The 72089-nt window shown below is 44.9% G+C and overlaps 2 long non-coding RNA genes across 4 annotated transcripts; one reads left to right on the top strand and one right to left on the bottom strand.

Annotated features, from left to right (window-relative positions):
* Window positions 1-1282: 1282 nt before the first annotated feature.
* LOC125514414 (uncharacterized) lies at window positions 1283-3001 on the top strand. 2 transcript variants are annotated; one of them, XR_015608631.1, is made up of 4 exons: window positions 1283-1670; window positions 1764-1905; window positions 2610-2671; window positions 2866-3001. It is a non-coding gene; the product is annotated as an uncharacterized LOC125514414 (long non-coding RNA). The 2 variants fall into 2 exon arrangements; XR_007286434.2 differs by having other exon boundaries at window positions 1284-1905.
* A 664-nt stretch (window positions 3002-3665) lies between these two features.
* LOC125514413 (uncharacterized) lies at window positions 3666-7718 on the bottom strand. 2 transcript variants are annotated; one of them, XR_015608630.1, is made up of 3 exons: window positions 6307-7718; window positions 5103-5303; window positions 3666-3726 (listed from the first exon to the last, which is right to left on the bottom strand). It is a non-coding gene; the product is annotated as an uncharacterized LOC125514413 (long non-coding RNA). The 2 variants fall into 2 exon arrangements; XR_015608629.1 differs by lacking the exon at window positions 3666-3726 and having other exon boundaries at window positions 5087-5303.
* Window positions 7719-72089: the final 64371 nt, after the last annotated feature.

Here is a 72089-nt window from a genome sequence, read left to right on the forward strand (position 1 = left end):
TGAATCTAGTATTTTTACTACAGAACACTAAGCATCTTACAGAATGAACAAACCAATTATTCCATGGATTGAGCATTGAATAGCACGTGCATATGTAGTAAATAGATTATCATTTTTACTACATGTTACATAGGACATTACCACTAATTGTTCACGCAGGCTTTCACAGTAAAGAGACCAGTAAGTTTTATTATATATTACATCAGACATTACTATCAATTTACGACCATGCCTATATACTTCCTTCATCTAAGTGTATAAGTCACCTTACGAAAACCAAATAATTTCAAAACACTATGGCGTGAAAGAGTAGTACTAGTTGCATGCATATTAATTAGACCCCATCTATTAATTGAAGGACCAATGCATGCAATTTCTACGGGACGCTATTGGTATTTGAAGAGGTCTTCTAATTAATAGCACGTTTTTAGTTGAGAAAAGAATAATGTGATTGACTTCATCCGCCATTCAATTATTTTTTCTAGTCCAATCTCTTTGCGCCTAGGTTACGGTGCACCTTCTAAGAGCAAGTATAATAAGTCCTACTCAGCAGGCTACAAGACTTGCCACGTCACAAAAATCCTACATGGAAGAGAGAGAAGTGAGGAGAGAGAGCTAGTCGCCCGCCTATATGCATGTTACGAGGCGCAATAGCTGGCTTGCAGCCCGAGCTGCTGCCTGTAAACCAGCGCTTTGCCATTCCTCCCAATCCCAGCATGCAAAGATTAATACTTAAATCTAACCCAACAGCTAACCTATAGCTGTCCTATTATATGGTGTTGGCTGTATGAAGATTATAGATGACATGGACATGACTATAGAACCGGCCGCTGCCTCTCTTATTAACCATGCTCTAAGATGCCTAATTCACCTAGATGGAGGGAGTAGTAATGAAGTTAACATTTTTACTACATGTCACACGGGCTATTACTATCAATTTATGACCATGCATCTATAGTGCTCCCTCCATCACAGTTTAGAAGGCACAGTTAAATTTGCATGTGTTTCCATAATAGACAAGGTTTAAGGCGCATTGCATTTATTTTTAGTAGCTAATTGGTACTCCGATATATTATTTCTATATGCATGTGTAGTGTGAATGTTATTTTTTAGCCCATCTCAGAACCAATAGATAACCACCGAGGTCCCAGAGAATTTCTAAGCACGTCTTCTAAACCGTGACGGAAAAAGTAATGAAGTTAACACTTTTTACTACATGTCACATAGGCTATTATGATCGAGTGGGAAGAGAAGCACGAGGATACGCATATATATAGTAAATGTGCCCGTTGCAACGGGAGAAACAAATTCTAGCATGCATTAATGAAACAAATTCTAGCACAGCAAATAATCAATCCCAAGGCGGTCACTCTGTTTTATTGGTGTCCAAAAAAAAAATCTAAATTAGCTAGAAGATTGCCTCATCCCTTCCTAGGAGAATGTATCCTGTGCACCGGATGAATTGGTGCAACGAATGTGCCGACTGATTCTGGGCCACTGATGAAGAACAGACGGGTTGGATCTTAGTATAAGGTGGCAGCCGGTACATTTCACACAATGGACCTTGTAAAGTCATTCAACTACACAAGCAGTCCTTCCAAGATCCCATCGTCTTCTTCCCTTCGCTCTTCTCCCTTCTGTACCTGTACACCGAGGATTTGCAAGCTAGGGTTAGCGATTTGCTTCATCGCCTCTCTCCTCCACCTCCCCCTCTGCTGGGCCACTCTGACCTTCTCCCTACTGTATTTTGTACCTAATTCCAGCTCTGTACAAGCGCCCCCTCTCCCCTGAAACGACCGCGCCACCGACGAGCGCTTACATGTAGCGCCGCCGTGCTGTAGGTCTGGGCAACATTGACCCAGCCATCGCAAAGCCGGCCATCTTCTGCAGCTTAAAGTATCCAGGGTATGATCTCTTATTGAGTTATCCAAATATTATGTTTCCTCCCATCTGTCAATTTCCCCCAATTGCAGCAATGGTGTAGCAAACAGGCAAAGAGATGTGCTCGTTGTTCCCATACTTAATTCGTAAACAATTTTCATATCTCCTGCAGACTATAAAGTAAGATTTGTGCATGAATGTTATGACTTGTATGTGAAAAAGCGAGTTAGCATACATGTCTGGAGTAGAATATACTTTGAAGTGTCTTATTTTGATTCACTTTGTTGATCGTAAAATGAAACTGCACTTTAATGTCCAATTGAACTTTCTGAATTCATTACTAGTTCTTCTTATTCATGCCTTTTTTCTTTGTTGCAATCCACATTCAAACAATTCTTTAAAATAACAATACTGATCTAGCGTACATGCCTGGAATCATCTCACAAATTTTTGATACATGTAATTGTAGTACATGTGAATTTTACTTGTAGATGTACTCTGACCGACCTGTGCCTATGGCTATTGCTATTTTTGTTCAACTGTTTCTGAACTAAGCCTGATGCTCGCAACCGAGAAATCACACTTTCAGGTTTCATTCTAATAAATGAAAGCAAGGGGTGTATCCCTTTTCTCTACAAGAAAATATGATTCTTCACTTGATTTATAACAATTTCAGGTTAGTTGTAGTCCCCTTCTTTTAATTTTTTCTGTACCTCATGTACTTGCAGGAATGAAGAGCAGACATTAAGGTCAAGATCTGGAACAAGAATATATTTTGTAATGGCAGCAAGTAAGAATATATTTTTTGCAATCAACACTCACCAATGGTTTTAGGAGTAAGAGCCATGATCTGGTACACAAATCTTAAGCAGTGTCACTGAAATGGTCTTTAGCATAAAGTTTATTCTTACCCAATCAGATAATTTGGTTGACCTCTCATATTGGATATGCTTCTAAAAATAGATGATGTTCCTATTTTTTCAGGTACTGTCTGGATGTTCAGCTGCAAGCTCATTTATAGTTACTTTGTCTCTTCTAGCCAGCCAAGATATCTCTGTCAGATGATGAGGGGAGCTGCTAATTCAGGATATATTGGCATCTGAAACGTAATGTATCTCTTGTAGTAAAGTTATTGACAACAGAACATGGTGGACCTTCTGTTCAAGAGTTGTGTAGAACAAGCTATCCTTATGAAATATGTGCGTCATATATATGTACACAATGAGTGAATCCGACTGTGTATACGACAGTGGTGTACAAGAAATTTAAATATGGTACTGTCAAGTTTTCTACGAGACAATTGTAGCCTGGATGAAATTACTTTAGTGCATCTTGAAGCCTTAGTGCAACTTCTCCAGTGATTATGACACTTGATATGTAATTATTAACACTGTCATACAAACACACCTCTTAATTTTGTCATATAAATAAGCATATTTGGATATTATCATTCTTTTCCATGTAATGGCCAGATTGCAGATTTGTTAGTTAACAATAAGCTAAAGCATCCTTTGCAAAAAAAAGAGAAAAGGCAGCTGTGCATTTACATAACTTATGAACACTCTTTCTATTCACCTAAAAAATGAGTCGATCGGTCCCTAACCGTAGCTTGCAGATAGCCTCAGAGGTACAGAGTGGAACAGAGCAAACGGAAGGAGACTATGGAAGAATCTTGGAGGGACTACATGCGCAGTTGAATAACTTTACAAGGTTCATTATGCAAAATGTACCAGCTGGCACCTACTGCTAACATCCAGCCCGTCTGCTCTCTATCCCGTGGTCCAGATTCTCTCGGTGCATCCGTTGCATCAGTGGAGCCGGTGCACTGGATATGTTCTCCCCTTCCTAGGTGTATTCCAGTGAACTTGATTAACTGATTGGGTACTTCCTATGCTAACCAACATCCAAAATTATAGGGCCAAAACGATGAACTATTCATTTTAGATCAATTCATTTTTCAATGATTTTAAATAGAATGGTTGTGATTAAAACAATATAAATAGGTCGACGGGAAATACTTGGCACAAATGACCCTTAGGGCGCATTTGTACATCAGGCACCGAGGCATGGGATTGCATCAAGGACCCTCGGCAAACCTCATCGATCCCTTTTGTAGAAAGTAAAAAAAAATACCAGAAACAATTGTGTGTGCCCAATTCGGTGGACAGATTGCTAAACAGGTATATACCGGCTACACAAGAATTTTCTTCGGTGTCATGTGAAAGTACAATTCGTTGGGTCATAACTGCAATTTCTCATCATATTTTCTATTACTGGTTGCTGTAAACTCAAAATACTGGATTTCAAAAGGAAAGACCATCCATATTCTTAGAGATGAAGATAACTTACACAATAACAGTTACATGAAAATTTGATATGGTTTTCTTTACATGTAAAAATCACAAATCTGGGTCCTTGTTGAGTATAAAATAAAAATAATGTAATTCAGTTCTTGTACAACTCAAGTACTTTGTACATACTTGATGGCCGGGAAGAGTTCTTAATTCTGATTAAGAAACCAGTATACATTCTATTAGCATTAATAGAAGAATGTATGGAGATGGTATATGCTAAACTGTCAAATATATAATATAATCAGAACCTAGGCATTATGCCTTCGCTTAATACAGAGGGCAGAAGGATTAGCTATACAATGAAGATAATTTGATATTTAGTGTGTGTTATGAAGAAACTACGGACAACGAACAATGTGTATCCTCTTCATGAGAAATATCATATAGATTTCATTGGCTATATTTAGATTTCATATTGCGAGGTTAATTAATCTAAGATCCATGTTTAATTCATGCATGCATCATCTTAAGTCGTATATTACCTTAAATTGTAGAGGCCACGGGCTAACAACACTATACAAAGTTGCTCCGTACTTGTATGCCACACACCATGGTCAGATCAAACGAATGCATGAGCTAGAGCAACATACATATGTGTGGAGCAAGCACCAAACATCTATCTCTGAAGTTCATAAGTGGTTTTACCAAAACCCGCCAAAACATATAACACATAAGCTTTTACCAAAACCAATCGTTATACAACCATAATTACAATTTATTTATGTCTGCCTGTTAGCTTGTGATACACATCGACACACAACATGAAAAACATGATCACCAAGAAGAGCTGTGTATACGCCGGACAAATTAAACTATGCAACCATCGGCATATAGTAAGGAGAAGCAATTCATGATTTTAAAATTTACCTCAGATGAACAGCATGGAAACAACCGTGCAACTAAAATATCAATCACCGCATGCATGGCCCAGGTTCCGGTGTAGCAATTCTTCTTTCTGTGTTGTTAAACAGGCAATCAATCTATGGTGATTTTGGCATGTGCATCTGAGTGTCACTTTTCCTGGATAAAAGCAACACACATTTTTTCTCACCTCGATCATCTGGTTTTCTGAAAAAATGCCGAGAATACATTTAAGCGCATCAATGATAGTCCATATCGATAAATCAGGTCATATGGACTTGTCTAGAAACAAAAACATGAATTCTTATACGAACATACAGATGGAATTTTGAACCGACACTTAAGTAAGTGTAATATAAACTTTGAGAGGAATTACTACTTCAAATGCCACATGTATCACAATTAACATAGACTATCTTCAGTGTTGAAATTTCTTGAGAAGGGAAAACTGTACTCTAAATTAACATCAAAGCCATTATATATATATAGTATGGCAATCTTGGATGTCTGTACTTTAAGGAGACATGCTAAGCAATATTACATTATTCCTATTGTGGGGAACATATTCATGATTTGAAACAAAGATCGTCTATCACTGGGAAAGTAACCACCTTATATCTAGTATAGAGCAACTGTTCAGTTGAGCACAAACAGAAAAGCTTGAATTCCATAGTGTCATGATTAGCAGAAACAACATGCACCTATCTTGTGGACTGAACACAAAGAAAACAAGGACCCTATTTATTAAAAAGTAGAAACAAATACTAAATACTTCTTCCTATGGTCAAATAATTATTACCTCTATTGTCATAGATATGTGTGAACTAACTTTCCAAGTACTAACAAGGTAGCGAATACTAAATACATCTCCAGAGATGAACCATGTTAGCACACTACATTCATTTAAATCGACCCCTGCAATATTCAAGGATTGCTCCCAAAATTAACTTTGCTAGATACAAAAAATTCTTCTACAATCAGCTATTGTGGACCTTCCGTGGGTATCCATTGGAATCTCATGAATGCATCCTACAGAGATGTATTATCAAGTTCTATGGTGCTGATGAAAGCGGCATGGGAGGTTTGAAGTGTTGCTGTAGCATTCCTCACAAAGGCCAAACCCAATTACTTTATAGGCAATCCTTGCATTTGACCAAAGTAATTCAAGATATGGGAACTAAACCAAGGATACATTGGTGCTTATAAATACCTCCCACTTGGATTGCGCGTGGTCGTTTGGATCAGTTCTGATGAAGCAGTGTCCTCGCCGTCCTTGTAGAGAAGGGTATGGGTGGAGGAGCTGGCTTCCATGGACAGCACACACTCGGTCGCCGGGGTGGCGCCCAGCCGGACCATCTCCGGACGACGCAGGGAGATGGGGAGCGGCAGTGCGACGGGTCTGTTTTCCTGGATTGGGCGCTCCATGTGGGGCGTTGAGGAGCAGAGAGCCACTGGGTCTTGAGCCAGTGGAGGGTCTGGACTAAATCCCCTAAATTTCTCCACACAAAAAACATAATAACATCAGCACATAATTCAACTTGATCTCAAATCCACATGCCCTGGACAACAAATCCATTTTAAGTACACATAATTAAAAGTTGCAAATAGTTTTGTAGTTCTGCTAAAAAGCAAGTTGGAAACTATTATTAGTGAAATATTTCAGCACCTACTCAATGTTTATATCCATTTAAGTATCTAGTTTGTTAGACAAAAAATATGCAAGCAACATCATGAACAACTCTTCATAACTTAATTTTCCTAGATACATTGGACTGTACACCATGTTCACTTTTGAAACAAATTACACCAGGCTGCCTAATACACCAAAGAAAAACCTGAAAAAATAAAGATCAATTCCTCATAAGCATAACATCAAACATGTGGTGGGTGGCATATCAAGAACAGAGGCACACATTTATTTGGAAGAATGCAGTTTCCAATCCATGAGAGAGACACAGAGAGACAGGAAGAGACATAGAGATCCTGATGGAGAGGAGAAGTAGCATCAGCCGTGACCATCATTACAGAGCGAGAGAGAGGGAGAGAGAGATGAGAGGCCGCTCCTGCCATTCGAGGCGATTGTGTAGGAGACGATGGGCAAGGGGAGGCGAAGTGGCGCGTGGCGGTGGTTGAAAGCCTATAGGTGTAGGCAGGCGGAGCGGCGCACTGGGAAGGTGGCTCCGCACGGCGGCGATCGATGAGCAGGAGCTGAAGCGGGTGGCGGTGCTAGATGGCTGGGAGAAGGTGGCGTATTGGAGGACGGGGTCGTGTAGTGTGTGGATTCTTTTTTCTTTTTGGACTAACCTACCAACAGGAGCTCAGATTGGCCGCACCCATGGCAGTCCGCCGTGGCTGCCGGCGCCACTTGCCGGACCCTGAGGTAGGAGACGTGCGAGTGGACAGCCGGGCGAGATGTGGCCGCACGCGGCCAGTGCATCGGGAGGAGCAGGTGGTCTGCGATGCATCGAGGGGAGCTGGGGGCATTGGAGGACGATGGGGGAGGAGGATGAAGAGGGCGTGGCTAAGCAGCATCGACGGGGCCATCGACGATGGTTGGGGCGGAGCAGCATCGACGGGGCCATCCCGCGGCGGGCGACTATGCGGCCTGAATTGGGGATAGGCGAGGGCATGTGACTAACAGGAAAACGAACCGGTACGTTTACTTATGGATAGCAGTGATGGGAGTGCGGGTTGAATACAAATAAGTAGAAGGACTATTTTGTAAAAAGTGCGCAACGGTGAACCCCACTCACCCCGTGCTTTATTATTATTAGGGAAAAGATATATACACACAATATATATACGTTACAATATATACAATATATATACAAATTGTACACAGATACAATATATATTCTAACACCCTCCCTCAATCTTAACTGTGGCCCAACAAGTTAAGATTGCGCCTACAACCTTCAAATAGAGGCTGCGGTAGAGGCTTCGTGAAGATGTGAGCAAGTTAATCTTTGAAGGAGATGAATTTGATATGAAGAAGCTTCTGTGCAACACGTTCCCTCACAAAGTGATAGTCAACTTCGATGTGCTTGGTACGAGCACAGAAAACTGGATTAGATGAAAGATATGTCACACCAATATTATCACACCATAGAACCGGTGGCTGCTCTTGAGATACTCCCAACTCTCTCAACAGAGGCTGTACCCAAATGAGCTCAGCCGTGGCATTGGCAACCGCCTTGTATTCTGCTTCAGTGCTACTCCGAGATACTATGGCCTGCTTGCGCGCACTCCAGGTGATCAAGTTGCAACCAAAGAAGACATCATAGCCCCCCGTTGATCGCCTATCATCCAGGCTCCCAGCCCAATCTGCATCAGAGAACGCCGAGAGAGCACTCGAGGAGGTAGACCAAAGATGCAAGCCATAGGAGACAGTATGAGAGAGATAACATAGTATACGCTTCACAGCTGGACATCTCCTATGCGGTAAACCAACAGGTACATAGTAACCTCAGGACGCTGGAACATGAACAGAGACGTGTCAGCAGTGGACGGAGCAAATCCAAGACGTCGAAGAACCGAGCCAAGTCAGACATTCCATGCACGAGGAGTCTGCTTAAGTCCATAAAGCACATTAACAAGACGACACAAATGATGTGGACGAGCAGGATCAACAAAACCTGGAGTCCTGGAGGTTGCCGCATGTAAACCTCTTCCTCCAAGACCCCATGAAGAAAAGCATTCTGAACATCAAGCTAACGCAGAGATCACCCTTTGGTAACAACCAAGGACAGAAGCATCCGAATGGTGGTAGGTTTCACAACTGGACTGAAGGTATCCTCATAATCAAGACCATACCGTTGTTTAAACACTTTGGCCACCAACTGAAGGAAAAATGCCCGAGAGGCAATAATAAAGTTGTTATTTATATTTCCTTATATCATGATAAATGTTTATTATTCATGCTAGAATTGTATTAACCGGAAACTTAGTACATGTGTGAATACATAGACAAACAGAGTGTCCCTAGTATGCCTCTACTTGACTAGCTCGTCAATCAAAGATGGTTGAGTTTCCTAACCATAAACATGTGTTGTCATTTGATGAATGGGATCACATCATTAGAGAATGATGTGATGGACAAGACACATCCGTTAGCTTAGCATTATGACCTTTAGTTTTATTGTTATTGCTTTCTTCATGACTTATACATATTCCTCTGACTATGAGATTATGCAACTCTTGAATACCGGAGGAACACTTTGTGTGCTATCAAACATCACAACGTAACTGAGTGATTATAATGATGCTCTACAGGTGTCTCCGAAGGTGTTTGTTGAGTTGGCATAGATCAAGATTAGGATTTGTCACTCCGAGTATCGGAGAGGTATCTCTAGGCCCTCTCGGTAATGCACACCACTATAAGCCTTGCAAGCAATGTAACTAATGAGTTAGTTGCAGGATGATGCATTACGGAACAAGTAAAGAGACTTGCCGGTAACGATATTGAACTAGGTATGATGATACCGATGATCGAATCTCGGGCAAGTAACATACCAATGACAAAGGGAATGACATATGTTGTTATGCAGTTTGACCGATAAAGATCTTCGTAGAATATGTAGGAGCCACTATGAGCATCCAAGTTCCACTATTGGTAATTGACCGGAGTTGTGTCTCGGCCATGTCTACATAGTTCTCGAACCCGTAGGGTCAGCACGCTTAACGTTTGATGACGATTTATATTATGAGTTATGTGTTTTGCTGACCGAAGTTTGTTCGGAGTTCCGGATGATATCACGGACATGACTAGGAGTCTCGAAATGGTCGAGAGGTGAAGATTCATATATTGGAAGGTTGTATTCGGACATCAGAATAGTTCCGAGTGATTCGGGTATTTTACCGGAGTACCGAGGGGTTACCGGACCCTCCCGGGGAAGTATTGGGCCAATATGGGCCTAAGGGAGAGAGAGGGAAGCCAACGGGAGGTGGCCGTGCGCCCCCTCCTTGGGAGTCCGAATAGGACAAGGAGGAGGGGGCGGCACCCCCCTTCTCTTTCCCTCCCCCTCTCCTTCTTATTCCCTCTGGTGGAAGAAAGGAAAGGGGGGGGGGGCGAATCCTACTTGGACTAGGGCTCCAAGTAGGACTCCCTCCATGGCGCGCCCCTCCTAGCCGCCGGCCTCTCTCCCCCTCCTTTGTATACGGGGTCAGGGGGCACCCCAAAGGGAGACCAAGATTTGTCTTAGCTGTGTGCGGTGCCCCCCTCCACAGTTTACCACCTCGGTCATATTGTCGTAGTGCTTTGGCGAAGCCCTGTGCGGATCACATCACCAACACCGTCGCCACGCCATAGTGTTGACAGAACTCTCCCTCGACCCTCTACTGGATCAAGAGCTTGAGGGACGTCATCGTGCTGAACGTGTGCTGAACATGGAGGTGCCGTACGTTCGGTACTTGGATCGGTTGGATCGTGAAGACGTTCGACTACATCAACCGCGTTACATAACGCTTCCGCTTTCGGTCCAATAGGGTACGTGGACACACTCTCCCATCTCGTTGCTGTGCTTCTCCTAGATAGATCTTGCGTGATCGTAGGAATTTTTTTTGAAATTGCATGCTACGTTCCCCAACAGTGGCATCCGAGCCAGGTCTATGAGTAGATAATATGCACGAGTAGAACACAAAGAGTTGTGGGCGATAATAGTCATACTGCTTACCACCAACGTGTTACTTTGATTCGGCGGTATTGTTGGATGAAGCGGCCCAGACCGACATTACATGACCACGTTCATGAGACTGGTTCTACCGACGTGCTTCGCACATAGGTGGCTAGCGAGTGTCTGTTTCTCCAACTTCAGTTGAATTGAGTTTAAATACGGTCGATCCTTGTTGAAGGTTAAAACATCACACTTGACGAAAAATCGTTGTGGTTTTGGTGCGTAGGTAAGAACGGTTCTTGCTAGAAGCCCGTAGCAGCCACGTAAAACTTGCAACAACAAAGTAGAGGACGTCTAACTTGTTTTTGCAGGGCATGTTGTGATGTGATATAAATTGTTGTATGAGATGATCATGTTTTGTAGAAGTTATCGGCAACTGGCAGGAGCCTTATGGTTGTCTCTTTATTGTATTAAATGCAATCGCCATGTAATTTCTTTACTTTATCACTAAGCGGTAGCGATAGTCGTGGAAGCAATAGTTGGCGAGACGACAACGATGCTACGATGGAGATCAAGTTGTCAAGCCGGTGACGATTGAGATATCATGATGATGCTTTGGAGATGGAGATCAAAGGCACAAGATGATGATAGCCATATCATGTCACATATTTTGATTGCATGTGATGTTTATCGTTTATGTATCTTATTTTGCTTAGTATGTCTGTAGCATTTATCACTACAAAAAAAGACACATCCGTGACATTTTGGGCCGAACGAATTTTTTTCCTCTCATACTTACGACACTTCTATGACGATAATTGTGACAAAACCCAGTATCATCATAGATGTGGTGGGGTCCTACTTCTATGACAAAAAATCATGACAAAAATGGGCTTTTCGTCCTGGGCGGGCTGGAGACGCAGCTGCATGACATTCTTTGGGCCGTCCATGACAGAAAAAACTATGGTAGAAGCGAGGGCGAGGAAAATATCGGGGAGTTACCGATTACGTTGGGTGGTCGGGGGCCGAGCGATGCGCGTTTCTCCCGTACGTATGCGCGCGTGTGTGAGGCGTTGCGCTCTAACTGAACCCGAGCGAGGCATTGGGCTCTAACTGAACCCGAGCGATTGCACTGCAGGCTACGCGTTACTGAACCCGAGCGATCGATCGATCCCTTGCTGTCAACTGAACCCGAGTGATTCCTTTGCTACTACTGCTAACTGAAGCCGATCGATGCTGCCTCTGGATGAAGCGTGAGCGTTGTTGGGGGGGGGGGTGGATGAACAGCTCCCGGTGGGGGGTTGGATGAACAGCACCCCGTGGTAGAAGAGGCCATTGCCGTTGGATGAACAGTATCCCGATCGATTGAGCCGGTGGATGAACAAGACCCCGTGGAGGGGTGGATGAACAGGACCCCGTGGAGGGCTGGTTGAACAGTAGCCGGTGAAGGGCTGGATGAACAGTAGCCCATGGAGGGTTGGTTGAACAGGACCCCGTGAAGAGGGCTGGTTAAACAGTAGCCGGTGGAGGAGCGCGCGGTGGAGGCTGGATGAACATGAGCCCATGGATGAACAATCGTAGGTGGGAGGCCGGAGGAGGTCGGCGGTGGATGAACAATAGCCCGTGGAGGCTGGAGGAGGTCGACGGTGGAGATGAACAGTATCCCGTGGAGTCCCGTTTTGCGGTATGCCTCACCCCTCCCGATGAACAGGACCCCCGTTTCGACCATAGCGCACAAGTCTGTTTCCTCTATTTTGCGGTACGCCACACCCCTCCCGATCAACATGACCCCATTTCCACCATAGGAGGTCCGTTTCCTCCGTTTTGCGGTACGCCACACCCCTCTCGATGAACAGGATCCCGTTTAGACCGTGCCGGTCGAACACAAGGCCGTTTCCTCCGTTCTGCGGTACGCCAGGCCTTATTTTCATTAGCTGTTCCATCCAAGCTGATTGGCTCCCGATGAATAGCACGCGTTCCATTGCCTCCCGATGAACACGACGCATTCCGTTGCGTCCCCATGAACACGACGACGGTGCAGCTTCTCCGTTCCAACCCAGCCATGTACACGAGCCATGGCCGTATGTATGCGCGAGTAGGCGTTCGAGACCCCGCCCGTATGTATGTACATGGCCGTATTTACTTCCTTGCACCCTGGCCGCTGTACGTACGTGTACATGCTACGTGCGCGCCTCTACTACGACACGTGTGCGCCTCTACTACGACACGTGCACGCCTCTATATCGACCAGTATGTACGTACACGTTCTCGACCAGAATGACAACACTACGTACGCTTCGACTAGGTGGGTCCCGACTGTCAGGCACTTTCTTGCATGCGAAGATGTAGCTGATGGGTCCCAGCAGTCAGCGGGGTGAATCATTTTTTTCGCGAAATACGGTGGCCCGTATGGTGGTTCCCTGCTGTCAGGTGGAGGAATCATTATTTTCCTCGTAATAAGGAGGCACTTTCTTGTTGCGGCCATGGACCCAGCTGCCAGCCTCTCCACGTACAGTAATCTTCCGATGGAAGTCGTTCGTTGACCACATTGACCACGCCACGTCGAGAGCACCAAGGTGGTGGATGACGGCGAGGCCTAGGAAGGGGATAACGCGGAGCCAGGGAAGACGCGGCAGTGGATGCCCATGCAGAGAGGAGTATGAGGGTTCACTGGTTTGGCTGCGGTGTGAGGATGCCGTCGCCGCAGGGCCTGGCCAGCGGTGGGGTGGTAGGGGCGGTGAGGCCTCCGCGGCAGCACAACTGGCCACGGGAGGCAGGAGCAGGCGACACGACCGGCGGTGCTTTGGGCGGCTGGAGCAAGAAGACCAGAGGTTGAAGAATCATGATGGCCGTTGGATGGACATCGTACGGTCACTGCAGCTAGAATCGTTTATATTGACTAAATTGACAAAGCCCTTGGCACGCGTCAACTTAGTAGGCTCACAGGTCAGCCTCCGAAACGGTGCGCCCCAGATATCAGGGGGAGGAATCATTTTTTGGGCGGCTGAAACTAGAATATCCGAGATTGAAGAAGAAGCACAACATCTGTTGGATGGACATTCAACGGACACTGCTGTTAGAACCGTGTGTTGACTACAAGTTGAGAAAGCCTTGCATACGCGTCAAACTTACTTTTTTTAGGGGACGCGTCAACTTAGTAGGCCCACAAGTGTGTGGCAGAGAATTTATAGCCCATTTGTGATTTGTAAGAATGTACAGCCCATTTTTGAATTCTAATGGAATTTACTACAACACATTTATAGTTTGTTAAAAGTACAACCCATTTTCTAGCTAGGACAACGATTAATAATTTCAACCAACCGTTCAAAACAGAATTCAATAAAATTTCCCATATTTTGATGGGATCCGAAATATTTTTATCCCGAAATTTCTAGTCAGATTAAATACAATTTCAATATAAATTTGTATTACGGAAAAATCCAATGAAACATTGCGCGTGCAACAATTAATGAAATTAAAATTTCCAAAATCCAAAAGTAATATTTTATAAACTAATTATGTGTTTGATGCATTTTTTTATAGTTACTGCCCATTTTTTATAATTACATCCCATTTACTATTTATTAAAGCCCATTTTCTTGTTAAGCCTAATGCATCCCTCCTCCTAGGAAAGATTTGCAGCCCATCGGGACGGAGAATAACAATTTCACCCGGATTGTGTACAACCGTCGGCCTAGTTGCATTGCTGATGTTGAAAAAAGGCCTGTGTAGTACAGTATAACCTTACATGGCTACTCAGCCCATACAACGACACCGGAAAGGCCTAAACAGGGCTTCTGTACAACCTTTTGAAGTCACTGAGCTCAATTAATAACTCAAGAAAAAAGTTAGAGTATAGTGGAACCTAATTAAAAGCTGTCATGAGCGAAGAAATAATTAAACGGGTCCCACTTGTGCGTGTGTGTGTGAGAGAGAGAGAGACCCATCGGTCGATGCTCGTAAATACATCTTTCAACCATATGCATTGATGATGCTTAGTAAAAACTTTTATAGTTAACACAATCATATAGAACATCATAGCACACTGAACCTGCATACAAAAATTTAACGCAGGTGACACAATCAAGGTGGAAGCAGTGGATCGCTATGGGTAGGGCTATGTTGAAACCAACGAACTCGTACATAACGATTCATCGTCTTTATCAATGACGGGGAAATATCTTGAATGATGTGTGATAACCCACAAGTATAGGGGATCGCAATAGTTTTCGATAAGTAAGAGTGTCGAACCCAACGAGGAGCTAAAGGCAGAACAAATATTCCCTCAAGTTCTATCTACGACCGATACAACTCTACGCACGCTTGATGTTCGCTTTACCTAGAACAAGTATGAAACTAGAAGTACTTTGTAGGTGTGATAGGATAGGTTTGCAAGATAATAAAGAGAGCGTAAATAAAAAGTAGGGGCTGTCTAGATAAAGACACAACTAAATTAGTTTTAGTAGAGAGCTTTTTGTTACGAGAAAGTTATTTGTCCCTAGGCAATCGATAACTAGACAGGTAATCATTACTGCAATTCTATTTGAGGGAGAGGCATAAGCTAACATACTTTCTCTACTTGGATCATATGCACTTATGATTGAAACTCTAGCAAGTATCCACAACTACTAAAGATCATTAAGGTAAACCCCAACCATAACAGTGAAGTATCAAGTCCTCTTTATCCCATATGCAAACAACCTACTTACTCGGGTCTGTGCTTCTGTCACTCACGCCACCCACCATAAGCAAATCATGAACATATTGCAAACCCTACAACGGGAATCCCTCACGCTTGCGCGACACGGAGAGCACCATAGGACAACACCAATAATAAACATGCAACTCAAACCAATCATGATCATCAAATAGCTCATAGGACAAAATGGATCTACTCAAACATCATAGGATAGCCATACATCATTGGGAAATAATATATAGCGTTGAGCACCATGTTTAAGTAGAGATTACATCGGGTAAAAGAGGGGTTACACCGCTGCATAGAGGGGGGAAGAGTTGGTGATGATGGTGGTGAAGATTGCGGTGATGATGATGGTCCCCGGTGGCGCTCCGGCGCCACCGGAAGCGAGGGGGAGAGAGCCCCCTCCTTCTTCTTCTTCCTTGACCTCCTCCCTAGATGGGAGAAGTGTTTCCCGTCTGGTACTTGGACTCCATGGCATGGGAGAGGCGAGAGCCCCTCCGAGATTGGATCTGTCTCTCTGTCTCTCTCTGTTTCTGCGTTTCCAGATTCTTCCCTTTCACCGTTTCTTATATTCCCGGAGATCCGTAACTCCGATTGGGCTGAAATTTAACACGATCTCTATCTGGATATTAGCTTTCTTTCGGCGAAAGAAGGGCACCAACTACCTTACGGGGTGGTCACGAGGGTCAGGGGCGTACCCAGGGGGTGGGGCGTGCTACGTCTTGAGCTTGCGTTGGTTTTCCCCGAAGAGGAAGGGATGATGCAGCAGAGTAGCGTAAGTATTTCCCTCAGTTTTTGAGAACCAAGGTATCAATCCAGTAGGAGCCCACGCTCAAGTCCCTCGTACCTGCACAAAGCGATAGCTACTCGCAACCAACGCGATTAGGGGTTGTCAAGCCCTTCACGGTCACTTACGAGAGTGAGATCTGATAGATATAATATTTTTGGTATTTTTGGTATAAAGATGCAAAGTAAAAAGTAAAGGCAAAGTAAATAGCAAAACAAGATTAAAGTGATGGAGATTGATATGACGAGAATAGACCCGGGGGCCATAGGTTTCACTAGTGCTTCTCTCAAGAGCATAAGTATTCTATGGTGGGTGAACAAATTACTGTTCAGCAATTGATAGAATTGAGCATAATTATGAGAATATCTAGGCATGATCATGTATATAGGCATCACGTCCGTGACAAGTAGATCGAAACGATTCTGCATCTACTACTATTACTCCACTCATCGACCGCTATCCAGCATGCATCTAGAGTATTAAGTTAAAAACAGAGTAACTCCTTAAGCATGATGACATGATGTAGAGAGATAAATTCATGCAATATGAAATAAACCCCATCTTGTTATCCTCGATGGCAACGATACAATACGTGCCTTGCTGCCCATTCTATCACTGGGTAAGGACACCGCAATATCGAACCCAAAGCTAAGCACTTCTCCCATGGCAAGAACTACCAATCTAGTTGGCCAAACCAAATGGATAATTCGAAGAGACTTGCAAAGATAACCAATCATACATAAAAGAATTCAGAGAAGATTCAAATATTATTCATAGATAGACTTGATCATAAACCCACAATTCATCGGTCTCAACAAACACACCGCAAAAAGAAGATTACATCGAATAGATCTCCACAAGAGAGGGGGAGAACTTTGTATTGAGATTCAAAGAGAGAGAAGAAGCCATCTAGCTACTAACTATGGACCCGAAGGTCTGAGGTAAACTACTCACACTTCATCGGAGGGGCTATGATGATGTAGAAGCCCTCCGTGATGACGGCCCTCTTCCGGCGGAGCTCCGGAACAGGCCTCAAGATGGGATCTCGTGGATACAGAAAGTTGCGGCGGTGGAATTAGGTTTTTGGCTCCTCTCTGATCATTTGGGGGTACGTGTGTATATATAGGAGGAAGAAGTACGCCGGAGGAGCAACGAGGGGCCCATGAGGCAGGGGGCACGCCCCCACCCTCGTGACCGCCTCTTTTGTTCCTTGGAGCAGGGTCCAAGTCTCCTGGATCATGTTCGGTGAGAAAATCACGTTCCCGAAGATTTTATTCCGTTTGGACTCCGTTTGATATTCCGTTTCTTCGAAACACTAAAATAGGCAAAAAACAGCAATTCTGGGCTGGGCCTCTGGTTAATAGGTTAGTCCAAAAATAATATAAAAGTGGAAAATAAAGCCCAATATAGTCCAAAACAGTAGATAATATAGCATGGAGCAATCAAAAATTATAGATACGTTGGAGACGTATCAGGCATCCCCAAGCTTAATTCCTGCTCCTCCTCGAGTAGGTAAATGATAAAAAGAGAATTTTTTATGCGGAGTGCTACTTGGCATAATTTCAATGCAAATCTTCTTAATTGTGGTATGAATATTCAGATTAGAAAGATTCAAGACAAAGGTTTTTAGTGACATAGAAAATAATAATACTTCAAGCATACTAACAAAGCAATTATGTCTTCTCAAAATAACATGGCCAAAGAAAGTTATCCCTACAAAATCATATAGTCTGGCTATGCTCCATCTTCCCCACACAAAGTATTTAAATCATGCACAACCCCGATGAGAAGCCAAGCAATTGTTTCATACTCTAACTTTTTCAATCTTCACGCAATACATGAGCGTGAGCCATGGATATAACATTATAGGTGGAATAGAATGGTGGTTGTGGAGAAGACAAAAAGGAGAAGATAGTCTCACATCAACTAGGTGTATCAACGGGCTATGGAGATGCCCATCAATAGATATCAATGTGAGTGAGTAGGGATTGCCATGCAACGGATGCACTAGAGCTATAAGTATATGAAAGCTCAAAAAGAAACTAAGTGGGTGTGCATCCAACTTGCTTGCTCATGAAGACCTAGGGCAATTTGAGGAAGCCCATCATTGGAATATACAAGCCAAGTTCTATAATGAAAGATTCCCACTAGTATATGAAAGTGATAACATGAGAGACTCTCTACTATGAAGATCATGGTGCTACTTTGAAGCACAAGTGTGGTAAAAGGATAGTAACATTGTCCCTTCTCTCTTTTTCTCTCATTTTTTATATGTGGCCTTTCTCTTTTTTATGGCCTTTCTATTTTTTTATTTGGGCTTTTTTGGCCTCTTTTATTTTTATTTTTCGTCCGGAGTCTCATCCCGACTTGTGGGGGAATCATAGTCTCCATCATTCTTTCCTCACTGGGACAATGCTCTAATAATGATAATCATCACACTTTTATTTTTCTTACAACTCATCAATTACAACTCGATACTTAGAACAAAATATGACTCTATATGAATGCCTCCGGCGGTGTACCGGGATATGCAATATGACAATGATGGAGTGTGTCATAATAAACGGAACGATGGAAAGTTGCATGGCAATATATCTCAGAATGGCTATGGAAATGCCATAGTAGGTAGGTATGGTGGCTGTTTTGAGGAAGGTATATGGTAGGTGTATGATATCGGCGAAAGGTGCGCGGTATTATAGAGGCTAGCAAAGGTGGAAGGGTGAGAGTGCGTATGATCCATGGACTCAACATTAGTCATAAAGAACTCATATACTTATTGCAAAAATCTAGAAGTTATCAAAGCAAAGTACTACGCACATGCTCCTAGGGGGATAGATTGGTAGGAAAAGACCATCGCTCGTCCCCGACCGCCACTCATAAGGAAGACAATCAATAAATAAATCATGCTCCGACTTCATCACATAACGGTTCACCATACGTGCATGCTACGGGAATCACAAACTTCAACACAAGTATTCTTTAAATTCACAACTACTCAACTAGCATGACTTTAATATTATCACCTCCATATCTCAAAAATTATCATGCTTCAATCTTTTCTTAGTATTCAACACACTCAAAAGAAAGTTTCACAAATCTTGAATACCAAGCATATTATTATTAGGCAAATTACCATGCTATTAAGAGACTCTCAAATTAATTCAAGTGAAGCATGAGAGATCAATAGTTTCTTTAAAATGAATCCACCACCGTGCTCTAAAAGATCTAAGTGAGGAACATAGAGCAAAATTATCTAGCTCAAAAGATATAAGTGAAGCACATAGAGCAAAATTATCTAGCTCATAGGATATAAGTGAAGCACATAGAGTATTCTATCAAATTTTAATTCATGTATGGCTCTCTCAAAAGGTTTGTACAACAAGGATGATTGTGGTATACTAGCAAACAAGACACAAATAATACAAGACGCTCCAAGCAAAACACATATCATGTTGGTGAATAAAAATATAGCTCCAAGTAAATTACCGATGGAAGTGGACGAAAAGAGGGGATGCCTTCCGGGGCATCCCCAAGCTTTGACTTTTTGGTGTCCTTGGATTATCTTGGGGGTGCCATGGGCATCCCCAATCTTAGGCTCTTGCCACTCTGTTACGGCATATCTCTCTCAAGGTAGTTTTGGTGATTGATGACAACATGTTTGTGGACTAATCATGTGCTTTGAATAGTTCATAGATTCACCCCTGGCATGAGACGTTTTCTTCCCTTCGGAGTGTCTTTCAAGACGGTGTAGCTCTTTCGTTTCTCTCTCGGTGGACTAGTTGCGTAGAGGGCACCGTACTATCAAGAGGGGGTCCGCTAGGGTATTGCATGGGTGGAATCAACACGTACACATCAGCTTCTCACCCTCCGAGCTTGTCCATTCCATTGAAGAGATCTCTCCGTTTTTCTTTGTCTTGTCTGGGTCCCAGCGGTAGTACCGCGCAACCCAGCTGTAGTACCGCTGAGGAGCCACAAGCGGCAGTACCGCTCCACAGTGGTAGTACCGCCCGTGACTCCATAGCAGTAGTACCGCTGGGGTGCCTGGCACCACCGCCTCGTCCTCAGCCTCTTTTGAGAGATTCTCTCTCTCTCTCTCTTCAGTGTCCCAGCGGTAGTACCGCACTACCAGTGGTAGTACGGCCGAAGGGTCACAAGCGGTAGTTCCGCTCCACAGCGGTAGTACCGCTCGTGACCCCGCTGCCGTAGTACCGTTGGGCTGTCTGGCTCCTACCGCCTCGACTCGAGGGGTCTTTTTCTCGTGTCGGGTTTTGCGGCACTAGTTGCGGTTGTAGAGGCGGTACTACCATTTCAGGAGCGGTAGTACCGCCCCTACCACCACGGTAGTACCGCGTTGGGTCCTATTCCCTACTAGTCTCCTCTACGCGGCAGTGCCGCTGGCTAGTGCGGCAGTACCGCTGACCTAGCGGTAGTACCGCCCCCTCTTAGCGGTAGTACCGCCCTGTGCAGGGCTGGTTGGTGAGGGGCAACAGTTGGATTGTTGCCCCCACTATAAAAAGGGGTCCCCTTCTTCCCTTTGACCTACCTCTTCCCCCTCAAGCTCCATTTATTGCTCAAGCCCCATTAAATGCTCCAAGCTCCATTTTCGCCCGATCTATCTCTCTAGCCAATCAAACTTGTTGATTTGCTCGGGAGTGGTTGAGAAGGCCCCGATCTACACTTCCACCAAGGGATTTTTGATTCCCCCACTCATCCCTAGCGGATCTTGTTACTCTTGGGTGTTTGAGCACCCTAGACGGTTGAGGTCACCACGGAGCCATAGTCCATTGTGGTGAAGCTTCGTGGTTTTGTTGGGAGCCTCCGATTAAGTTGTGGAGATTGCCCCAACCTTGTTTGTAAAGGTTCGGTTGCCGCCTTCAAGGGCACCAATAGTGGAATCACGACATCTCGCATTGTGTGAGGGCGTGAGGAGAATACGGTGGCCCTAGTGGCTTCTTGGGGAGCATTGTGCCTCCACACCGCTCTAACGGAGACGTACTTCCCCTCAAAAGGAAGGAACTTCGGTAACACATCCTCGTCTTCACCGGATCCACTCTTGGTTATCTCTTACCTTTACTTGTGCAAGCTCTTTAGTGTTACTTCTCTTGCTTGCTTGTATGCTTGTTGTTATTGCATCATATAGGTTGCTCACCTAGTTGCACATCTAGACAACCTACTTTGATGCAAAGTAATTTGGTAAAGAAAAGTAAAAATTGGTAGTTGCCTATTCACCCCCCTCTAGTCAACCATATCGATCCTTTCAATTGGTATCAGAGCCTCGTCTCTTTATTAAGGACTTTACCGTCCAAAGAGTATGGTTGATACCGTAGACGGTGTGGAGGAACACTCCGGTGTGAATCCGATCTCGTCTACGGGCGATGGGGGAACCTCGGTCTCTCATGAGGAGTTCAATGTGGCCTTGGAGACATTGAAAACCTCCATGATGACCGAAGTTGAAAGCATGTTTACTAAATTTCTTGAGGGGCTTAAACTATCCACCGCACCGTTGAAAGTGGGTGACCCCGCCAACAAGGTGACGGATGCTATCCCCGACATGGGTAGTGAAAAGGCTCCTTCTTCTAGTGGTAAGAATGGCACCGGCATCTTTGCCCATGTGGAACCACCACTTGTTTATGGTGGACCGGTTCCTTCCACTCATTTGAATCATGCCGGTCCTCCCCCTAAGATTGTGAAAAATGAGGACTTTGATTCTTGGGTTTACCGCTTTAAACGTCATTTAAATCATGTGAACACTAACCTTTGGAGAATCATTGAAGAAGGTTTCTATCCACATGATCCAAGCAACTTCACTCCTCGAGAAGCCGCGGACAATCAATTCAATGAGAATGCTCTCTTCATCATTCAAGATGCAATTCCACCCGAAGACCTACCTCATCTTCGTCCCTTCGCCTTGGCCAAAGATGCATGTCATTGTGTTGTCTCTCTCTACCGGGGAAGCGCAAGCATTCAACGCTCCAACTATGAAGTGGTACAAGATGAGGCCGATGATTTTGCAATGAAAGAAGATGAAGAACCTCGTGAGCTTTATCGGAGAGTAACCAAACTCGCGGTCTCACTACGAGATCATGGGAGCAAGGACACGGATGACAATTGGATCAAGCGAAAATTCCTCAAGGCAGTGATGCCCTATCACAAGGCCATGTCCTCTGTCATTCGTCAAAGACCGGACTTCCACACTTTGACCTCAAGCGAAGTGTTGGATGAGTTTGTGGCCATGAACATTTTGGACAAGACCGCCGACAATGCGGTGCTTCGCTCTCAAAGGGCAAAGATGCCTAACCTTGCATTGAAGGCCAAGCTCACCGTTGAAGAAGAAGAAGAGGAAGAAGAGGAGAGCAACCCCGAAGATACGAAGTATGCATATCATGAACACATGGCACTTGCTTCAAGGCAATTTTGGAGCAAAAAAAACTCGAGGCCAAACTTTAGCAAAAACAACTCAAGTGGCACGAAGAGCAAGCAACGTGTAAGTACTTGCTACAATTGCGGCAACGTGAGTCATTTTGTTGCGGAATGCCCATATGAGAAGAGGGAATACAATGGTGGCAAGCTCATCCGAAAGGACAAGGCCAAGTCGTTCCCCAACAAGAGTAACTTCACCAAGAAGACTCCTCCCAAGGCATTGGTGGTACAAGAAGAGTACAATGAGGATGATGATGATGATGATGATGATGAAAGTGATGGGTCAGTTGCCATGGCCTCCGTTGCCATTGCGACGACTCCACGGGTATCTCTCTTCGACTCACCCAATGAGAGCATCACCGCCAAGTGCCTCATGGCTAAAGCCACCAACAAGGTAACCTCCAACATCAAAACTACCATCATTAATCATCCTTCTCCGGCGGATAGCATTAATGAACTTGACGAAGATAATGTGGAGGCTAATGAGTTTGAGGCCTTTATGGGCAAACTCAAGGGAAAATCCAAGAAGCACTTTGTTGCTCTCTTGGAACAACTTGGTGAAGCCAATGGCATGATCGAGGCTCACGAAAACACCATCACTAATATGGAAGGGCATAGTCGTGACCGATGAGATTTCGGATCTTTCCAATGCTCTTGAGGAAGAGCGTGGTCTTCGTTTGGCTCTTGAGGAGTCACACAACGTTGATCATGCTAAGTTAAAGAAAGATTATGATCATGTCCTCATTGTTTCTCGTGTGCTAAATTCCGAGAAGGCCAAACTTGGGGTTGATCTGACTAGATTCAAAGAGGAGTTTGATATACTTGACAAGGCCCACAAGGCCTTGAAGGGTATTCACGCTAGTCTCAAGGAGTCTCATGATCAACTCCAAGTGAAGCTAACTAAGGAGAAAGCGACTTTTCCTCATATGGTTTTAATTGACAATGCAAATGCTACTAACCCGTGTTGTGAGCATATACATCTTGTTGAGGAAAATGCTAAGTTGAAGGAGCAACTTGAGAGAGGTCTTGCGACTTGCATACAAGGCAAGAAGAACCTCAATGATCTCTTGATCAACCAAAGGGGAGTTGTGGCCAAGGAAGGGGTTGGGTATGTGCCCGACTCCAAGAACAAGAAGAAGAATGACAAGACCAAAAGACCTCCTCCTCTCATGCAAACCTTTGTGAAGGAGGGAGAGAGTGCCTCCGAGGAGAAGAAAAAGAACACTGCAAAGGGCGGCAATGTCAAGAAGGGCAATGCCACCCCTTCCAACAAAGCCGGCGATTTTAACCCTTCTTATGTGTTATGCCGTGCTAGTGATGGGCATGTTTATGCCAAATTTGTTGGTTCTCTTCATGAGTACATTGAATGGTCTATTTGGGTTCCAAAGACCCTTGTTACTAACATCAAAGGACCCATTACAAAATGGGTACCTAAAACCAAGCATTGATCTCTTGTAGGTGTTTGCTTCCGGTGGGGGATCATGGTTGCTCGATAGCGGAGCTACAAATCATATCACCGGAAGCAAGGACTTGGTGGTGGACGTGCACAAGGTTCCATCTATGCCCACCAATGTCGAGTGGGGTGACGCCTCATCTTCTAAGGTATTGGGACTTGGCAAGGTGGTCATCTCTCATGATCTCACGATCGAGAAGGTCATGCTTGTTGAGTCCCTTGCATACAATTTACTTTCTGTTCGTCAACTTGCAATCATGGGCTTTGCCACTTTCTTTGATATCGATACCGTGGCCCTCTTGTGGAGCAAGACTCTTAAAGTAGCCTTTGTTGGGCACATCGAGAATGGTCTATATGTGATTAACTTTTCGGAGCGACCCACTAAGACCGCGACATGCCTAATGGCTAAAGTTGATGTGGGATGGCTTTGGCATCGCTGTTTAGCCCATGTCAATATGAGATCTTTGCAAAGTCTCCTCAAGGGGGACCATGTCCATGGACTAACGAATGTTAGTTTTGCTAAAGATCATGCTTGCAATGCCTGTATCGAAGGAAAGCTACATGAGAAGGCTCACCCTCCCACGACTATCATTTATTCGAAGAGGCCTTTGGAGCTCCTTCACATGGATCTCTTTGGGCCTCCATCCTTCGATAGTCTTGGAGGTAGGGAGTATTGCTTGGTGATTGTGGATGACTACTCAAGGTACACGTGGGTGTATTTCTTCAAGAGGAAGAGCAAGACCCAACAAACCGTCATTGACTTTGCAAATGAAGCACAACGTCAACACAATGCAAAGATCTTGACAATAAGAAGTGACAACGGCACCGAGTTCAAGAACTACACCTTGGATGAATTTCTTAGTTATGAGGGAATCAAGCATCAATATTCCGCACCATACACCCCTCAACAAAACGGTGTTGCGGAGAGGAAGAAACGGATGTTGATGGATGCGGCAAGGACCATGATGGTGGAGTTCAAGTCTCCGTACAACTTTTGGGCCGAAGCCATCAACACCGCATGTCATGCATCCAATCGGCTCTACCTCCGCAAGGGCTTGAACAAGACTCCATATGAGATACTCACCGGTAACAAGCCCAATCTCAAGTACTTCCGGGTATTCGGGTGTAAGTGTTTCATTCTCAAGAAAGGTGTTCGGTTGTCTAAATTTGAGGCTAGAGCTTATAAGGGCATATTTGTTGGTTCTGCTACAAACTCTCATGCTTACCGTGTCCTCAATAAATCCACGGGACTTATTGAGGAGACGTGTAATGTGGAGTTTGATGAGAATAACGGCTCCCAAGTGGAGCAAAGTGGCACTTGTGATGTAGGTGATGAAATTCCTCCCCAAGCCATAAGAAGAATGGGTGTTGGCTTTATCCTACCCATTGAGGAACCCCTTGTGGCCAAAGGAGAAGGACAAAGCTCCACTCAAGTGGAGCCATCACCAACCCAAGGCCCACACGCTTCCGAAGAACAACATGAAGGCCCTCATCCTCAAGAACATGACCAAGGGCAAGATCACGCTCAAGACGATGTTGACACATCAAGTGATGCCCAAGGTCAAGTTCTCTCCTCCGAGCAAGTTCAAGAACAAGAACAAGCCCAAGACGACGCTCAAGATGATCAAGTGACCACTCCTCGTCTCACCCCCGAGGAGGAATTAGAGCGCCGTGCCGCCAAGGTTGCTTCCAAGCTCTCCACCAAGGATCATCTCATGACGAATGTGCTTGGAAGCTTAAGAAAGGGGGTAAGCACTCGTAGACAATTAGCAAATTATTGTGAGCATCACGTGTTTGTCTCTTGTGTGGAACCCCACAAGGTCTATGAAGCTCTAGAAGATCCGGATTGGCTCAATGCCATGCATGAAGAACTCAACAACTTCAAGCGCAACAAAGTGTGGAGATTGGTGCCAAGACCGACCGGGAATCACAATGTCATAGGAACCAAGTGGATATTTAAGAACAAGCAAGATGCCCATCGGATTATCATTCGCAACAAGGCTCGTTTGGTAGCACAAGGCTACCCCCAAGTCGAGGGTATCGACTACGGTGAAACCTTTGCTCCCATTGCTCGTCTTGAATCCATTCGCATGTTGATTGCATATGCTTCTCATCATAACTTTAAGTTACAACAAATGGATGTGAAAAGTGCTTTTCTTAATGGTCCTATTAATGATTTGATTTACGTCAAGCAACCCCCCGGGTTCGAGGATCCCTAATTTCCCGATCATGTGTATCAAATCGATAAGGCACTCTATGGCCTTAAACAAGCCCCACGTGCGTGGTATGACCACCTTACCGAGTTGTTACAAGACCATGGTTTTGAAGTTGGGCTAATCGACCCCACTCTTTTTACTAAGAAGGTCAAAGGAGAGTTGTTTGTGTGCCAATTATACGTTGATGATATTATCTTTGGTTCTCCTAACAAAGCTTTCAATGAGGAATTTGCCGCTCTCATGACCTCAAAGTTCGAGATGTCCTCCATGGGAGAGTTGAAGTTCTTTCTAGGGTTCGAAGTGAAGCAAAGAAGAGAAGGAAACTTCATCAATCAATCCAAATACACTCAAGACATGCTCAAGAGATTCAAGCTAAGTGACGTCAAGCCGGCTTCCACTCCAATGCCCACCAAGTGCCAACTTGACTTAGATCCCAATGGTAAAGTGGTGGATCAAAAGGTATATCGTTCCATGATTGGATCCTTGCTTTACCTTTGTGCATCTAGACCGGTCATCATGTTGAGTGTGGGAATTTGTGCACGGTTTCAAGCCGCACCTAAGGAAAGTCACTATGTGGCGGTCAAACGAATCTTTCAATATTTGGCTCATACCCCAAACTTTGGATTATGGTACCCAAGAGGATCAAACTTCAAGCTTGTAGGGTACTCAGATTCCGATTGGGTGGGAGACAAAGTGGATAGGAAGTCCACTTCCGGAGGGTGCCAATTCCTTGGTTGCTCTTTGGTAAGTTGGTCTTCCAAAAAGCAAAGTTGTGTGTCTCTCTCGTCCACTGAGGCGGAGTATGTTGCCGCCGGTAGTTGTTGTGCACAACTCCTATGGATGAGGCAAACTTTAAAGGATTATGGTGTCACTTGTGACAAAGTGTCTCTTTGGTGTGACAATGAAAGTGCCATCAAGATCTCTCTCAACCCGGTGCAACACTTCAAGACGAAGCATATTGAGATTCGGTATCACTTCATCCGGGATCACATTAGGCGAGGAGAGATCGAGCTCAACTATGTCAACACTCATGACAACCTTGCAGATATTTTCACGAAGCCCTTGGATGAAGCAAGATTTCGCGAGTTAAGGCATGAGCTAAATATCATTGATTCGAGCAATGTGGCTTGAACCCTTGCACACCCCACCACGCTCAATTTGCTGTCTAGTTTAGGTGTAGGCATGGACATAGGGGGAGTGTTGTTCTCTCAATGAACTCTCCCTCCCCCCATTATGCATAAATTGATCAAGTCTTTCACTTTAGCCATTGTTGATGGTACTTGTGTTTCAAAGACGAGTTTTGGTCATGGGACCAAGGTTAAAATCTTCGCGGCGCCATACCTATTGACTCAAACATAGGTGGCCTCGGCCACCGCCCTCTTTGAAGAGGTGTGTCTTGGTCGTTTGCTGGTGTGCTCTCTTTTCTTGCTGTTCTTGTCTTTTCTTCGAGCAAAAGCCATGTTGTTTGGTTGCCGCAGCGTGCTGGGCGGTACTACCGCTGGTGGTGAGCGGTACTACCGCTCATAAGCGGTACTACCGCCCCCAGCACGGTACTACCGCTGAGGGACGGGACCAGGGGGTTATATCGGGGCAGGGGGGTTTCTTCTCCCCCATACCCATTCGCTTCGCCCCCTCTTTCCTCTTCCTCTCTCCAGCCTCAACTCGCCGCGGGAGGGCTCCGGCGGATCTCCGTCTCCGGGGCGTCCCTCTCCATTTCCTTTGGTGGAGTCGATCCCCACCCCGTTCTCTTGCCATGGATGCCGGTATTGCCCCCATTCCTTGTCTCCTTTTGTCTTGTTTTCAGATCTTGTTTCTTAGGGGCAATGGTGGTAGCATCTCTAGATTTTTGGCTAAATCTAGGCTTGAGTTGGTTGGAGAAGGCAACTAGACTATCTCGATTAGAGTTTGGTAGGAATATTTTTGAATTTGGTAGGCCGGTAGTGCCGGATCTGACCACGGTAGTAGGAAACCGCAGTTTCTCCACCTCGTGCTGTAGGAAACTGTTGTTTCTCCGCCTCGAGCAGTACTACCGCTCTCGTTGGAGCGGTACTACCGCTTGACCTCGAGCGGTACTATCGCTCTCTTTGGGGCGGTACTACCGCTTGGGCGGTACTACCGCGGGCATGTCACGGTACTACCGCTGCATGCCAAATTCCATCATATTCCTGCCTTACCTTGATCCTTTTTGTTGTGTTTGTTGGCTTATGCTCGTTCTTTCTGGTTGTTTTGCGTGTTCTTGTGTTTGGCTCCAGGTGATGACCATTCTGAGCATCAAGCTCACCGTATCAACACCGGACATGCAACATCAAAACGCTACCGCACCTCTGAGCCAGCCGATGGTTACTCGAGCACCCAACTGCCTCCAGCAAGTGCATCCGCAAGTGTTCCTCCACCTCCTCAGCAATTGAAGAGATCCGCCAACAAGCCAAAGGGGAAGACTGTGACTAAGATGACCAACAAGGAGTTTTGGGAAAAGCGTCGCCGCAATCCCTATGAGGTGGACCAAGAACCCACTTTGGTCAACCGCCCGTTCTGGAACCGTTTTCAGTTTGCCATCTTTTTTGATGTGATCAAGGCCAAGAAGAATCTCTTTGTTGATGTTCGCTCCATTGACACTAATGCTATGGAGAAGGACCCGGAGTACTTTGGCGAAGCCCTTCAGATGTGCACTCAGCTGAGCATTCTCAGGATCATGCAATTCAATAAGGATTTCGATGCAGATTTGGTGGCCCAATTCTTTGCCACCGTTCATCTTGGGACAGATGTCGATAGAACTCTGACATGGATGACCAATGGCAAGCTGCTTTCCGTCAAGTGGAAGGCTTTCATGGAGTTACTTGATGTGGTGGATCACGGGCTTGAGACTCCAGTAGGTTTCCGCCCTCACCGCAATGATACGTCCACCCACAAGCAAGCCCTTTGGCCCTACTGCACTGTGAAAGTTCACCCAGTGACTGAGAAGAAAACCTATGAGTTGTCTCCGTATCTGGACATTCTTCATCGTATCTTCCGTGAGACTCTCTTTCCTCGCATCGGGAATATGGATATGGTCCACTCTTATCTCGTGGACATGCTTCTGTTCTGTCAGCATGAGAAGGAAGCAAACACTCGAGAGAGCCTGGATATTTCTCATGTCATGTGGTCTGAACTTCTCTCTGCCGTGTCTGAGCGCAAGTGCCCGATATATGGTCCATTCATCATGAGGCTCATTGAGAGGGCCTGGGCACAGATGTATCCTAGAGTGTTGCTAGAAACTAGAGACTTGGTTTCTCATGAGATCAAGCGTCTGAGGAAGAAGGACAATTGGGTCACCCCAGCGCCTCAAACAGGGGGTCCGTCTGCTACTGCTGCTGCCATGGGGACCGAGGGTGGGGCTGCCACTGATGATCATGAGAAGGACTTTGGGCCCTCTAGTACAGAACCGTCATGGGCACAGAAGCTTAAACGCAAGATGAAGAAGCTTTTCTGCATGGAGTCTCATGGTCAGTACATGACTCATGTGGCGGAGAAGCATGCCAGGATGCGCCACAAGGAGCTCATGCGTCAGATGAGAGCAACAGTTGCCAGTGGTTCTGAGGGTCAGATCACTGAAGAGGAGGAATGGATTCATTAGCATTGCCCTTGGACCGACTCCGATGCCGAGCAGTTTTCGACCCACGATGAAGATGCAGACGATCACGCTGAGATGTGATGTTTGAGATCCTCATCTTCCCATCACCTAGAGTCGTAGCGTCACTCTTTGCCCTTTTTGGTGTCTCGCTACCAAAGGGGGAGAGAGTGTAGGGATTTGTGTTGTTGCCGTGCTTTGAGTGTGTGTGTCGTCTTGTGTTTTCTTGTGTGTTCTCTCAGTGTCTTTGTTTGGTTTGGTTTGGTGCCTGTGAGACCTAAGTTCTAGACATATGGTGTGAGACATATGCTCCCTATCGCTACCTACCTTATTACTTATGTCTATTCAGTACTGTAGTTTATTATGAGTTGCATGCTTGTCCTGTTTTATACTCTTCTCTCATATATCTTGTGCTTAGAATTGTTGGACTATAAAATATAGGGGGAGTGTTGATCCGGATGTGTGTGTCTTGCTTTCCGAATGCTCCTCTAACTAGGTGCACACATTCTGGGGGAGCCCGTCTATATTTTGTAGTTCTTAGTTTTCTTACATTTATTTCTTTTCCTTGCGCAAATCCCTAGTTGTCATCAATCCACCAAAAAGGGGGAGATTGTTACGGCATATCTCTCTCAAGGTAGTTTTGGTGATTGATGACAACATGTTTGCGGACTAATCATGTGCTTTGAATAGTTCATAGATTCACCCCTGGCACGAGACGTTTTCTTCCCTTCGGAGTGTATTTCAAGACGGTGTAGCTCTTTCGTTTCTTTCTCGGTGGACTAGTTGCGTAGAGGGCACCGTACTATCAAGGGGGAGGGTCCGCTGGGGTATTGCATGGATGGAATCAACACGTACACATCAGCTTCTCACCCTCCGAGCTTTTCCATTCCATTGAAGAGATCTCTCCTCTTTTCCTTGTCCTGTCTGGGTCCCAGCGGTAGTACCACGCAACCCAGCGGTAGTACCGCTCCACAGCGGTAGTACCGCTCCACAGCGGTAGTACTGCCCGTGACTCCATAGCAGTAGTACCGCTGGGGTGCCTGGCACCACCGCCTCGTCCTCAGCCTCTTTGGAGAGATTCTCTCTCTCTCTCTCTCTCTCTCTCTCTCTCTCTCTCTCTTCTATGTCCCAGCGGTAGTACCGCACTACCAGCGGTAGTACGGCCGAAGGGTCACAAGCGGCAGTTCCGCTCCATAGCGGTAGTACCGCCCGTGACCCCGCTGTCGTAGTACCGCTGTGCTGTCTGGCTCCTACCGCCTCGACTCGAGGGGTCTTTTTCTCGTGTCGGGTTTTGCGGCACTAGTTGCGGTTGTAGAGGCGGTAGTACCATTTCAGGAGCGGTAGTACCGCCCCTACCACCGCGATAGTACCGCGTTGGGTCCTATTCCCTACTAGTCTCCTCTGCGCGGCAGTGCCGCTGGCTGGTGCGGCAGTACCGCTGACCTAGCGGTAGTACCGCCCCCTCTTAGCGGTAGTACCACCCTGTGCGGGGCTGGTTGGTGAGGGGCAACGGTTGGATTGTTGCCCCCACTATAAAAAGGGGTCCCCTTCTTCCCTTTGACCTACCTCTTCCCCCTCAAGTTCCATTTATTGCTCAAGCTCCAGTAAATGCTCCAAGCTCCATTTTCGCCCGATCTATCTCTCTAGCCAATCAAACTTGTTGATTTGCCCGGGAGTGGTTGAGAAGGCCCCGATCTACACTTCCACCAAGGGATTTTCGATTCCCCCACTCATCCCTAGCGGATCTTGTTACTCTTGGGTGTTTGAGCACCCTAGACGGTTGAGTTCACCACAGAGCCATAGTCCATTGTGGTGAAGCTTCGTGGTTTTGTTGGGAGCCTCCGATTAAGTTGTGGATATTGCCCCAACCTTGTTTGTAAAGGTTCGGTTGCCTCCTTCAAGGGCACCAATAGTGGAATCACGGCATCTCGCATTGTGTGAGGGCGTGAGGAGAATACGGTGGCCCTAGTGGCTTCTTGGGGAGCATTGTGCCTCCACACCGCTCTAACGGAGACGTACTTCCCCTCAAAAGGAAGGAACTTCGGTAACACATCCTCTTCTTCACCGGATCCACTCTTGGTTATATCTTACCTTTACTTGTGCAAGCTCTTTAGTGTTACTTCTCTTGCTTGCTTGTATGCTTGTTGTTATTGCATCATATAGGTTGCTCACCTAGTTGCACATCTAGACAACCTACTTTGATGCAAAGTTTAATTTGGTAAAGAAAAGTAAAAATTGGTAGTTGCCTATTCACCCCCCTCTAGTCAACCATATCGATCCTTTCACACTCCTTGTTCCATGATCCATCAAAAGAATTCACCCAAAACTTGAAAACTTCACAACTCAAAACTCAAAAGAAAACTCGTGAGCTCCGTTAGCGAAAGAAAACAAAAGACCACTTCAAGGTACTGTAATGAACTCATTCTTTATTTATATTGGTGTTAAACCTACTGTATTCCAACTTCTCTATGGATTATAAACTATTTTACTAGCCATAGATTCATCAAAATAAGCAAACAACACACGAAAAACAGAATATGTCAAAAACAGAACAGTCTGTAGTAATCTGTAGCTAGCGCAAGATCTGGAACCCCAAAAATTATAAAATAAATTTCTGGACGTGAGGAATTTATCTATTAATCATCTGCAAAAAGAATTAACTAAATATCACTCTTCAAATAAAAATGACAGCAGTTCTCGTGAGCGCTAAAGTTTCTGTTTTTTACAGCAAGTTCAACAAGACTTTCCCCAAGTCTTCCCAACGGTTCTACTTGGCACAAACACTAATTAAACAAAAAAAGCACAACCAAAACATAGGATAAATAATTTATTTATTAAATAACAGGAAGGATAAATATTGGGTTGTCTCCCAACAAGCGCTTTTCTTTAAATCCTTAAAGCTAGGCATTGATAATTTTAATGATGCTCACATGAAAGACAAGAATTGAAGCACAAAGAGAGCATCATAGAGCATGTGACAAACACATCGAAGTCTAACATACTTTGTATGCATAGGCATCTTATAGGCAAACAAACTACCAAGGCAAGCAAAAACTAGCGTATGCAAGGAAGCGGAAAGAAACAATAGCAATCTCAACATAACGAGAGGTAATTTAGTAACATGAAAATTTCTACCACCATATTTTCCTCTCTCATAATAATTGCATGAGGGATCATAAGAAAATTCAACAAAATAGCTATCACACAAAATATTTTCAACACGATCCATATGCATGCAAAGTTGACACTCTTCCAAAATAGTGGGATTAACATTAACTAAAGTCATGACCTTTCCAAACCCACTTTCAATAATATTGCAAACACTATTATCAATCTCATATTCATCATGGGGCTTAAATAAATTTTCAATATCATAAGAAGAATCACCCCAATCATGATCATTACAACAAGTAGTAGACATAGCAAAACTAGCATCCCCAAGCTTAGGGTTTTGCATATTATTAGCACAATTGACATCAAGAGAATTTATAGTAAAATCATTGCAATCATGCTTTTTATTCAAAGATCTATCGTGAATCGCTTCATAAAGTAATTCATCACACTTTTCAGATTCACGAATTTCAAGCAAAACTTCATAAAGATAATCTAGTGCACAAAACTCACTAGCAATTGGTTCATCATAATTGGATCTCTTAAAAAGATTAGCAAGTGGATGAGGATCCATAGATCTTAGGTTCTTTGTTTAGTAATAAATAAACAACTATTCCAACCATACGGGCAAACAAGAAACGGGCAAAAAGAGGCAAATAGAGAGGGAGGATAGAGAGAGAGGGCGAATAAAACGCAAGGGTGAAGTGGGGGAGAGGAAAATGAGAGGCAAATGGCAAATACTGTAATGCGAGAGATAGGGATTGTGATGGGTACTTGGTATGTTGACTTTTTGCGTAGACTCCCCGGCAACGGCGCCAGCAATCCTTCTTGCTACGTCTTGAGCTTGCGTTGGTTTTCCCCGAAGAGGAAGGGATGATGCAGCAGAGTAGCGTAAGTATTTCCCTTAGTTTTTGAGAACCAAGGTATCAATCCAGTAGGAGCCCACGCTCAAGTCCCTCGTACCTGCACAAAGCGATAGCTACTCGCAACCAACGCGATTAGGGGTTGTCAATCCCTTCACGGTCACTTACGAGAGTGAGATCTGATAGATATAATATTTTTGGTATTTTTGGTATAAAGATGCAAAGTAAAAAGTAAAGGCAAAGTAAATAACAAAACAATATTAAAGTGATGGAGATTGATATGATGAGAATAGACCCGGGGGCCATAGGTTTCACTAGTGGCTTCTCTCAAGAGCATAAGTATTCTACGGTGGGTGAACAAATTACTGTTGAGAAATTGATAGAATTGAGCATAATTATGAGAATATCTAGGCATGATCATGTATATAGGCATCACGTCCGTGACAAGTAGATTGAAAAGATTCTGCATCTACTACTATTACTCCACTCATCGACCGCTATCCAGCATGCATCTAGAGTATTAAGTTAAAAATAGAGTAACGCCTTAAGCAAGATGACATGATGTAGAGAGATAAATTCATGCAATATGAAATAAACCCCATCTTGTTATCCTCGATGGCAACGATACAATACGTGCCTTGATGCCCCTTTTGTCACTGGGTAAGGACACCGCAAGATCGAACCCAAAGCTAAGCACTTCTCCCATGGCAAGAACTACCAATCTAGTTGGCCAAACCAAATGGATAATTCAAAGAGACTTGCAAAGATAACCAATCATACATAAAAGAATTCAGAGAAGATTCAAATATTATTCATAGATAGACTTGATCATAAACCCACAATTCATCGGTCTCAACAAACACACCGCAAAAAGAAGATTACATCGAATAGATCTCCACAAGAGAGGGGGAGAACTTTGTATTGAGATTCAAAGAGAGAGAAGAGGCCATCTAGCTACTAACTATGGACCCGAAGGTCTGAGGTAAACTACTCACACTTCACCGGAGGGGCTATGATGATGTAGAAGCCCTCCGTGATGACGACCCTCTTCCGGCGGAGCTCTGGAACAGGCCCCAAGATGGGATCTCGTGGATACAGAAAGTTGCGGCGGTGGAATTAGGTTTTTGGCTCCTCTCTGATCGTTTGGGGGTACGTGTGCATATATAGGAGGAAGAAGTACGCTGGAGGAGCAACAAGGGGCCCACGAGGCAGGGGGCGCGCCCTAGGGGGGGGCGCCCCCACCCTCGTGACCGTCTCTTTTGTTCCTTGGAGCAGGGTCCAAGTCTCCTGGATCACGTTCGGTGAGAAAATCACGTTCCCGAAGATTTTATTCCGTTTGGATTCCGTTTGATATTCCGTTTCTTCGAAACACTGAAATAGGCAAAAAACAACAATTCTGGGCTGGGCCTCCGGTTAATAGGTTAGTCCCAAAAATAATATAAAAGTGGAAAATAAAGCCCAATATAGTCCGAAACAGTAGATAATATAGCATGGAGAAATCAAAAATTATAGATACGTTGGAGACGTATCAGGGCGCGCCCCCCTGCCTCGTGCCTCCCTCGGGCACCGTCTTGCGTGGATTTTTCTTCCCAGAAATCATATATATTCCAAAAAAATTCTCCGTCAGTTTTTATCCCGTTTGGACTCCGTTTGATATGGATATTCTGCGAAACAAAAAACATGCAACAAACACGAACTCGCACTCGGCACTGGATCAATATGTTAGTCCCAAAAATAGTATAAAAAGTTGCCAAAAGTATATGAAAGTTGTAGAATATTGGCGTGGAACAATCAAAAATTATAGATACGACATAGACGTATCAGCATCCCCAAGCTTAATTCCTGCTCGTCCTCGAGTAGGTAAATGATAAAAAAGATAATTTTTGATGTGGAATGCTACCTAGCATAATCTTGATTACATATCTAATCATGGCATGAATATTATGGTACGAGTGATTCAAAGCAATAGTCTATCATTTGACATAAAAACAATAATACTTCAAGCCTACTAATAAAGCAATCATGTCTTTTCAAAATAACATGGCCAAAGAAAGTTATCCCTACAAAATCATATAGTCTGGCTATGCTCCATCTTCACCACACAAAATATTCACATCATGCACAACCGCGATGACAAGCCAAGCAATTGTTTCATACTTTTGACGTTCTCAAACCTTTTCAACTTTCACGCAATACATGAGTGTGAGCCATGGACATAGCACTATAGGTGGAATAGAATGGTGGTTGTGGAGAAGACAAAAAGGAGAAGATAGTCTCACATCAACTAGGCATATCAACGGGCTATGGATATGCCCATCAATAGATATCAATGTGAGTGAGTAGGAATTGCCATGCAACGGATGCACTAGAGCTATAAGTGTATGAAAGCTCAAACTGAAACTAAGTGGGTGTGCATCCAACTTTCTTGCTCATGAAGACCTCGGGCGTCTGAGGAAGCCCATCATCGGAATATACAAGCCAAGTTCTATAATGAAAATTCCCACTAGTATATGAAAGTGATAACTAAAGAGACCCTCTATATGAAGAACATGGTCCTACTTTGAAGCACAAGTGTGGTAAAAGGATAGTAACATTGCCCCTTCTCTCTTTTTCTCTCATTTTTTATTATTTTTATTTTTTGGCCTTTCTCTCTCTTTTTTTTCCGTCCGGAGTCTCATACGACTTGTGGGGGAATCATAGTCTCCATCATCCTTTCCTCACTAGGGCAATGCTCTAATAATCATGATCATCACACTTTTATTTACTTACAACTCGATATTACAACTCGATACTAGAACAAAAGATATGACTCTATATGAATGCCTCCGGCGGTGTACCAGGATGTGCAATGATCTAGCGTAGCAATGACATAAAAAAAGGGACAAACCATGAAAACATCATGCTAGCTATCTTATGATCATGCAAAGCAATATGACAATGAATGCTCAAGTCATGTATATGATGATGATGGAAGTTGCATGGCAATATATCTCAGAATGGCTATGGAAATTCCATGATAGGTAGGTATGGTGGCTGTTTTGAGGAAGGTATATGGTGGGTTTATGGTACCGGCGAAAGTTGCGCGGTACTAGAGAGGCTAGCAATGGTGGAAGGGTGAGAGTGCGTATAATCCATGGACTCAACATTAGTCATAAAGAACTCACATACTTATTGCAAAAGTCTATTAGCTATCGAAACAAAGTACTACGCGAATGCTCCTAGGGGGATAGATTGGTAGGAAAATACCATCGCTCGTCCCCGACCGCCACTCATAAGGAAGACAATCAATAAATAAATCATGCTCCGACTTCATCACATAACGGTTCACCATACGTGCATGCTACGGGAATCACAAACTTCAACAAAAGTATTTCTACAATCCACAACTACCCACTAGCATGACTCTAACATCACCATCTTTATATCGCAAAACTATTGCAAGGAATCAAACATATCATATTTAGTGATCTACAAGTTTTATGTAGGATTTTATGACTAACCATGTGAATGACCAATTCCTGTCATCTCTCTAAATAGATATAAGTGAAGCAAGAGAGTTTAATTCTTTCTACAAAAGATATGCCCACGCTCTAACAAATATAAGTGAAGCAAAAGAGCATTCTACAAATGGCGGTTTTCTATGTAAAGAGAAACAGACAATCCAAACTTCAAATGATATAAGTGAGGTACATGAAGCATTCTATAAATCCATACTCAAAAGATATAAGTTAAGTGCAATGAGCATTCTATAAATCAACAAAGGACTATCTCATACCAGCATGGTGCAAAAAAGAAAAATGAAAACTAAATTCAAAAGACGCTCCAAGATTGCACATATCGCATGAACAAAACGAATCCGAAAACATACCGATACTTATTGAAGAAAGAGGGGATGCCTTCCGGGGCATCCCCAAGCTTAGACGCTTGAGTCTCCTTGAATATTTACTTGGGGTGCCTCGGGCATCCCCAAGCTTGAGCTCTTGCTTCTCTTCCTTCTTCTCACATTGAGACCTTCTCGATCATCGAACACTTCATCCACACAAAACTTCAACAGAAAACTTGGTAAGATCCGTTAGTATAATAAAGCAAATCACTACTCTAAGTACTATTGCAAACCAATTCATATTTTGTTTTGGCATTGTAGCTACTGTAATATAACTTTTTTATGGCTTAATCCACTGATATAATTCGATAGTTTCATCAAAAGAAGCAAACTATGCATCAAAAACAGAATCTGTCTAAAACAGAACAGTCTGTAATAATATGAACATTCACCATACTTCTGATACTTGAAAAATTCTTTCAAAATCAGGAAAATAAACAATTTGCAAAGAAAGACAGTGCAAAAGGAATCAGAACCATTTGACGTTCCAGTAAAAAATGTAAAATCGCGCACTACAGCCAAAGTTTCTTCCCTGCACCGTACAAACCAACAAGAAAAGTAAACGTCCTAAAGGCAAATCTTGGCACATTATTTTTATAATACAATGGAATTGTCCAAGGGGATAATTATTTTTATTGAAAAGTTTCTGTAATCAAGATTCACAAAGTTTCCGTGAGCATGAGCAAAGTTCAAGGCTAGCTCCCACTTCAACAATGCTTGTCTTTCTCACTTTCGCTTTTCTTTTTGAAAAGTTTCGGGTTCCCCTCTTTATTTTTGTTGTTTTTAAACTATATGAAAGCACTCAACAGAAATAAATGACTCTCTAAACCTTCCGGGTTGTCTCCCTAGCAACGCTTTCTTTAAAGCCATTAAGTTAGGCATATAGTGCTCAAGTAGTGAATCCACCCGGATCCCAAGGTATATGAAAGCCAATTTTAATTAACAATTATTTGTAATTTAGTAGTGAGCACAAAGTAACATATATCATGTAACAACGAAGTCTAACTCTCTTCCTATGCATCGGCATGTCATAAAAGAACAATTCATGCACACATAGTAAAGGCCAATGCATAGTATAAACAGTTTCTTGCAATTTTATCGTATTGGAAACATAGAGAGGTGGAGATATCGTTCCTCTCTCATAATAATTGCAAGTAGGAGCAGCAAGCACATGCATATTATATCTATCAAAATCATCATGTGTAGTAGTAAAAGGCAACCCATCAATAAGCACAAACTTCTCCGATATAGTGTAGTTTGGAGAATTCAAAAAGATAATAGGACTATCATGTGTGGGTGCAATAGAAACAATTTCATGTTTAACATAAGGAACTATAGAAAGTTCATCTCCATAAGCATAATTCATATTGGCATCTTGGCCACAAGCATAGCAAGCATCATCAAAAAGGGATATTTCAAAAGAATCAATAGGATCATAGCAATTATCATAGCATTCATCCTTCGGTAAGCACAAAGGGAAATTAAACAATGTATGAGTTGAAGAGTTACTCTCATTAGAAGGTGGGCACGGGTGATCAATCCGCTCTTCCTCCTTTTGTTCTTCGCTCTCCTCCTCATCTTTTTCATCCAATGAGCTCACAGTTTCGTCAATTTCTTCTTCCATAGACTCCTGCAAAATATTAGTCTCTTCTTGGACAGCAGAGACTTTCTCAATAAACGCATCAATGTCGGAATTGTATTCATAATTCTCATAACAATATTTAAGGATAGCTAAATTTTCAGGTCTGTAAACAACATCATAAAGATTTTCATATTCTTTGAACATAGATTCAATTTCATAAGCACCCATAAAAGCAACAAATTCTTCTATTTGTTCTACATCATAGTAGTCATATATACCTCTAGCATAAGAAGCCAAAGTTTCATTATCATTAAATTCACATGAAAAGGGGAGGTGTGGAGACTTCATCCTAGAGAAACAAGTATAATCATATCTCAAGCATAGTTGCCTAGCATACCAATATAACATATAAATTTGATCCCATAATAATTTCCCTTTTTGAGTCAAGCGATAATCCCTAAAGTATTCACGTTGATCCAACGTGTCTCCCATTACCAAATTGAATGGGATTTTCTCTGGATTATTAAAGTAGTACATAATATCTGTCACATAACGAGCATTGAGGGTTTTAGGAGGTTCCTCATCTCCATGAGCAGCAAGTACACCTAATTTTTTTGTATTTCGTGTTCCATATCCATAACTGAAGATAAAGAACAACTAAGAACAGCAAATAAAAATTACTTAGTGATAAAGCAAACAAGCACACATGAGAATATTCACCCCACGCTATTGCTCCCCGGCAACGGCGCCAAAAAAAGGTCTTGATAACCCACAAGTATAGGGGATCGCAACAATTTTCGATAATTAAGAGTGTCGAACCCAACGAGGAGCTAAAGGCAGAACAAATATTCCCTCAAGTTCTATCGACCACCGATACAACTCTACGCACGCTTGATGTTCGCTTTACCTAGAACAAGTATGAAACTGGAAGTACTTTGTAGGTGTGATAGGATAGGTTTGCAAGATGATAAAGAGAGCGTAAATAAAAAGTAGGGTCTTTTTAGATAAAGACACAACTAAATTAGTTTTAGTAGAGAGCTTTTTGTTACGAGAAAGTTATTTGTCCCTAGGCAATCGATAACTAGACCGGTAATCATTATTGCAATTCTATTTGAGGGAGAGGCATAAGCTAACATACTTTCTCTACTTGGATTATATGCACTTATGATTGGAACTCTAGCAAGCATCCGCAACTACTAAAGATCATTAAAGTAAAACCCAACCATAGCATTAAAGTATCAAGTCCTCTTTATCCCATACGCAAACAACCTACTTACTCGGGTCTATGCTTCTGTCACTCACGCCACCCACCATAAGCAAATCATGAACATATTGCAAACCCTACAGCGGGGATCCCTCACGCTTGCGCGACACAGAGAGCACCATAGGACAGCACCAATAATAAAACATGCAACTCAAACCAATCATGATCATCAAATAGCCCATAGGACAAAACGGATCTACTCAAACATCATAGGATAGCCATATATCATTGGGAAATAATATATAGCATTGAGCACCATGTTTAAGTAGAGATTACAGCGGGCTAAAGAGGGGTTACACCGCTGCATAGAGGGGGGAAGAGTTGGTGATGATGGCGGTGAAGTTGTTGGTGAAGATTGCGGTGATGATGATGGCCCCCGGTGGTGCTCCGGCGCCACGGGAAGCGAGGAGGAGAGAGCCCCCTCCTTCTTATTCTTCCTTGACCTCCTCCCTACATGGGAGAAGGGTTTCCTCTCTGGTACTTGGTCTCCATGGCACGGGAGGGGCGAGAGCCCTTCCGAGATTGGATCTGTCTCTCTGTCTCTCTCTGTTTCTGCTTTTTCAGATTCTTCCCTTTCACCGTTTCTTATATTCCCGGAGATCCGTAACTCCGATTGGGATGAAATTTTAACAGATATCTATCCGGATATTAGCTTTCTTGCGGCAAAAGAAGGGCACCAACCGCCTTACGGGGTGGCCACGAGGGTCAGGGGCGCGCCCAGTGGGGTGGGGCGCGCCCCCTGCCTCGTGCCTCCCTCGGGCATCGTCTCGCGTGGATTTTTCTTCCCAAAAATCATATATATTACAAAAAAATCTCCGTCAGTTTTTCTCCCGTTTGGACTCCGTTTGATATGGATATTCTGCGAAACAAAAAACATGCAACAAACAGGAACTGACACTGGGCACTGGATCAATATGTTAGTCCCAAAAATAGTATAAAAAGTTGCCAAAAGTATATGAAAGTTGTAGAATATTGGCATGGAACAATAAAAAATATAGATATGACAGAGACGTATCAGCATCCCCAAGCTTAATTCCTGCTCGTCCTTGAGTAGGTAAATGATAAAAAAGATAATTTTTGATGTGGAATGCTACCTAGCATAATCTTGATCACATATCTAATCATGGCATGAATATTAAGGTACGAGTGATTCAAAGCAATAGTCTATCATTTGACATAAAAACAATAATACTTCAAGCCTACTAATAAAGCAATCATTTCTTTTCAAAATAACATGGCCAAAGAAAGTTATCCCTACAAAATCATATAGTCTGGCTATGCTCCATCTTCACCACACAAAATATTCACATCATGCACAACCCCGATGACAAGCCAAGCAATTGTTTCATACTTTTGATGTTCTCAAACCTTTTCAACTTTCACGCAATACATGAGCGTGAGTCATGGACATAGCACTATAGGTGGAATAGAATGGTGGTTGTGGAGAAGACAAAAAGGAGAAGATAGTCTCACATCAACTAGGTGTATCAACGGGCTATGGAGATGCCCATCAATAGATATCAATGTGAGTGAGTAGGGATTGCCATGCAACGGATGCACTAGAGCTATAAGTGTATGAAAGCTCAAACTGAAACTAAGTGGGTGTGCATCCAACTTTCTTGCTCATGAAGACCTCGCGCGTCTGAGGAAGCCCATCATCGGAATATACAAGCCAAGTTCTATAATGAAAATTCCCAATAGTATATGAAAGTGATAACTCAAGAGACCCTCTATATGAAGAACATAGTGCTACTTTGAAGCACAAGTGTGGTAAAAGGATACTAACATTGCCCCTTTTCTCTTTTTCTCTCATTTTTTTTTTATTTTTTTGGCCTTTCTCTCTCTTTTTTTTCCGTCCGGAGTCCCATCCCGACTTGTGGGGGAATCATAGTCTCCATCATCCTTTCCTCACTGGGGCAATGCTCTAATAATGATGATCATCACACTTTTATTTACTTACTACTCGATATTACAACTTGATACTAGAACAAAAGATATGACTCTATATGAATGCCTCCGGTTGATGGATTGACTACTTCTTCGACATGTATGAACACTCGATACAGGTACATCCCTAACGTGGTCCGCGGCGGCCTTGGTAGCAATGAATAGTACAACCCCGGTTCCTGCACGGTATCTCAACACCTATCACCTTCGGTATGGTGGACGGTTTCTTCATCCATGCCATAACCGTTAGAGCCTAGCTGTCTGGAGGAACAAACATACTTACGAGCTCACCTCCAAGGTCGTTGATAAGCTCAGTCATGGATTCGTTGTTCCAAGCACGTCGAGGCATGCCGTGGAAGGTAAGCTTTGTTAAAAACTCAAGCTCAGAGGGCACCGAGCCCCATCCTGGGTGCCATCGATCAAAGCTCACCAGCGCGCCATCGTAGGAAAAACGCCGGGAAGATTCAAACACACGACTGCAGTCAAAAGTTGTCCGGAACCTGACGAAGAAATCAGCCGGTGGCAGACAGACTTCGACGAGCAAGTCACTTATTTGGATGCCGCGCGCAATGCCAAGAGTTTTGACAAGGTCCTCCGGCGAGACGGGAGGCCAATCACCATTGATGGTTACCATCAGCACTTTGCCGGCAAACTGGTCGTCAAGCGCCGCCTTGCCACTATTGAGCGACATCACGCAGCGCCCGAAGGCAGGACGGACCTCAGGATCTTCGGCTTAGAGATCCGTGTTGACCGGCGACATGATAGTGCGCTTGAGTACAAGGAGTATAGGAGGGGGATTTGGGGGAATTGGAGTAGGAATCGAGATTCCAGAGGTGTGTGTGTGTGTGGGGGGGGGGATTGGGGATGAGAAGGTAGGACGAATTTCGAACACACGCAAATATGCTCTCGGCGCGCAAGCGCACGAGAACACCGACGGCGCCCACATGTCGGCCTAAGAGTCCCTATTCTTTCTTTTTTTGAGAGCCCAACCTTTTTTTGAGAATCTTTTGAGAGCCCGGCCTGAGAGTCATAATTGACCTATTTGGCATTGCGTTACTACTCGGCCCATATTCAACGACACCTCACTAGCCCAAACAAGTGTATATCATCGAAAAGACAATGAGCTCAAATCTTCTATTATATAATTAAAACAAGAGTCAAATAAGCCATCACGTTCGTCCACATATGCTAATATTTTTTACACCATTTGATTAGAATATTAACGGATGAGATTTAAAGGTTTTTATGTAACATCGTAAAATATATGTGGCAATATTTTTTTGAGCATCAGTACAGACACAAGCGCTCATATACACGCGCATACACTCACCCCTATGAACGCACACACGCACACCCTACCCCTATGAGCACCTCCGAGAGACTGAGCCGGCATATCATCTTGAGATTTACGAAGTCACCGTACGCGCCTCATCGTCGACGGGAACGTCTCCTCCCCACTGGAAGCGCATCACCGGAAATCCTGAAATAAATCCAGGAATAATGCGAGCACCAGGATTTGAACCCTGGTGGATTGGGGATACCACTGTCCACCTAACCAACTCAACCATATTATTGAACTTCCAAGTTGTCACGGTATATGCATATAAGGAAAAGCTACGTGTACAGAAACATGTATTAGTTCATATTGAGACAAAAAAGAAAAAAGAAAGCAACAGAAAAGTTACGCTAATCCGAATGTAATGGCCTAGGAGACCAAGTCATGCATGCACGTACACATGCATTGTATAGAACTAAAAGAAATCCTACGAAAAACACCAACGCTGTAGAAAATAAAAAATAAAAAAAGAGAACCGATCTAAATACAATTAGAATCCTTGCAAAAGGAAAGAAATGATTGGATGATCAATTCCTAAGCAATACGAACAATCAGAATCCTTGCAAAAGGAAAAAATGATGGGAAGATCGATTCTTATGCAGTACGGCCTAGAGCAGCACATGGACTTGGAAACTATTCAATATTTTCTTAGGAAAGATTACTATACAATTGATTGCTTTCTGGTAACTACACGTACATGTAAGTTGAGAAGGATGCGGATTCCGAACAATGCATATCTTGAGGCCAAGCGTACAAAAGAATACGTGTCGAGAGGTTCATTGAATCGAAATCATACGACGCCCAGCGAATCAAAATCGTACGATATCCATGGATCCATGAATCAAAATAAAAAATATCTGTCCCAGACTCCCAGAAAAGCCGTCTTGCTGCTTCGCTCAGATGATAACAATGGTGGCTTCCAAACAACTGCAGAAGCACGCGTGCACCAGCAACAGCCATGAAAAATGCCCGTTGAGGGGATCTTGGCATGGCGGCAACCCTTGGGACGCCAGCATAGATACTTCAAAACAATAGTCTCAGATGAGTTTGAGTGACCACTGCGATCGATCTCGCATGTGCAAGAAGTTTATGAACACACAAAGTCGCCTTGAGTCCGCGGCAAGGTTTCCAACAAGTCCACCCGGCAGAATACGAGCGAGTCAGTGGCAGGGTCTAAAACAATTCCTTATTGCGATTTCAAACCAGGTTGTCCGCTTGCCATTGACACATAATTAACATGCCCTGACAAGACGGGCCTGGCTTGGCGATATCGATGAGTCCAATACAGCAAGATCAGTCTGAGACGTGATGATGTCGGAAGGCCATTAAGTTGTTCGGATAGATGACGACCAAAGTCAGGAAACACAAGCATGAGAATGACACTCATCCTCCACCCGAACCGCCATAGCAGATTGCATCAGTTATTTTCTAATCAAACGAATCGACTCTAGACTTGAGTTTAGTTCCATAAAATATTTGGTTTCATGGCGCCTAGCTAGGTTCTTTTGTAGAGGACTTATGGATGTATGACAAGGTCAAAGACTAGAGGTCATTGCATGGCACTGGAGCATCTTTGTTGAATCCTTGGGCTTTGGAAGACTATGCCCTTGAGAAACAAATATGATGATTTGGTTCATACGGGTGGTAATCAAAGAAACCTCATGTCCCACATATTGTAAAACCCAATTCTTATCCATTTGACCCACAACCAATTCTAAAAGATCAAGGTTTTCCTTACGTCTAGAAAGAAACCTATAAGAAAAAGAAGCGGGTTAAAAAATAGATAAGTCTAATGATTTAGCCAAAGTATACACAGAACGGAAATATTCCGTTATCGAATATGGATTGCATGTATTTCAAGGAAGGAGGTTATTTTTGGAGAAAAAGAATCTACTTCAATGATATATGCCATTGGCTGTGTGCATCATCCAAAGCAGTGGGAATGTATTATCCCCCCTTTTTCAAGAAAAAAACTTAGCAAGAGAGCGGTTAAAATTCCATTTTGGAAGAATAAACTGTCAGCATCACGACAATATAGAGATCACACTAACTGACCACGGTATGCATCAATTCTTCAAATAGATTATTTTGTCGCCAAATGTTATAGGACGTGGATGGATCGTAGGAAGTTAAGAATAATTAGTCTATGACTCCATGGTAAGAAGTCAGCCCATAGAATGATTAAGATGACATATAACCACCGCACTAGAATGAGTGAATTATATGCATTAGTAACAAGAGTAAAAATTAACCCCATAAAAGATTATTAAAATGGATCAAATCGAAATAAAGTATAGTCCATTTGGAGGTTAAGACAACAAGAAAAAATATGTTCTCAAGGACCCATCACACACGCCAAAGGCATAATAAAATACATGCATCTAATCACCAATTTATTTTTGTTGTGACTACTCAATTATAATATAGTATAAAGCGATCAGTAGGAAAAAGAATGCACAACATTAGGTTGAAATATATATATCTGCATTTCATGGTGGCTCTCAATTCAAATTTTTACAGTGCAGCCGACTCTGATTATTTAGAGTTTATCATAACACAATTCGAGACGAAATCACCATGTTCGATGACATAGGATGAAGTATATTTTGCACAGATGTGGTGATTACAGTGTTGTAGAACTGTAGTTGAACAAATATATTTATGAAAATCCATAGTAGATACAACTCCGGGTTGATATGATAAAGAGTACAAGTATAGTTAGTGACCCATAGTACATAAAATTCTTACTAGGTGTAGAATATACGCATACTTTAGGTATGAAATTGTGGTTCTCAATAAGAAATAAACTACAATTGACTGATACTATTTGCACTCCATATGAAATTCATGAGAAGATAAACGTTAAAATAAATTATATATACAATAAATAGTTGATGATTCGTATAATTGATGAAAACATATGAAATTCAAGATGATATAAAGCATCACAGGCATGATTAGCATGAATAAGATTTGAAGAGAGTCATTCAGAGAAAATATTTACTGTAAAAGTTATCAAGATACACCCATATGGGTGATAGTAAGGTAAGCATCTATGGGCGCCTATGTATGTAGACATGATATTTCATTAACAGAGAAAGGCATCTAAGAGTGCTGCAATCATCGACTTGAGTGGGAGAACATAATTTTAGATATGCGATGTTCAAGTTTAGATTAATTCTTGGTCAGGGATCGCTCAAAAACATATTACTGAGGAGAGATGGGTCAATGAGGGGGAAAATGAAGATCTGTATGAAAGCCCATATATGGTATTGCATCTGTCTTCCCACCTCACGCATAAGGAATTTATTCATGAATATAATGCACTAGATGTTTCATTGTGGCTTTAGTTTTGTCGATAATATTTTTATATAAAATATATTTTTTGGCCAGTTAAATCAAACAATAGTTTATTGGGAGGCCGTATAGTGGTAAGAGGAAACAATCAGGAAAGGTTCATTCTAGCCGCGCAAATGCGCGGGTGGCCCTGCTAGTTATAACTTGAAAAAAGGAGATATACTCTGAACACTGGAGAATGGTGATGCCCTCATTTAGCCCACCAATAGTTCGAGACAATAAACAGTTCGAAACAACGATATATACAACATTCAAACACTGACTAGTGACTACTACTGACATAAATAGCAAGACATGATAGTTCATAAGAAGTCTTGCTACACCACCAAAACGCACCCATCTGTAGCGCTCAGACTCTCTTGATCCAAACGAGAATGACATTCTAAATAGAGGAAACTATTACATAGTAAGAGTGACATAGACGAGGATGACCAAGTGACAAGGAATATGCATAACAAAAGAGAGAACTACCCATCCAGAACAAGCAACAAAGACAACAAGTCATTCAAAGAGGGATGATCCAACACCATCATAATTTGCAGCCCCGGTTCATCCACAAGTGATCCGGAGACACGGGTACTCCACCCTTTCGACGCAACAACCCAATTACCTATCAACCTGAAGGCTTGAACCACATCACTGCCTGTCGGACTCGACACATCCAAGGATCAAAGTTAATGCATATGCCTTTGTCATTCTCACCTTCTTTTGGCTGCAGGCTGTATCATTGACAATCAGGGGAGTTTGCTCCCGAACTCCTAGGGCTCGCTGTGTAGACACAGTTTTCCATAGCAAACAGAGCCTCTCTGCCATCAAGGTCCTTGCCAACGGTGATCTTCTAGTTAATCTGATAATTGAGTCCGAGAAACAGAGAGTGTGAACCAAGGCTATTTACACGCCTCCAACCCAAAAATCCGGAAGGCCCCAACAAGCTGGTATCTTGCTCATAGACGTAACAACCACTGTCCGGATACTCACGTATTTCACGGTGCTTGCATACAATGGGTTTTTTGCAATATAAATTTTCTAGATCATGTGTCCGAATGATGATCAGTCTTTTGCCATCGTCTGATTGAGTGAGGAACTAGTTGTGCTTCCCTGTTTTTGGCAAAGGTGGTGTGATTACAAAGGACAGTAACTATAGGGACACTGCATCATATCAAAAAGGACATGCATTGTTAATGTAAGATCAGCATTGTTCAGAGTATGAGTAGGATAATGCAAGGAACAGCATTGATATGTCCCTGTTGGAACTGGGGGGAAAATACAAGGAAATGTATACTGGGTTCAAAAATATAGAAGTGCCATGCATGGTTATACTCATGTTATCTCACAATCGATTCTTCACAGGAAACTACCATGTCATGCATGTTATGTAATCATGTTTTGTCCTCACAAACAAATTCTTCAAGGAAACTTGCAGACCATGCATTGTTATATACTCATGTTCTGTGGGCAAAATTTTTGTGAGCATATTATTCTAGCCATTGATTGCTGAAGGGCGAACATAGGTATGTACACATGGTAAGCATTACATGATTTCACTACTTCCAAATATAGAGTTCTCCATATGCACATTTACTTCCCTAATGTATGGTTAGATGAAACCAACAGTGTGATGCATGTTTCTACATCATGAAAATGAGGAAACTAACATGGCCATTGATACACACTCATATTTAGTAGTATATAGATTACTATAAAATAAGGAGAATATCAATATCTTCCTAACTGTTTGATTATTCAGGGGTACAAATTGGCTGTAATGACATGGTCACAATCGCATGAATTAACTCATTCCAAATATAGCTAATTTACGGCGTCTCTAATACATTGCCATAGTTCTACTCAAATTCTGCTCCAACAGGGATATGTCAATCATCACAAAAAGCTCAAACAGTGTCATGGCGTCATCATTAACATCAGACGGAAACAACTTACACGCGCCGTCCCAGCAATACGTGGTGCCATCTGCTTTGTCGATCGCGTATATGATGCCATTGTGTTCAATAGCATCACAGAAGTGCGTATCAGCTTTGATGACGATCCACTACGAGCTGAGCTGTCTCCAGCTAAAGCAGGCACCGGCGGAAAGATAGGCGAGTCCCTTGTCGAACAAGGCAATTAGCTTGAAGTCTGCGTAATCCATGTGTCATGTGGGCACTTGGCAGATTACAATCTTCTGCAAAACAAGGTGTGTCCAACTGACGCCGTAATCTAGATGACTTGGACCACGTCGGTAAAACTCTATATCATCCAACGGAGGAAGGATAATCCCATGGGAGGTCTGGAAGTTCACGAGCACCAACTTTTTCTCGTCTTCTCTGACGGAAGCCATCCAGTGGGAGTTCATGCCGACCCAGTACATACCCGCAAGAAGTTTCGGGCAATGGTGATCGGATCAAAGTCGAGGGAAATGATGTACGGCGACCCACTACATACCTGCAAAGAAGTTCCGGCTAATGGAGGTCGGAATGAAGTCGAGGGGCATCATGTACGCCTCCGTATCATGGCGAGGAAATCTCGCAAGACCAGATAGCAGCAAGCAGGGTGTCTTGAAAAGCTTAGGCCCCGCTTCGATGATGGCCGTGTGCATGCCCCTCGAGCATGCAGCCAGCCGCAGGGCGCTCAACATATCCATACACGAACAACAGAGGTCGAGGACGTCACTGGGGAGATTGCTCCAATCGCGGCTCATATGGATGCTGCGTGGTTCGTGTTCGGTCATGGTGGAGTTTGGAAGGTGGGGTTTTGGGAGGCTTGATTTACAGGGGAGAAGGCTCTCGGTGCTGGAGCGGCTAGCGAGGGATAGTGGTACTGTGGGAGTCGAGCGAGGCGAGGGTACGCGGGGGCATAGTGAGATGATGAAGAGTGACCTCGGGATCTTCGGCGAGATGGAGATGGAGATGGAGATGGAGTGGTGCTAGGGGATAGGGAGACGAGGCGAGGCATGCTATACAACGGCGGTGATAGTGAGTGCACAGTGCACACGGTGAGCTTTGGTAACCCGGACACACCGCGTGGACTGGTGTCACCTCGGGCGCAAGGTCTTGTCATTTCACTGTGAGGGCCGGATGAATAATAGTATTTTGACCATCAAGTGTACCACAGTTGTACTACTACTACTAGTAGGAGTAGTAGGAACATGAGTAGTACTCCCGTACAGGGACACATGTAGCGATGTTCAAAAAAGGGACACATGTAGCGCTAGAAGGATGGGCACGTACAGGGACATGCCCCACTCCTCAGTCTACCCGCGTAGCCTTTTCGTTTAGCCTACCTAGCCGTCTAATCAACTGCCTGCAGGCCACTTCTCCTATTTACTTCTCCATCGAGAACCGATTTTCCTCGGCTTCTTCACTACTCCTTCATCTTCATTTGCATCAAAACCACACTGCATTCACATTGATTTAACCTCTTCACATCCTCCTGGAGTAATTCTGAAGCCCCTATAAATAATCATCTTCTTTAGTTAGACTAGCCATCTAATCCTAATTCTCCAAACCATAGCCCTCCGGTCCAGCGGTTCCAAATGGCGAAAGAGATCGAGATACAGGTTTTTAGCATCCAACATGTCCTCGTCGAAGGCTCGTTGAGCATAGTTGCCACAGTCACCGACCACCCAAGGGTTGTTCGGAAATGGATCAACAATGTATCCAACTCCCTCCAAAAGGTGGAGATGAAGGTCATCGGTCACGACGCAGAGTACATGGAGCGTGCCACTGGGAAGATCCAACGCGCCACTATCCTTCAGATGTGCCTCAAAGATGATGTTTTGGTGTACCACATCATACACGCGCCCTCCATACCAGGTGAGCTTCACGATTTCTTGTCTCGGGAGGACATATACTTCTGTGGGGCAACCATCATAGGGGACAAACATAAGTTGGAGCCGTACAACCTTGATTTGAAAAGCACCGCCGACGTACAAACCAAAATAAAAATTCCTATAGAATATTGTGATAAACCGACACCATCCCTATTCGACGTAGCAAATTTTGTGCTCGGAACAAATCTTCAGAAGGGTGACGAGACGCTGTCATTAAGGTCGTCTGGATGGGAGAATTATCCCTTGATGTATGAGCGGATAAAATATGCTGCCCTCGATGCCCGTGTGAGTTTCGAGATAGCTGCAAGGTCCAGAGAGCTTGGGGCGAAGCCGTCTCCCACATAAATGAGAACTAGAAGAAGAAGAAGATGCTGCACCAGCAGCAGGGCATTATGGATGGATGAACTGTTTCCTCTGTTGTAAAAAATTATTCCCTCTCTGTGTATATTGATATAGATGGACTATTTTGATGGTGTGCATGTCTTTGGAACAAGTAGTAGCGTGGGTCCGCTTGACTATAAGGAACTGTTTATCTGCCTAGCTTTCTCTACTACTCCTTCCAGTGATCGGTATGCAATGCATGTGTCCGTAGACATGGCAGCTTGTCCATGGAAGTTCAACTACGACGACCATCACGTTTCATCCACTGCTACTCGCGATTCCCACGATACCGCTCCAACCCACGGCACCACGTCCCCCGACGTGCGCCTCACCCCTCTCGGCCGCACCGCCCCTCTGCCTTTGTGTGCATGACATGTGGGCCAACTAAAATGCGGCGAGCATCAAGTTTCTACAATAGCCATACTCTCGAAAAAAAGTTTCTACCACAGCCACACGCGATTCCCACAACGCCGCTCGAACCCATGACACCACACATCCCCCGACCTGCGGCTCACCCCTCTCAGCCCCGCTGCCCCTCTGCCTTCGGGAGCATTACATGTGGACCAGCCACCTATCGAGTCCACTTGTTATTGACTCACAGGCAGGTGTCGTAAGGCGCTGAAGCTCACACCCGAGGGCCCCGAGAGGTAAATGTAACTCCCGCGCCAGGCCTTGTGGTGCTACCACTACACGAACTCGTGGCAAACTCGAGATTTGTTTCTTTACTATACATGCACACAACGATTTAATGGACATTGTAATCTCAACATGTGACGGGGAGCTCTAAATTTGATTTGAAACTTATAAAACGAAAAAATTCAAAACAAATAAACTGGGAGAGAAGGAGTATACCGTAGGATGTGTCCCATACGAAACAAGTCCCCTGGTTTGTCACCGCGAAGATGCGGTTTGGAAGGAGCACAACGTCTTCGTACTCGTACGGCAAAACATCAACCGCAGACAACATCGTCCACCTTTGACCGCCATGTGCAGGGTTCGTGCTATCTTCTTCAATCTCACTGTGGTTCCATCATACCAATTCAGGCAGTGGCGCATTGCATGGCTGATCCCAATGTTGGACAAAGGTTCTACGGGAATGGTGTCACCGTTGTAAATGTTGTGCAAATTGATGTTGGTACCCTCCCGTACATATGCAAGCCAATCTCCACTTGCACCGAGCCTAACCTGTGAAATAGTGGGCAGGGGGAGAATTAGGAAATGGACATAGAAGTAATCTTTAGAATGCATTTACTATGTGATCAAACTCATCTTACCTGCTCATCGGACAAAATCCGAGTGCCCCTCAACGTCGGCATGTCAAGGGGCGTCAACTTGCAACTATGGCCACGCTGCGCTGGAGAGACCCCCAAGGAAACATCCTCGTGCGTTGCATGGAACATCAAGATGCATTTGTATGAGTATTTTATCTTGTGAGAGAAAAGGATGAACGAGGGAAGGCCTTATTTGCAAATATGGAGAGGGGTGTAGGCTTCTTTTTAAAAAATTGCCATAGTTTTCTTCCTATCAATCAGATATAAATCGAACGGCCTATATTGCAGGGTGGCAGGCACACCATCATCACCAACTCTATTTTTTTATAAGAGTAGAGACTAGCAAGATGCCCGTGCGTTGCACGGAACATCAAGATCTTGTGGGAGAAAAGGATGAACGAGGGAAGGCCTTATCTACAAATGTGGAGAGGAGTGTGGGTAAATTGTCATTGTTTCCTCCCTATCCGTTAGATATAGATCGGATAGGGGTGTGGGTATTTTTTTGCAAAATCGCCATAGTTTCCTTCCTATCCATCAGATATAAATCGGACAACCTATACTGCAGGATGGCAGGCACACCATCATCAACAACTCTATTTTTATAAGAGTAGAGTAGAGATAGAGACTACTACTACCAATGTGCTGGCCTGTGCGTTGCAATGGATCCAAAGTAGTAGAATAATACTTGTTCACGGGCTTGAAATTTAAACACTCTAGTTTTAATATACATATATCAGTAAAAGTAAATCATGCTTCACTCAAAATATATTCCTCGGGCTATTTTGATGGTTTGAAGATAACATGTTTAAAAAAAATTGGAGCTGTTTTTTTACATTTTGTAGCGTGACACGGCATGCGGTGCACCTAAGCGTCTGAAAAAAAAGAGTTTGGGTCAGTGGCACACCTTGCGGCAAGATGCCTATGTGGGCTTCTTTTATAACTAGCAATATGCCCATGCATTGCAGGGAACATCAAGATGCATTTTTTACAAAACACCTAGTGTGATTGACCCTTGCAGGAGTAATCCCATGTGTAAAAACTAATGATATCTCAAGAATTTTATCAGGAAAATGGTATCTTTGGAACAAGTTTTCTCTACTACCGCTCCTTCCAGTGAGCGGTATGCAATGCATGTGTCAGCAGACATGACAGCCTATCCATGGAAGTTGAACCACGGCGACCATCACGTTTCTTGTTTCTACCACTGCCACACCCACACACGATTCCCACGACGCCGCTCCAACCCACGACACGACGTCCCCCCACATGCGCCTCATCCCTCTCGGCCCCACCACTCCTCTGCCTTTGTCTACATGACATGCGGGCCAGCCGAACTGCTACGACCATCAACTTTCTACCACAGCCACACCCGATTGGACGCGGTTTGCCTGCTACGCTCCTATGCTCCGATCCGTACTCCTGCACCATCGAATTTTCATCCAGCGGCTGTGACACATTTTGTCCCGGGCATCAATCCTCAGCTAGAGTACTTCTGTACTATAGGTAGTACCTGCCGGTGTGGCCATCTACGCCTCATAACGCCTTGACGCCTAGCTGTGGCACCCTCGCCACGGCCACGCCACCACCGGCCGGTTCATCTCAAACGAGTGAGTTGCGAACCATGCCACCACCATGAGAATGACATGTGGGCCAGCCGCATTTAAGGTCCGCATGTCATTGACTCATAGGCCGGTGGACTAAGCCACTGAAGCTTGGTCCCGTGGCCCCCGAGAGGGAAATGTAACTCCTACGGTAGGCCTTGTGGTGCTCCCGCAGTACGAGCTCGTGCCAAACCCAAATCTCTACTCTCTATATCTATACCTACTATTAAAGGGAATAGGTATTCTTGGTTTGGTTTAGTCCTTTTCGTTTAGTTTATACACGCTAAGCGATCTCGGCCAGGTATTTGTATGTCGATGGGCCTTTTATGGGCTTTCGTTTGGTTTAAACACAAGACCTCCTGTCTAGCTCTTTGATGTAACAACCAATGACCTATGCTCCTTTCACATTTACTAATCCCAACTCCCTCTAAATATACGAGTGGCAGCCATCATGTTTAGGGCAAGCTAATTAAGCGAGTGAGCTAATAAAGAAAGGGTTGTGGGCTTAAATAGAATATTTAAACGGATGTGGCTAATTAAAGAAAGGATATGGGTAAACCGGTGGAATAACTAAAAAAATTGTGGTCTTAATAAAGTCTACATGAAGGATTCGAGGTAAAAAGGTAGGATACTTAAAAGAAAGAATCTGTAGGCTTCAATGTGTTGGGCCTACTAAATTAGAAAATGAAGGATTTGATTCCCGACTAAAACGGGTGAGGACATCATGGTAATTAATGAAAGGATTATACTTAAATGCCATTAAAAATGATTGTACTTAAATGGAATCAGTGTGAGATTATGCCCGACAAAGAAAATATGAACACGACTAAATTGCAAGGAATTTTTTCATGTTCATTTTGTAGAAGGATGCTGCGTTGCAGCATGTTCTTCATAATGAATCCGGTGTTGTGGGACATTATGCTTGCACAAAACATCAATTTTTCCCGTTGCAACGCATGGGCATATGTGCTAGTCTATATCTATATCTATATCTATATACTTATACTTATACTTACTCTTATAAAAAACAGAATTGGTGATGATGGTGTGCCTGCCATCCCGCAATATAGGACGTCCGATTTATATCTGACGGATAGGAAGGAAACTATGGCAATTTTGCAAAAAGGTACCCACACCCCTCTCCACATTTGCAAATAAGGCCTTGCCTCGTTCATCGTTATCTCCCACAACATAAACTACACATACAAATACATCTTGATTTTCCGTGCAACGCATGGGCATCTTGCTAGTTATGAATAAATAACACTGTATCAACGAGCCCCATCAGACACCAAATTTCTTGGCTTCCGTGCTACAGCCAGATCTTCCCTTCGTTTCTGTTTTCCAACCCGGCGGCGGGCGGGGTGCGGTTTGCCAATAGTCGGTTTGCTCAACGGCGGTCCCACATGAAAGTGAAAATGCTAGGCAACACGCCTTCCCTAGCTATGTGGCGTGCCGGACGGGCCGTGGAGTACTCCCGATTCCCGGGCGCGTGGGGGTGCAACGCGAACGCGGCAGGCCTTTTCCTTTTACTGGCAATGTGCCCGTGCGTTGCGACGGATCCAAAGTAGTAGAATAGTAGTACTTGTTCACAAACTTGAAAGAAATCACCCTTGTTTTGATATACTCCTAATATATTAATTTTCACTCAAAATATATTTCTCAGGCTGTTTTGATGAGGTGAGGGAGGGATGTGGTTGCTTTCAAGATAATAAAGGGGTTTTCTACAAATTGGAGCAGAGAAGTGGGCTATTGTAGCAGAAATGCCCCAACTTACCTCACAACCGTTAGATGCAGATCTAATGGTCAGAAACGACGGATGGCAGACACACCACCATCACCAATTGAGTCTTTTATAGGAGCAGGAGTAGAGAAAAATGTATAAATTGTAACATTTGGTTCTGCTCCTTGGCATGATCGATAGATAGAAATAATGATTGGAAACGCTAGGGCGGGGCTATTTCCGCCAGATAAGCAGGGTGCATAGTAGCTAGGTTGGCGCATCATCAGTTTGGTCACATGCGGTCCGACATGTTCTAGTGTTTCTAGCAAGATGCCCGTGCGTTGCACGAAGTTGATGGAAAAGGTAAGCACAACTTATAAATTGACAGATGGAGTACTAGTTACAGTGATGCATACAATTAAGTAAAGGGATCACACATGTCGGTATTGACTGGAACGAGAATGCAATAGCACAATAAGAATTAAGGCCACAATGATGCGATCGCAGTCGTGGTTACAGGAAGAAAGAAGAAAGATGCATCCATCAACATACGACCTCCTCCTCCTCCTCCTCCTCAACTTAGTGCGCCGGGCCACCGACCGGCGGCTAAGGAGCGATGACTTTTGTGGTGAGGTCAAGGTGCTTCTCAGCAAAGGCATCCAAGGCTTCCAGCCGGTTGAGGAAGGCCAACGTCGTAGCGTCCTCAATGGCCTTGTAGATACCTATGTACATGATTTTCTTGTACATGTGGATGTGTAGGTCAATGAATTCTTGCAGGGTGAGAGGCCTCGCGGTGAGCGCGACCTCCAGGTGGACATTCTTCGTGGCGTCGATGGGCAGTCGCAGGGCCACCAGTGCTTGAAAGAGGTTCCGGCCATGGAGGCCGATTAGGGTGGCAGGCAATGAGGAGCCCGGAGTTGCGATCCGACCTCAAACAGTCAAATCTCTGTGCATAAGTGTCATCCCTAGATCGATAATGCTGACACACACAGTACTTCGAAGGATTTATAACAGAGTAGCAATCACACACATATTACATCGAATAACTCATAAAAGAGTACTTATTTCAATAATATGGCTTAAGGCCATCTAAAAACGATAACAACGGAAGGCTTGGAAGATAAACTGAGTCCATCAACTCCAACGACATAGCTGAGTGCACGGCAACGACCTACCGCACCTTACTCTTTGTCTGAAAAGTCTGCAACATAATACGTTGCAGCCCGAAAACGGGCTAGCACATGGAATATGCTGGCAAAATAACACTGTAGAGCAATGAACAGGCAAAGCTATAACTATATGCATATTTGGCTGGTGGAGGCTCTATGGTTAATAGGTTTTTGCAAAAGCCAATTTTTTCCTACAACAAAGGAATATATTCTGTTTAACTATCATGGTAGTTGAAACATTGAGAAGGTTCCTCCAACTCAATCCCAATTAAGCAGTATTAATAACCCAACAATTTAATTTAGGGTGTTGAGATCAACATGACAATCCAAGAACTAGATACTCAAGATGTCCATAACCGGGGACACGGCTAACCATGATTAATTTGTACACTCTGCAGAGGTTTGCGCACTTTCCCCCACAAGACTCGATCTCCTCCGTTGGATTTCTCGCACTACATGGTGTTTGAGAAATGGATGATCGAGACACAGTCTTTCAGAAGCATTAACTCTTTACTCTGGGTAGACAGTACCAACCTACATCCCCTACATCTGCTAGCCTACCACTGAAAGAGGTCATGCAACATACTCAACTATGCCAGAGCCCATAATGGCTTGTGGATACACACGGAAGTTTCCAGCATGAATAATCTTATGATCCCTTTGAGCCTGGGTGGTGAACTGTAGGATGATCACACGGGTACTATCCTAGGACAATACTGGATTCTCCAGGTGCCCAGACAACCACCGGGTGCTCCTGGGTGCCTCAACCAATCCACCTAGATGTGTATTTAAGTAGCCACCTTAAGTTAACCATTAATTAACAATCTCACATCTGTCATGGATACACTCAAACCCAATCCACGTCTACGAGCATAGCTTAGCAGTATAAGCTTAACGTAGAAGTAACTCCCAGGGTTTGATAATAAAAGGACAATAGGTGCTACCTCATCATCTACTTCTCAATACCCACATGTTAAGAGATCCTACTCATGCAATGTTTGAGGGTTGTATCTAATGCATAAAAAACTGGGTAATGAAGAAGTATGATCAAAGTGTTACTTGCCTTGCTAACGATCTGCAAACCCTAGAGACTCGTAGTAGCACGCTTCACACTCCGGAAATTCTATCGCAAACAAACAATAGCATAAATAAGCACTCAAGCATAGATGCAAGGGTAAAACTCAAATAAGAAAGTCCAAACTGAAAGTTCAACTGAAGAGCTTCGATTTGCAAAAAGAATCAAACGAAACGAAGCTACGGAACTGAAACTATGATCAAAAGAACCTCGAATTTAAATCTGCTTGAAACCAAATTTTAATTTGTCAAAACCATGTTCAAGTTGATTAACTGGAAAGAGGGCTTTGAGACGAAGATTTTGGCATTGTTTTCTCTCGATTTGGATGAACGGTTGAAAAGTTGCGAGGGTTTGAACATCAGGGGCTAATCTACGATAAAAGTATTCACGGATAGGTCCTTGGTGAAAATAAAACAGAAAAAAGAAAAATCTATCGGACGAACGTCCGCTAACAGAGGCTAATGAACGAATTCGTTCGTTATAAGAACTAAACGAACGAATGTTCGTAAAATAGAACTAACTGAAGAAAACCGAGAAAACCGATCTAGAGAAAAAAAACCGATCTAGGGTTTTCCGAAAAAACCGAACGGTTTTATACCGTTTAACCGGAAAAGACTGGCGGCGAGATCCGGCGGGCGGGGCGGAGTGTAGCGGCGTGGGCGACGAGGGCTAGCGGCTGCGGCGGCGCGGCGCTAGCGGCGGGCTGCGGCTTGGGACGAGGTGGGGAGGGGCGGCGACAGCACGGTTATTGGGGGGGGGCTGCTTGGGGGAGGGGGCACAGCCTCAGGAGGCGTGTCCCGCACGAACACGGGAGCGGCGGCGCTCGGGAGTCCAGTCTCGAGCCGGAGTTGGAGGCGGCGGTGCGCTGGGCTTCGGCCCGCTCGGTTGGGCCATTGGCCCAGTCGGCGACGCGTTTTTTCTAAAATAAATTCCACCGAAGAAAAATCCTAAATAAATAATAAAAAAATTCTAAAAATACCAAAACAATTTTCACCGTGTAAATAAAATATTTAGAATGAAGTGAACATTTTTCTGGCCTAAAAATGCAATTATGAAAAATGCATATTTTTTCTAATTCAAATAAAATAGCAATAAAATCCCAAATAAAATATTTATTTGATTTTAACATTTTTCCTCCAATATGTTCTTTTATTTTGGAGAAGTCCTTTTATCCCCATTCATTTTATTTATATTGAAAATATTTCGGAGAGAAAAATATTAAAACCAAAATGATCCTTTTTCAAATTTGAGAAAAATTCAAATATGAAAATAGTGAAATCCCCAACTCTCTCCGTGGGTCCTTGAGTTGCTTTGGATTTCTAGGATCGCAAACGAGATGCCAATAAAATATGATATGCATATGATGACCTATGTATAAACATTCCAAATTGAAAATTTGGGATGTTACACTCGGGCGCACGGGCTGGAGGAGTACGGCAATGTCGTCGCCGAGCTTCTTGAGGACGGTGAACTTGTTTGTGGTGGCAACGATCATCTGATTCAACTGAGAGTCGTAGTTGGCATCGACGGCGGCCATCCACCAGCCGGCCACGAACACCGTCTGGAGACGATCCTCGGCACCATGCCGCAGGCCGGCGTCGTGGACCATCTGGCACAGCTGCTTGCCGCTCGCGCGCATCGCCGCCATGGGTCTGGAGTGAGCACTTTTGCGCTTAGTGTAGGTTCTTAGGCAAATGCTTAGGTGCGTACGATGTGGTAGATGCATTGGAATGGAGGGGCTCCTTTATATGAGTGCAAACTGCGTTGCATTCACATCGTGCAGTCTCTTTTCCCGGTCCTCCTCCCATTACTTCCCTCATGTATGCAAGATGCTAATTGAAGGAGGATGCATCATTGGCCATTCAACATTTCGAGAACCGCTACCCCTCCCTCATTTGCATTAAAGCCGTATCAGGAACTGCGCCGCCCGCTGTCAAATCGAATAGTACTACGCCGCCTGTTGCACGCCCGGCTGAACATGCCTCCTCGCCTCCATCAAACCCCTTTGTTAAACCCGCATGCAAACGAGAAACCTACTATGGCCACACGTCCGTTCATGAGCGGGCCGGAATTAAACGCAACCGGCCGAGCTCCTCCCATCCGCCCTCAGTTTAAACGAGGCCAGACGCCGGCCAAGCTCCTACTGTCCGCCCTCTATTTAAACGAGGCCAGACAGACAGCGGGCAAGAATTGCAGCCCTCTGTCGCTCCCCCATCTCCTCCTTCACCATTTTCTCCACTCTTATGATGGCTTCCGAGGAGCCGTTCTCTGGCATACTACCCGGCTGGGTGGCCCGCCGAGCCCTCCGGATATGGGCGAGGCCGCTCGGTGCTCCATCAACCTCGCGTGGCCCGACGGAGCCAGTTGCCGCCCCAATCTAGCGCGTGGTTCAGCAACTCGCCGGTCTAGCTCAGCTCAATGAGGAGTGGCGAGTTGCTCCATGCCGGTACATGCGTCATTGGTGCCGTGTCGTACCGTGCCACCAGTGTTTGCGGTGACTGTCGGTGTCAAAACTGGCGGATCTCGGATAGGGGGTCCCGAACTGTGCATCTAAGGATGGTAACAGGAGGCAGGGGACACGATGTTTACCCAGGTTTGGGCCCTCTTGATGGAGGTAATACCCTATGTCCTGCTTGATTGTTCTTGATGATATGAGTATTACAAGAGTTGATCTACCACGAATCAGAGAGGCTAAACCCTAGAAGCTAGCCTATGGTATGATTGTATGTTGTCCTACGGACTAAAACCCTCCGGTTTATATAGACACCGGAGGGGGCTAGGGTTACACAAGGTCGGTTACAAGGGCGGAGATATACATATCCGTATTGCCTAGCTTGCCTTCCACGCCAAGTAGAGTCCCATCCGGACACGGGACGAAGTCTTCAATCTTGTATCTTCATAGTCCAACAATCCGGCCAAAGGATATAGTCCGGCTGCCCGGAGACCCCCTAATCCAGGACTCCCTCAGTAGCCCCTAAACCAGGCTTCAATGGCGACGAGTCCGGCGCGCAGTATGGTATTCGACATTGCAAGGCGGGTTCTTCTCCAAATACTTCATGGAAGATTTTTGAACACAAGGATAGTGTCCGTTTGTGCAAAACAAGTTCCACCCCCACCACAGAGAGAATAACATTTCCATGAATCTAATCTGCTGACATGTTTCGGCAGCACAACATCACGTCACGGCCCGGTCCTTATCTGAACCGTTTTTCTCAACCAGCATTGCGCATATCGCGAGGCAGTTTTTCTGTCATGTCTTGTCAAAGCAGAGATTGTGTCCCCCTTATTACATGATTCTTATCAATACGGACATGGGTAACCCAACCGTGCCTGTTGGTATGACTCCTAGATCTTAGGCAAGTCCAAAACGGCCACGAGGAGGACACTTGATATTCACCCTCTTTATAAAGAGGACGAGGCTTTTTCTTTTTTCTTCTCGTGCTCAATCGAATCCTTCCCCCGCCTCGAGTTCTAACACCCAAAGCTCAGGTCAGGCGCTTCGGACCTTCAACTATGTCTGGATCCAACCTTCAAGGTCAGTGGATGCCTTCCTCTGTCACAGAGGAGGACATCAAGAAGCTGAGAGAGGCCAGATATCTGACCGCCGAAATTTCGCATAGGCTGCCTGCCCGAGGGCAGGTCATCCCTACTCCCGAACCCACCGAGAGTGTCGTGTTCATCTCCCACTTCCTCTGAGGACTAGGCCTCGCTCTGGATCCCTTCGTTAGGGGTCTTATGTTCTATTACGGGCTGGATTTCCATGATCTGGCCCCGGATTCCCTTCTTCATATCTCGTCATTTATTGTCGTATGTGAGGCCTTCCTCCACATCACCCGTCACTTCGGCCAGTGGCTCAAGACCTTCGATGTGAAGCCGAAGATGATCGAGGGGCGGCACGCAGAGTGCGGAGGTGCTTTAATAAGCAAAATCGTTGATGCTCCATGGCTAGAGGGTTCCTTCCCAGAGGTGTCCAGGTTGTGGCAGTGGGAGTGGGTTTACATCACAGCTCCCCGAAGTGCCAAGTGGGTAGCCGCCCCCACCTTTCGCTCGGGCCCCCCATCGCAACTGATGTCATGGATCAGCAGGGGGCTAAACTGGGGTCCAGCGAAGGACGTGCCAATATTGCAGAGCCGTATCCAAGATCTCTTTGAGAGAGATTTCAGTCTGGTTATGGTAATGCAAGTTATGCTAGTTCGTCGAGTCCAGCCTTGCAAACGTCGGCCCCTCCGTATGTGGGAATTCAACCCGGAAGGACCGCGAGCTATTCACACTACTAGGAAAAGGCCTACTAGTGGCGCACCAGTTTTGCCTACTAATGGCGCACTACTGGTGCGCCACTAGTACCACGCCACTAGTATTTTTTACTAATGGCGCACCACGCCGTGCGCCATTAGTATAGACCACCATGCGCCATTAGTATGCCTCCCAGGGGGCCATATTTACCCACGTGCTTTGGCATACTAATGGCGCACTGTGGGGTGATGCGCCATTAGTATCCTTTGGCATACTAATGGCGCACCGTGTAGTGATGCGCCATTAGTATCCTTTGGCATACTAATGGCGCACTTTGAGGTGATGCGCCATTAGTATGAATATTAGGTTTTTTTTTACTTTTCTGATTTTTGCACAGGTTACAAAATATATTATTGGACAGAATATAGACAGCAGCGCACAACAACAGCAGATTCATCGAATACAATAGAAGAGTAGTCTCCGAATACAATTCATCATATTAGTATCCGAATTCAAAAGACCGAACAAAGATAAAACATTACAAGTCTCGAGACCGTGAGTAGCGAGTTTGTCTTTACATTACAAGTCGATATCGATCATCTAAACTACCATCACATAGAAGAGAGCTGCGGTCATCACGATGAGCATCATCACGATGAAACTGGTCTTCATCCGGTTCCTCCAACGCTCCCTCCCCTCTCCCGCTAGATAGCGGGCGTATCTAGATTCCGCCTCCGCCCTAGTGGTGTACCCTTTGTAACTGTTACCGCTGAAACGGTGAACCTGTCTCTGACACTCCTCCCAGTCGTCGTAGACTCCGGGAACCTTACCCTTGTACACGACATACGACGACATCTCTATGCACAAGCCAAACAACAGACAATACATAAGCAATATATAAGTATGCAACAAAAGGATCAGAAGAGAAAAGCAAGACATTAATAGCATGATTCATGGTCCTACTAATAAATAGCATCGATTACATCTAAGTTGAATGACTGTCCAAACCAATGAGACATACAATTCATTGAAGTTTAATTACAACATGAGCCAATCAATGTTTCAGAACTACACATAGCATCACTACTTTCGACTCGACTCATGGGACCGGAGCGTGGATGAAGCCGCCGTCTGTCGTGATGGTCATGAAATCACGGGCGTTGTCAGCCTGCATTTGTAGCATTGTGTCTATCTCACTGTTGGACGGTTGATATCTAAGGTAGAACTGCCCCGAGGTATGAAGGACATCTTGATGGATGATTTCCGCTAACTCCGACTGGATGCGAAAGAATTCTTGTCTGATGTCCGCGTCCTGGATTGCCGACAAGCTCGTGGCCCAATCTTTGGGATTATCTGGTAGCAGAAGGTGATGATGGTCCCGTACAATCGCCCGCATGTGATGGAGGGCGTAGTAGGCATCCTTCTGACCGCCAGGCGGCTGCTTGACGCAGCAAAACTTAGTATTGTGGGCGAACACGTGCCTGCCGTACCTATGAACTGGCCTGGTGAAGGTGCCTCCAGATTTGGCATAGCCGGGGAGAACATCATCAAGAACTTTCTTGATATTTGTGTAGTCTATCTTGGAGTCACGGTTCGGGTCGAAATACGTGGCCATGGAATATTTCGGGCTTAAGAGGATGAGTGTGCAATGTGTGTCACTGCACAGAACACGGAATGTTAGAAAAAAGAAAGAACGATCGAAATCTAAGAAATCATTTGTTTCGGGGCGGTTAAGGGATGACTTACTCGGGAAAGTAAGACACGAGGAAGTTATCCTTATCTGGGTTTGCCAGAATGACACCTTCGAGGTGTGAACTCGCGACTTGGCGGTCCCCAGCGCTACCCAAGAGCTTGGCACACATGTATAAGGGGTCGACTATCACAATGTCCGGGGTCTTGTCTCTAATGATCCGCATCTCCATACTCAGCGAAAACAGCCGAACGAAGGTGTAGTGCAGCGGATGAAGGTTAAACATAGCAAAGATGTCATCAAACCACAGGACGTCGTACCCCCGATGGCGCCATCCACAAAGCCCTTGCCCTTTGGCACCTTGGCCACGAAAACCGGGTATGCCACATCGTTCTCTCTGAGACGTCGCTTCTCCAAAGAAAGAACACTGTCATGCAGACTCCGCATAGCACCGGTTGCAGCATTGAGCATATTTGTCGGTAGCATTGCCCTACCCGCCACATGCACCCTCCTCGAGATATCCTTAGGTGAAGGTGGCCCGTCCTGAGCACGGACCGTACTCGGTGCCGGCTGGCTTGCACTGGCGCCCTTTTTAGCCTTTCGTTTCCATCCCTTCTTCTTGATCTGCTGTAATGGGACCGAGTTCTGCTCACAGACCACCTTCTTGAGCATGTTGGGGCTGATAATATTTGGCACCTCAGCTATCTGAGGCTCGGTGAAGGTGGCAGCTGGAGGCGTCTCCTGAGAACTGAACGCTAGACGACGCCTGTTGCAATTGGGTTTCTCCGCCGTACCAGCTAGATCGTGGTCGTCTTGGTTGGGTTCTTGATAAGGAGGCCCGCAGAACTCATCACCGTACCCATGTTCGGCAAGGTACTTATCGACGTTGGTAAATGTACCGTCGTCGTTGTCGTCGTCGTCCGGATCCTGTGCCATATGCATGTCCGGATCCTGTGCCATAGGGATGTCCGGCATGTCTGGCAGTGTTGCGGCGTTCTTGCCCTGGCTTGGTGCCGGCACGACTGGTGGTCTTGTCTGTGGGGTGGTGTCCCCCGCCCCCAAACGAATCTGGCTCTTCGGACAAAGCAGGGGCCAGCTTACGCAGGCGCTGAGGGTCATCTCATCTTCTTCGTCGGCCCCAGCAGGTCAAATCGGAGGTAACAGCTCGTCGGAGCCTGGCAGCACCCGAACCACTTCAACCCTATACACTGTGGGTGGTATCGGATTACCGTGGAACACAGGGTTGCCCGGTTGAACGATTCTGCCCTTGGCGACATCGACCAACTCGCCACCCACGAAGTGCAGGAGAGTGCAAGGAACGTCGGCGGCGCCCTGCGAAAACATGTAGGGCGTCAGGGATGCCAAGTCAAAGGCAAGGAGATGAAGTCATCGGCCGAGAGGCTTAGTTACCATGATCCCGTCGAGCTCGGCTAATGTCGAGGCACCGCCAACGGCGGGTGTGCAACTGACGGAGGGGCCGCTTGCTGGCGAGGTGCCGGACGGCATACACCCGGGTGCATTAAGCTCCAATGCCCGTGCCGGCGCCGGAGACACGAATACTGCCTCCGCCGGAGACACCAATGGCGCTGCCTGCGCGTTGTGCGAGTTGCTGGCCGTGAAGCTGGGAACCGGGGGAGGCCCCTGTTGGCTGCCCGCAATCCACGTCGTCAGCCGATGAATCAACGCAGGCACCATGGCGTTGAGCGTCGTTCCCAGTTGTTGTTGCACTTGCTCTTGGACAATCTCCGGAATCCGCGCCACTTGTGCCTTGAGTGCTTCAACCTCGCGCGACTGGCTTTCCGAGCTGGTCTTTTTCTCCTTTCGCCCACCAGCGGTATAGTATGACGACCATTTTGTGGACAAGCCTTTGCCGGCCACATGACTAGCTGACGTCGGCTTACTGAGCTTATCCTTGTTTTTCATTATGTTCAACGCCCTATTTAAAGGGGTGTCGAAAGGGGAGCTCTGAGACCACCCCGCGCTACTGCTTTCATTGTCCTGCAGAAGGAACGTGAACCATTTAGAAATATTGGGGATTAATTAGAATGCAACCATATGGAGCTAATTACGCGGGGGTGTATTCCTTACCAGAACAAGCTCAAGCGCCTTGGTCTTCGGATCCGTGGCAAGCTCCTTTGTTACCGGGTCCTCCTTGTACCGGGCCCTGAGAAAATTCCTGGTCTGCTTGTCACGGTATTTCTCAAAGCGGGGCGGTAGGCCTTGCTCGGCATGCTCCGCGTCCTCCTTGTCCCATATAGGCTCCGCCACTCTGTAACCGTCGGGACCGAGTTGGTGGACCCCTAAGTTCAACTTCCGCATTTCTTTCCCCCACTGACCTGATTCAGAGGTTGCGCTGCTCTTGCACTTGATCTTGAACTCCTTGTAGTCATCTTCGCTCATCAAAGGATATTTCGCCTTGATTTTCTCATAACTATCACCTTTTCAATCATTGCCTTCACCGTGCTTTTCCATGTAGACAGGGCCGTGCTCATCCTCGTGAGGGCGGCACCGTTCACTTTATTCCCTGAGAGGCGTGTGTTTGCAAACTCAGCGGGGAACTTGTATCGTTCGTGCAGCTTCATGAAGAGGAGGCTGCGCAAATTCCCTCGGTCCTTATGCCTTAGGTTCTCGGTGTTGATTGAGACGGTGCTCCGGAGAATGCACCCGAGCTGAACCGAGTACCCCTTGACTAGGTGTTTGGGCGCCATCGGATGCCCGTCGGAGTTCACTTCAGTAAATTCCTCCCTGACGGTGTCGAGCACGCTCGGGCGCCGGTCCTTCCGTTGCCTCTTCGGTTGGCTGCCATCTGTGCGTGCGCCGCCATCATCAGTGGTGGCATCCACGGCGCCATCATCAGTGGTGTCATCCCCGATGCCACTAGGGGTTGTGTAGTCAGGATCGGTGTCTTCCGCGGCGTCCTCATAGCGGTGAGGTTCTTCCTCCAACTCCTGGGACAGCTTCCAGAATTGCTTGCCGCCCGAACCGCCGGCCTCATCGTTGTGGGCCATGTTTCGCTCTAAATAGGAAAAAAGTTTGGTCAAAAAGTTGGTTATTGTCAAGGAACAAGATCATGGTCTCATCATTTAGGGTTTTTCGACACCGAGGCATCCTAAAAGCTAAGCTTTTATTATTTAGGGTTTGTTGACGCCGAGGCACCCTAAAAGCCTAAGCGTACATCATTTGGGTTCTCATCGACACCGAGGCACCCTATAGAAGCCAAGTTAAGTTTTCATCATTTAGGGTTTATCGATGCTGAGGCACCCTAGGTTGGGCCTGATCACTTGGCACTAATCACTTGGCTCTATTGCCACCTATGTTGGGTTTATCATCTAGGGTTTATCGATGCTAAGGAGAATTCTAAGTTGGGCCTAATCACTTGGCTCTATTGCCACCTATGGTTTAATGCAACAAGAATGGCGGGGCAGTTGATCCTACTTAACTAAGTACTAAGATACCCTAGCCCATGCATTAGTCGCAAGTACCCCATATGTCCTATTTTTAGCAAAGTCATGCTAAAATTCACGGAAAATTTCAGCATGACCTTTGCTGAAAATAGGACATATGGAGTACCCAAATTTGCCGGAATAGAAGTTAATTGACATTCCGGCAAACTCAAGGGCCTCTCGGGGTACCTACAAATTCATCACGACACAATGGTCAGAAACAAAACCCAGCAACTTTACAAGTCTTTCACAGATTTGTTTACAAGTTCTGATATGTAATAAAGATGAGCCTCAAAGATGAGCCTCCAATGCTGATTTGTTTGCCTCAAGACAAGATGAACCTCCAATGCAACAAGTAATAAAATATTTGGAAGATGAACCTCCAATGCAACAGTCTTAGACATTAGGACACTACAATGATCTACAACCTTATGTAAAGTGCCAACTCCATAGATTTCTTTTTCACAACTTTTATATTATTTCTAGAAGCAACACAATAGGGTTAAACACCAGAATCTTGAGTTTAATTTGATTAAGCTGCATTGTCTTGAGGCCTGGCTTACTTGTCTTTGTCTGTCAGCCAGCTCATGCATGCATGGGCATCTAACTCACTGGTATCAGATCTGGTTATTAACAGAACAACAGGAGAAAAATGAAAAAAATCATATAGAAGCACATATGAGAAGATTCATCGAATCTGCATGACTTCACAGAAAAGAGGACAACCATAGGAACCCTAAGCTAACCAAGAAAGGAATGAACGTATAGTATCTCGACAGTGACATTGGCAAACACCTTTTAACCCGACATTGTACTTACGTGAAACCGCACCTTTGAATCAACTTTTGTTTTTGAAACTCCCACAGTATTTTATATTAAAAATTAAAATGCAGAAAAAGGGACAACAGTCCGAACACAATGTTTTCAAGATTACATGGTCCAAAAAATGAAGAGAGAATGACACAATATTGAAGATCCAAAGAATCTCTTTCACTCTGTCCATTGGTGGTAACCAAGCAAAATATTTCTTTATTTCAGTGGGCATATGTCTGCTCTTTCAAATCTTTTGGAAGAATGGATCAACATGTCAGCTGAGCAAACTTGATGCTTCCATGGAAGCTATCAAGTAACACGACAAGTTGATGCTCCAACCAAGATCAACAAACGCTCCACGAAATACCGCCAGAAAGTGCCAGGAAAAGGCACTGGCATCTGGCCACCAGAATTATCCAACCCAACAGACACCATGCAAAATTTAGACAGATCAAGCAAAAGAAAACAAAAATTAGATGGGATGGGCACAATCTACTATATTTGCAGTACAAAACCAAGCCCGCCTGATCTTTGTGCAAGGCAAACTAGTTAAACAGGTCAAGCAAAGTTTCACAGAAGCAAAGCTTCACGCATAAACAATAACACCTCACACCCAACGAGAATGCATACAGACACAGCAGCAACAGCTCAAGCAACATACAATAGGACCTACCTCAAGCCCTTGCGTCTCCGACATCAGGATTTATTTAGAAAATGTATTGGTTTGGTTCCAAGGCAAGAAAGAAAACACAAGAGTAGGATGCACATGATGCTTTAAGCTACAATTCTTCTACCACATGACAGTTCAGGCAGGATGCTAATCGCTACAGCGCATCAGGTAGGTAGGTTCACAAACACGCAGGCTAGCTACTGCATATACAACAAAACAAGAGAACGGACCATAAGAAGAAGCCCCCATGGTTCTACTGCCGGGAGGGAGGAGAGGAGGAAGATAGGAGAAGAGAGGCAGAGGGAGGAGGGTTACCTAACCACGATGAGGTGGTGGCCAGAGTGGAGACGACGGAGGGCGGAGACGGCGAGCTTGGGGGAGGCGGGGATAGATGGCAGGGAGGTCGCGGGCCTCCTCTCCTGGTGGACGTGGGGCCTCCTCTCCTGGTGGACGTGGGGCGGCTCTGAGGCTCCAAGTCTACGGCGGCTCCGAGGCTCCAAATCTCCGGCGGGTTTCTAGGGTTTCGAGGGAGGCAGCGCTCGGAGGGGAGGTGAGGCTCGGGGGGGAGGCGGCGCTCGAGGGGGAGGAAGGGGAGAGGGAGGCGGCGGGGGCGCATGGGCGGCTGCGGCACAGTGGGTCGGGGCAGCGGCGGCGTGGTGGAGGGAGGGACGAGGGAGGGAGCGGCGCGGTGGAGGGAGAGGGACGAAGTGTCTGGCGAGAGGGAGGGACGAGGGAGGGACGAGGGAGGGACGAAGTGTATGGATGGGGGAAGATTACTAATGGCGCACCCTGTGGCGGTGTGCCATTAGAATGTTTTTTTCATAGCAATGGCGCACCAGCGGGACCGTGCGCCATAAGTATTCTTTTTTTAGATAGCAATGGCGCACCAGCCAGCCGTGCGCCATAAGTATTCTTTTTTTAGATAGCAATGGCGCACCAGCCAGCCGTGTGCCATAAGTAAGATTTATTATTATTATTATTTTGTTGCATCTAATAATTTTTTAGAAAATGAATATGAATATGAAACAGTAATAAACTTTTATAAAAATAGTAATAATTTTTTAAAAATATCATCAGATTTGTTATTTGAAAATATTTATGAATATAAAAAATATCATCAAATTTGTTATTTGAAAATATAATCAAATTTGTTTTTTTGAAAATATAATCAAATTTGTTTTTTGGATTTTTAGTTGCATTCATTTGTGACGGTGGACTGAGGGAGGGTGCGGGGGTCGTCGTCGGCGGTGGAGCGGGGGAGGGTGCGGGGGGTGCTCGGCGGCGAGGGGGATCTGGCGAGGGGGGATAGCGATCGAGATGGAGGGGGATCGAGATCGAGTGTCCTCATGAATATTCAATATTTTTTCATGAATTCAAAAAGTGCCCATGAAATTTAAAAATATTCATGATAGTTCAAAAAGTGCCCATGAAATACAATCGAGAAATGAAGACTACAATTTAAATACAATCGATCTTAGCTAGCTAGCTATTTGTTGACAATCTTCTTGCCCTTCTTTTTGGCAAATGGAGTTCTTCTGTGGAACGGACTTCCTTTAGGTAGGGTGGTCCTGCTTCTTCTTGTGGTGTATGCTGCTACTTCATCGTCGTCGTCATGTTCGATCTTCAGGTCGCCGTACTTGTCGAAGTCTTGCTCATTGGCTACTCCATCCATTCCGATGATCTTCCTTTTGCCTCTCCTCACGACAACACGACTGGGCTTTGACGGGTCGGTAATGAAGAAGCATTGGTCCACTTGGGAAGCCAGTACCCATGGCTCATTTTTCGCGATGACGTTTGCGCCCGCGGTCTTGGATTTGGCTTCGGGTATAACCATGGTGGTGAAATACCGGTCTTCTTTTAGGACGCTCTTGGCCCATCTGACATGGAACATCGGGACCTTCTCTCCAGCGTAGCTTAGCTCCCAGATCACCTCGATCCTTCCATAGTATCTGTCCTTGTCATTACCGGTGTAGGATTCCATCGTTACCCCAGAGTTCTGATAACCATCGCTCTTCATGTCCTTGTCCTCGGTCTAGAATGTGTAGCCGTTGATATCGTACGCCTCATAGGTCATCAGGTTGTGCTCGGCGCCCTGTGACAAGGCGAATATGAGTTGTTCTTCCGCGGAAGAGTCCTCATGTAAAGGGTACGACAGAAGCTTCTGCTTGAACCAACGCGTGAAACATGAGTTGTGCTCTTTGATTATATCACCGTCCGTCCTCTGTTGGCCTCAGTCATTGTACGTCTTCTCAATAAAGGTTTTGTGCTCTACCACCCAAGGATTGACCACGTCTATGTGTTGTTGCGTGACTAGGTTTGCTCTTTCAAAGTCGGTGAGTCGACCCTCGAAGTCGACATGCATTTCGCGGCGACCCTCACGGTGACCCCATCCAGCGAGCCTACCGAGGTGCCTGTTAACGGGCAGACCAACGGGGTTCTCGATGCCTAGATAATTCATGCAGTAGGAGATGCACTCTTCGGTCAGAAAGCCCCTGGCTATACTTCCCTCTGGACGTGACATGTTGCGAACGTATCCTTTGATGACACCATTCATCCTTTCGAACGGCATCATGCTGTTCAGGAACGTCGCCCCGAGTTGGATGATATCCTCCATGATATGGACCAGCAAATGCACCATAACGTCGAAGAATGCGGGCGGGAAGTACATCTCAAGCTCGCATAGTATCACCACGATCTCTTCCTGTAGCCTTCTGAGTTGCCTCACGCCAACCGACTTCCGAGAGATGACGTCAAAAAAGTTGCATAGGCCAAATAGCGTTTCACGGACGTGCGCGTCCATGATCCCACGGATTGCAACTGGAAGTATCTGAGTCATCAACACGTGACAGTCGTGAGACTTCATCCCGCTGAACTTCTGCTTCGCTGGGTCTAGGTATCTGCTTATCTTCCCTGTGTAACCGTAAGGAAGTTTTACTCCTACGAGGCAGGTGAAAA

This window comes from Triticum urartu, chromosome 6A, assembly GCF_056163025.1.
Source record: "Triticum urartu cultivar PI428250 chromosome 6A, HENAU_Tu73, whole genome shotgun sequence".
Taxonomy (NCBI): Eukaryota; Viridiplantae; Streptophyta; class Magnoliopsida; order Poales; family Poaceae; genus Triticum; species Triticum urartu.